We start from the raw sequence: 72,089 nt of genomic DNA, 5'->3' as shown, positions 1-72,089 counted from the left end.
GAGATAGTCCGAATAATTAATGGAGAGTACACGCCCCGATAGCTGGTTTTACACTGGCGTAACTTACTTGATCCCTAAAAAAAGTGAGTGTGAGACCCCGAAGGACTTACGCCCTATAAGTGTATGCCAACTTTGTATAAACTTGTCACCAAATGTGTTAATGCCAAACTGCCGATTTCATCGAGGCATTTTGGCTTAATCTCAGATAATCAGCTTGGGACGAGGAAGGCAATGTCAAGGTGCGCCAAGAGCAAGCCCTCATTACCAATGCTAAATAAGGAGTATGGCAATGGCCTCTATTCTGCTTGGGGGGTTGATGGAAGAAGGCATTTGACTCAGTTGATCACGAGTTCTTGTTCCACGTATTGGATTGCTCTGGAATACCACATTGGATTGTCAGCTTTGTAAAGAACATAGTCAAAGAAGTGGACAGTAAACTACATATCGATGGGAAAGAATTGGGAAAGTAAGTTAAGCCGGGGAATACTCCAAGGAGATTCATTGTCCCCGCTGCTATTCGTTATGGCGATGGATCCCCTAAGCAGGATGCTTAACTCCATGTTTCCCAAACTCGAAATTAGTCCGGGAAGATCCAATATGTTGACATACTCCACCAATCATTTCTTTCTTCTTATTGACGATCTGAAATAGTTTGCCTCTCAAAGAAGATGTGTTAGTCAAAAAATGATGGAGGCTGTTAATGTATGGATTTTTGAAAGTGTCGGCCTAGAGATGAATTCCGAAAAATCAGCATCTAATGTGGAATCTTTATCATGCTGTGAGACTGTCGATGGAATCAACGGATATCGCTACTTGGGTGTACTGTTAAGATGGCGGAAGTAATGTTCTCAAGAATAAAGTTATGGACTCCATATTGGAGAATGTCCAAAGAGGATACTATGTTGTCAAAAACAATAAGACAATCTGAAATATAGAAGCCTTCCACTTGAAGCCCGCTCCAGAGGACGAGAAGCAGAGTGAGCGGATAGGAATGCCGAGAATGCAGATCGGAATAGGATCTCATGCCAAAGGCCCCCAGTGCACAGTTAAAGATGCCTGGGTCCAGCCGGGAAAGTCAGAAACAAGGTTACCTCTGTGAAAACAGGGTAATACATAAATGATCTTGGATCTTAACGTGTATGGATCTTGGAGGCTGTAAAGTAGAGTTTAAAGGAGGAAATAGCCACTGAGCCCAGGCATCTGCTGGATCCCTTGGACTAAGAGATAGGAACATCGTCAAACATAAAGATGCTTGGGGAGCATATGAGAGATGCACAGAGGATATGCAAAAGAACAATCCGCGGCAGCACTCCAGCAGGTGATCATGTCTGATGGAATGAAAGCGTTCGAAAAGTCAGATGTTAATTATATAATCCATCATTAATTTTAGTAATTCACGAATCGAATGAACAGCCGCTTCGTAGCCATTTGAGACACCGACCTCGAGTTGGGGAGGTCTAAACTCCGAAGATAAGTAGGGGACAATGGCGTAGCATAGAAGAGAGCATCCGGAAAATATTTCCTACGGTGATGCATCTCAGGCCGTTGTCTTTTTTCCAGAGGGCAGTAAGATTAGAAGAAAAGAAGATCCCGCGTGCAAAATCAGAAAAAAAAGCCGGAAATAAAACGAATTGGTAATTGTACGTAATAATCTCAGTCCAGCTTCAGAGGTGATGGGAGCAGTCAAATCTTTTAGAAGACCAAGGTTTAGGCCATCTACTCCATCACTGTTTCCTACGGAAAAGTTCCTCAGGGCTTTCAGTACGAAGCCATAAAGGGATTGACAGCAAGTGTGGCAGGGGACGACTGAATTCTAAGTCGTGAAGTTGAAAGGGATGCTTCTCCCTGACAGAATTCAAGACGCCCTGTGTCGAGAACAAAATGGAACTCGTCGAGGCAACAAGCCGACAGCTCGATGAACATCACCACTCATGAGTTTGCTATTTATCTTTCTGTATAGATAGTCGTCATCATTCACGGGAGTGTTATGGGAGCTTGAATCAGAAGGAGTCTCTGAATTGACGAGATAGGCCTGCAAATAGCGAATAGAAAAACGGTTCTCGTCGTAAAAGCCCAATTCTTGTTTAATGATTGTAGCAAACGAGGAGGAAGAGGTTTGGGAGACTCTGGATAGGAGTAAGCCGGTGCGCCGAAGAGCAAACCATAACAGCTTAAACATTCGATTGCCCATCAACGTGATACCAAAGCCTATATGAAAAATTATCTGTTGAAAGTCCGACGCAAACATACATTCAGTGTACTTGTGATAAACACTAGAAAGCATGGTAGTGGAGCATAGCATTTATACGTCACAAGAAAAATTCATTACGGCGAACAGCCAGTTGAAATGACAAACCAATTTTCCAAGACTTTAGTGATTTGAGAACGAAAGAGATAGAAATGGGTCCTAGAAAAGGCTATAGAGAACGGAAGGAATCTGGGAAATGGTAAACGCCAGGAGGCTCGTAGTGGCGAAATGAGGGACACACCACGATAGAATAGGTGATAATCTCCAAGTTTCGACCAAGTAAAACCACAAGAGAAAAAATTATTTAAAATTTATTAAAATAATTCCTTGTTAGAAATAATAATTAATATTAATAAATTAAAGAAAACACACATCGCCAATAAACTAACAAATAAACCAACCACCAACCCTTTTCAACCGTTGTTTCTCGCCAAACTTCTCATATAATAAAAAAATACCTCAAAAACGTAGAAGGCAATGCCAACATTGACTAATTTAAATGGATTGTCTATTGTTGATGCGGCTGCAATTTCTGCTCCTAATACAGTGCTCGTCAAAAAAAAATTGCTCAGCCATTTTTTCATGCTTTTATTGACAAATTATAAAAATTTAATCTTACGCATCATTTTTTATTCTAATTCTTATTATTTATTTATTAATGGCGATTTTATTTCAATATAAGGAATTTAAAAGCATAAAAAATTTAAATCTCGTGACAAAAACATTGCTCACTTTTCTTTTTATTGCATTGCCACGTTTTTGCCCTTCCAAGAACACAGTTTAACTGATTTAAAAAAGGGATGATTATTGGTACTTTAAGGAGGGTAAATCATCAGAGAAATCTCAAAAATACTTAATTTGCCGTATTCCACACATTTCATTTAATATTCGAAATTTCGAGAATTTGGAACACTTGCATCGGCGACCCGGCTCAGGACGTCTTCCGAACTAAGTTCCCCCCAAATAAATTTTTATGTAATGAAACCGAATCACATCCTACATTTTTGGCAGTGGATTTGTCCAACAAAACTGAAGAAACTTTCAATATTGATGTTTCCCCTATGACAATTCTGAGAACTTTAAATAAAAATGGGGTATATTGTCGTGTAGTTTACAAATACGATTTTTTGGCTTAATTTTTATTCTTTAAAAATATGAAAATCCAGACAATCCTATAAACAATCCCATTAAAATTAATTTAAATTAATAAAAAATGAAAAAATAATTAAAATCTATTGCTTATACGTCGAGATTTATACTTGGTCGAAACTTGGAGATTACCGAATAGGTTCTGTAGTGCAGCCAGTGAGACACAAGAGAGATAAAAAAACAGAAAACAAGATCACCCCCTCATTCTTTTGTTAACCACGCTGCAGAATTTGCACAGAGGAACGGCAATGGGCGCAGGATGAGAGGAAGCCATTTGGGGGAATGGGATCGGTACGAATAATGGATAGAAAAGGATAGTTGAGAAAAAGAAATACAAAGATTAAACCACAATACCACAACGTACACAATAATCACACCACAACATGAATGTTAAAGATGCCTCATATTCAATTTCAAGGGTCGAGTATATTAAGATTTGAGAAATTCTGCGAAATTTGTAAATTAAAAAATGATTCTCTAAGCTCATTGCTTTGAGAGGCAATTATGCTAAGCCGAAAATGAGTTAATAATTCTTCCCAAGAAAAGTAACCAAAATTGTCACTAGACGTCCCAATTCCACGAAGCTTTTGTTTTTTCCACTCTAGTGTACTTTAATATCAGAAACTAATCTATTATCTATCAAAAAGAAATTTATTTACCCTGTGATTGTACAATCTGGGCATGTGATGCTCACTTCCAAGATAACAATCTCCCCGGTGATCTTATCGTAGATTACTCGGGTTTCTTGTGCTAGACAACAATAAAAGTAGATATTGGGGTATCCGCCTTAATGCACATTTTTTAAACCACACTACACAAATAAACCACAATTAAGCATTTAAAAATGAAGAAATCATAAAATAATCAAATGGAATCATCGTTGTCAAAAAGTATGATTAAGTGAATGATATCATATAGAAAAGATATCCATCCGGGGAAGAATAATTATGGGACTTGGCCATTCTGGTGCCTTGCAGTGACGTAATGATGCAACGGCAAAACATCAACGTTGTGATCGCACAAATGGTGTCAATAAATTCACCCCAAAAACGTTGAATAAATTCATGGTAAATTTGATATATGAATGGACTAAGATGCAAAAGGTGTAGTCTTGATGTCATTTTATGCCGGATATTGTTTGACACAAATCATTGGAGGTGTCTCAGCAGAAAAATACGGTTCAAAAGTCACTCTGCTTGTTCAATATTTGTATCCTCTGCCGCGACATTCGCAACTCCAGCCGCCTTTGATGCATCACCATATGTTCTTGTAGTCATCAGAATATTAAACAGGAGCCGCACAGGTTAATATATGACAGTATTTCAGGGAGTTTTTTTCCTTCTTTTCTGGTAATTGCCGCTATGGTTTCTCCCAGAATACAGAGTTTCTGCTATAGGACTAATGTTTCCTGGTCAGTTATAGATTTTCAATTATTTAGGGACGTATTTTGGTACTATTCTTCTTTGTTTCTTCTCTGGACTTGCAAAAAACGTAGCATTGTGGAGAATATCTTTTTATATTTAGGCGAGTTAACAAAATACTTATTTTAGGAATTATTGGAATTATCTGGATCATTTATGGGAATATTTGTTAGCGATGACCCTAAAAACCACAGATGGAGCAAGAGTGATGAAAAATCCTTTTTGGCATCAATGTCGAAGAAAGCAGGTCACAAACATCAAAGTTTTTTAACTCATTCATAAACAACTAGAAAATACCATAATGAAAATGGTAAATCTGTTCCTTTGATTGCACTTATAATTTGTCATTTTTCGATTGCTTGGAGCTATCTTTCTTGTTGTGACCTTGCCCCTTCAATGATTAAGGATTTGTATTATGTCAGTGTCAAGAATGTAATTATTTTTGTTGTATTAAAGCAAACGTACATTACTTTTACGATTCCTTTGGTAACATGGATTGGAGGAAACCGTTTCTTGTATGATGTGCGACTTTTTTTTTCAAAAAAAATATTCGATTTCTAAATTAAGAATAAGAAAAACTGCTGCTTTTTTTTGGTTGATGCATTTTTTTATACAATTGAACAGCCCTGTTACCAGTGAGCCTATTATTGTTATTTGCATATATTGTTATTTGCAACACTTATTCATCCTAATAAATACTATTACGGAGTCTTTCTGATTGTCCTTTCCTGTTTTTTTTTCTCAGGGACTTTTGTTTCAGTATCGATGGTAATATTGGAGATATTGCTCCTCAATATTACGGCATCATTTCTGGAATCATCAATACTTTGGGAGCAATTTCGGGTCTTATTGCAATTCAGACATCAATATCAATTCGTTTCAGATAATGTGACATTTTTTACAAAATTGTTATAGCATGATCCACGGCAATGGCAAAATGTTTTTTATTAATGTTGGGAGTACATCTTGTCGGATTGATTGTTTTTCTTTGTTATGCAGAAGCAAAATTCAAAAATGGGCAATTCAAAAACCCGAGGATGATCAAATTTTCAGAGCTATAAACCCTTGAAAAATTAAAAAAATTAACTTATTAATAAAAAGATAATTATTTGCCTAATAAGTCCTCGGGAGCTGAGTGGTTTAGTATCTGCTCTTGTTCTATAATAAAAGATTCTTTTTGTGCGGCTGGGGCCGGAAATTTCAGTTACCTACGGCCCTCTGATTTTGTGTTGCGTTTATTGTTTTTGTCGTTGCAAGTCTTCGGAAAGTGTCACAGTTGTTCCAACAAATCGGAATAGCTGTCGTTTGCGGCACACTCCATCCTGCGTGCACCGGAAGTGTTTTTTGACCGTGCTCTTTTTTCTTAAATTTACGTTTTTTTGATAATAACTAAGTCCTAAGTCTTCGAAGTAAACAAGAGGCTTAACTCAACACTTCTTCCCCTTCTCTCTCACTTTTCTGGCTCTTTAGATTTCTGAGGAAATATAGTCCCGGCCTCTCGCTGACAAAATGTCAAGAAAAGATTCTCGGATCCTCTTAAGAACAGTTGGCTGCATATAAGCATGTACAGATTTAGCTACACCCTAACTATTTTATTTACACCATGTGCTATTCAGAACAACATGGACTTTAGACTGGTGCATTAGCTCTGGCTCGTTTGCACTAAATCATATTTCCCCTTTCCTTTACTATATTGTCTGCAAATAATCTAGGTACGTGATGCTCACCTTCACGATAACAAACTTTCCGGCTACTTTATCGTGAACCACAATATTGGGTTTATTGTGCTGACAACAATCGAGGTGCATACTAGAGTATCTACGTTAATGCACATCTTCGAATTCTCACACAAAGATTGAACTCGATTGGTTACAACTTTTTAGATTATTTCCCTATAATTATTGCAGAGCAAAAGATGCACCTCAGCACTTCGTAATGCCTCTATGTGTTATTATAGTAAAGCACAATCCCGTACTCTGTGGCTAAATGATCAAAGGTCTTTGCTTTAATTTTAAAGTAATTATATTGCTCGCTTTGACGATAGAAAAATTCCTATTTTGCAAATATGAGAATAACCTTTCAAATCGAGGAGAGTTATTCTCATATCTTAGCCACGTTATGACGACGATAAGTCAATTTACGGTTGTCCAGGCTACTAAAGAATCTTTTTGAAGTTTGATAAATTTCTTCACATTACCTGATAGATCAAACGATTTGGCCCTGACCATTGAAAAATGTGAAAACCGCTGATTTAGAAAATCTATAACAGTTTGTTTAACTCCGATTACCCCGCAACCTATGCCCCCAAAGAAGATGTTCTAGATGCTATTAATCCCTCTCAACCGGCAGCTGCGGGTGCATCGACGGACTACTACGCCCAGGGCATGTGAAAGATCTACTCTCAAGCCACACCTGCGAGGCCGCGCGCTCGGCTCCTCGTCTCCATAACTGCTCTGACAAACATGATCATCCAGGCACAAATCCCCGATTACGCTCGGGACCTCTCCTATTTTCTGCAAACATCACCGCATTGAGGAAGAAGGAAGGCGGGATCCGCCCTATTGCTGTTGGTACATTTTTTCGCCGTCTAGCTTCCAAAGTAGCCTGTAGACAAGTTACCAAGTCTTTGGGTCAGGAACTACGCCCGTTTCAGTTGGGCGTCGGTGTCCGCGGCGGCTGTGAAGCTGCTGTCCATGCTGCAAGAAAGTTTATTTCCGCCTCGACCGAAAGGCCGGATAACGCCTCTGTACTCGTGAAGCTAGACTTGACAAATGCCTCAACATTCTTCGTCGGGACTGTATTCTCGAAACTTGCTACCGCCGTGCTCCCTCAATTGCCCGCTTGGTATCTATGGCTTACTCCAAGCCAAGCCTTCTTATTGCCGATGACCAAATCCTACATTCCAGCAACGGTGTTCAACAGGGCGACCCACTTGGCCCGTTGCTTTTTGCCTTGACGATCGATCCTGTTGTTCGGAACATCTCATCTCGTTTCAATGTATGGTACCTGGACGACGCTACTATCGGAGGTCCGGTAGCTTCTGTCCTTAAAGTTTGGAAAATCTGATCCCCTCCCTTAATTCTCTTGGCCTATCCATCAATCCGCTCAAATCCGAAATTGCCAATATTGGCTTTGCCCCAGAAGATTTTACCTCTGTATTTAATACGTTTCTCGAATGTCCTTCCAAATATCCGCAGGACCTTGATCGAAAATTTGAAAATCTTAGGGTCCCCTATATCTAATCTGGGTGTTGAATCATCCCTATATGCTAAAACATCCTCGCTGGTGGCAATTTCTAACAAACTAGCCAAAATCGATTCCCATTCCGGCCTGTTTTTCCTACGCAATTGTTTTGCAATTCCAAAGCTTCTATTTATCCTCAGAAGTGCCCCATGTTTCTTTAACCTGAGGGCTCTCGAATCATTTGATTTTTTGCTTAAATCCAGCTTGGAGTCCATTTGCAATATTACCCTCGATGAGATCGGTTGGCAACAGGCCACACTTCCTATAAGCCATGGCGGTATTGGTATCCGATCATCTGTCGACCTTTCTATCCCGGCGTACTTATCTTCAGTTAATGCGACCAACGATCTGGTCCAGGAGATTCTCCAATCCGTAACCGAATCATCTATGGACACAGAGTCGGTCGCCGCAGAAAGTTGCTGGCAAGGGATGTCTCTGGAAATCCGGAGAATACACACGCTCAAGGCCAATGGGACCGGATCCTCTGCGACCACAATATAACAGCCTCAAGCCGAAACTCAATCAACATCGCTTGGCGTGCTTATTTGGCCGCCTCGCAACCATATTCCGGTGCATGGCTTACAGCAATCCCTATGGCGTCAATCGGCACCTTAATGGACAACGACTGTGTAAGGATTTCCGTCTCTCTCCGCCTCGGACTTCCCATTTGCAAAACACACCAGTGCCGCTGCGGTTTAAGAGTGGACCCATTTGGCCATCATCCCCTCTCCTGCTCACGTAGTGCCGGACGTTTCCCACGACCGCCCAATCAACGACACCGTGAGCCGTGCCCTAACGACGGCGGGTTCCCTAATGAGCTCGAACCAGTCGGGCTCGACAGAGGCGACGGTAAGCGCCCGGATGGCATGACAATCTTCCCGTTTGAAAAGGGGAAATGCCTTATCTGGACGCCACCTGCTCCGACACTTTCTCCGCCAAGAATCTAATTGCCTCCGCTGCGGAACCGGGCTCAGTTGCAAAGCAGGCGGAACTAACAAAACAGAATCTTTCAAAGGATCTCATTGGCCATCATGCGCGGAATTGCCAGTCGATTCGCTGCGCATTTTAACCTTTTTCATCAAAAAAAAAAAAAAAGTTTGTTTAACGTAGAATTTATAAATCATTTTTATAAAAGTTTAAAATTACATTGGAATTTGTTTCATACGATTTTACCCAGACATAATGTTCTTATCCTATGCGACGACCTGATTATCGCTGCAAGAGAAAATCTCCTTCTGTGGCTGTCGCAATGGTCCAGTCACACCTCACCGTGTATGTGATTGGCTATCTGCAACATGTTGTGTGTGTCTGCATCCAAATCCCAATTCACCCTCTTTACTACTGACAGAAGATTCAAGAATGGGCTGGAACTATTCATTGGAGACAAACCTATTCCCTCTTCGCGTACCCAGAAGATCTTGGCGTGGTTTTCGACTCCTTAATGACGTTCTCAGTCACGTAGAGGAGGCCTAGCTAAAGGTCTGCGGAAGTGGAACGTCTTGAAAGCTCTGTTAAAGAAGAGTCCCTTCCCCCTGAAAGATTGTGTCAGCAAAGTCTACCAACAAGTGATTGCCCCGACGGTTGAGTTGCCTGCTCAGCCTGGAGGTTTGCTATTGCTTGTTCGAAAGCGGAACGTTTGAACTCACTCAGAAGGAAGATTATGCTCCACACTGACACCTCAGTTGGCAGTCTTGCTTCCGAGGAGCGACGCAGAAGAATGGACAGGGTTTCCTACGTTTCTGCAAGAACTGGGAAACCCACTCAAGGAAAAGGTGGCACATGCAGAGGAATTTCGGTCGGTTATAAAGAAATGCACTCCAATTGAGTTCCTCTGCAGAAGAAGAGAAAGGCTTTTCCGGATTCCGGTCGGGTCATCAGAAGATCATGTAAGGAAAGTACGGCTGTGGTTGGAGGCAGGGATCACCTATTAGTTAGTTTTCTGACCTATCTTTCTCGGTGATCTTGGAGTTAATAAATAAATAAAAATAATAAATTTTTGACACCGTACAAAGAAAACGACCTTTATTCCTATAATTGAAGAAAGGAATAGACACACAGACAGCTTTCAAAGAAATCAAAGCTGGCAATGATTGCAAAATTTAACCAAAAATTTCAAAATCCACAATTTCGTAAAAATCATGGTGTTGTGTTAATACATATCCGGAAATGATTTTTGCTTTCCGAAAATAAACATCCATACAACAATATACTATGGTTTTTCAAACCTTCAAATATTTTAGAGACCAAAAATATAAGGGTTATGTAAATAGCATTTCCGCGTTGCCATAAGTACGAAGTGCCTAAGGTTTCGCTTATGCCAGCCAAACAATTTTTTAAGAGAAGAGAGAGAACAAAAAAATAAAAGTCATACTAAAATAAAAAAACAATTTTAGATAATTAAGTTTTAGTTTATTTTATGGGCTCGTTAAGGCCAAAAATAAATTCTTAAAACTGGATATTTTGGGAGAAATATCAGAAACAGGAAATTAAAAATCAGAATAAATGCATATTTTTTGTTCATTCAAAATGAATAAATATTTTCTGGCTATTTTTCAATTTTAACTATTTTAGATTAAATAATTAAATTAACTTAAATAAATATTTTAATATTCATTCTTTAAAAATATTACATTTAAATATATTTACATATTTATTAACTTGAGCTAATTAATGAAGATAAAGGTTTGGAAATTTCGAAATGCAGTTGCTCAAATTCCTCAAAATTCGGTTAGATAGAAATGGTTATTAAAAGGAAATGATTAACTCTATTAATCCGTGCATGGATATAAGCAATGCTTTCCCCGGTTCATTTATAAAATCAAACGACAAAATAATTGCGTTCTTCTCGGCAAAAAATGGTTAGAATTGCTTTTAATAAATTTATTTTATCTTAGGGAGATCAATATGTGCGATTCCAGCAAACAATCAAAGATTTGATTTAGAGCAGTCATTTCAATTTTCTCAATCAGGTCTCGTTACCGATTTTGACTTTAATCCGTGCAATTCTGACCAAATAATCACGTGTTCTACTTCAGAAATTTCTCTTTTCAATTTACAAAATCCTCATATTGCAATTTCAACCTTTTGTAGTTCAGCAGACTTTATTAGACCCAATACCTATGTTGACGGACTTATATTTGCGTCTTCCATCACTGGGTCCTTTCTTTACGACTTTGCTTCAGAAAAAGAAATCAGTTTTGTAATAATAAAATATAAATTCAAGAACTACCTAATAATGAAATACAGTATTGTGGAGGAGGATGGAATTCTGATTTTGGCTGCAATAAAATTGTTTTAACAACTAAAAATGGGAAAGGAGTCATTCTTGATCCCAGATCATCTTCAAATACAGTCAGTATATTAATTTATTACATTTAATCGTTAATTTTATTCGATTGAATTATAATTGGCTTTAGGTATTTGATCTATTCTATCGTAATGGCTCTAATTCTGCTTTGTGGTTTTCAGAAAATTATATTTTTACGTCAGGAATTAGTAAAGTATTTAATATTGTTAATTGAAATCTTCAGACCAGTCAGAGTCGACAATTTACAATATTTGACGTACGTAACACCAGTAAATCGATTTCATCATTAAATATGAGTGGTGGCTCAAAGTCAAATTTTGATTTGTTTTACTTTTTAGTTGCTATAAATTGCTATACGATTCTGATACTGAAATGCTATTTAGTTATTGCAGAGTATTAATACGTTTTAATGTTTAATGACTATTAGGGTGAAAATTCAATAATATTTTCTCATTTGGAGAAAACAAATCCGTGTGTAACTCAAAGTATTAATTATTATTATTTTTAAGTATCAAATCTCTCTTTGTCATCTCAAATAAAGGATGCTAGCATAATTGGAAAGCAAGGATTAAATGTTTTTGATTGTGAGTTGAATCGTCTTCATGTTTTGACAAGCAATTCAATTATTCCATTATCATATAAATTGTTACAAAAAGTTATATTTAACAATTTAACCCTTTAATAGATAAAGGGAGAATTCAAACATGAACTTTTCCCAGATACTTTTGCCACGGAGGGAATTCAGTCGCTAAACGAATGGCTTTCATGCTCCGGATTAAAAGAGGTTGTATGTGTGTTGAATACTGATTGCAGCGACCAAAAGTATCTATGAAGCCAAAAACAATACAAAATCAGATCACAGATGCGGAAAGTTTCAATGATGATCAACAAAACACTCAAATTCAGGATATAACAGAAACTTCAGAAATTTTCAATAAAAAAAGTATAAGATATCTTGACTAATGATATAATTAGCTACTTTCAAGTCAAAAATAATAGACGTTAATTTATATCCAGCATATACGCGCATCACAAACATTCATGATGTTGGAATTAACTTAGGTCCACATTCAACCTCATTTGTTATCTCGTCTTCGATGAACGGTCAAAATTCTCAATTCTTTGCATTAACAGTTGGTACAACAGCTTTCCGTAACTATGTCAGAATTTTACCAGTATTTTTATTATTTTGTATTGTTTACAGATGAACAAGTTCGGTAGAGCGGATGAGCATTCTATCATAAATAAAATAGAAAATACTTCTCCTGTTTCTGAAATGGCTGTCGATCCCCATAACACAGATCAGCTCGCAATTGGTTCATTTATGAAATACTAAGAATAACAGGATTTCTAAACTCGACAATCGCGATATACATAATTTATCCAAATACGGCTACTAACAAATTTCTTGGATTCCTTAATAATGGACATGACTCTAGAATAAATATCTTACTATATAATCAATATGCTGCAAACATATTGGCTTCTGCCGATGCTTCAGGTAATGTGGCGATTTGGAATACGCTTGATTTTGTACTTATTTGTAAAACAAAATTGGATTATCAAGTTGTATTTATAATGAGTAAAAAATAGTGTCTGGCCATTGCTTGGAGCTTCTGTGGATATCGTCTATGTTGCTTCGAAGAGGACGGACAACTTGATTTGTATACCTGGAATAAAGGAGCGTTGCATTTGGTGAGTTAGATCGCAAGTCTATTTATAGAGTGCAAAATCAAAAATAAAAAATGCTAAAAAATGGGCAAGATGTGCTTGGAGTAGAAATGACGAGTTCATTTTAATTACATCATATTCAAATCAGTCATAAATTTAGTTGTGGATAATTTATATAGAAATCGGCAAAGAAATCTCCTTGTTGTAGCTGCGAATGACGATCTGAAAGAACTTGATAGGATTGAACTTGGAGATGGAGCTTCTCCAGTATGTTTGTTTATTGATGCTGACACAAACATTATAATACTTTCTGCTAGGGTAATACCAATTTAGAACTGAATTTTATTTTAGGGAGAAGTTCTAATAAACTTTGCCTATCTAGATTATCAAAATGAGAATCACGTTTTTCTTGAAAGGCTTAAGGGAGATTCTGTTCCTAGAGAATACCGACAATTAGGATTTCTTCACAAATGTCATTGTGATGTAAAGAAAATTGAAATAGCTGTCGGTTATTTGCTTGTTAGTTCTTCTATTGAGAAAATTTCATTCAAAATAACTCGTTATCGGGTTATCAGTTTTAATAAAGATTTTCAGCCCGAATATTTTCAAGATGACATCTTCAAGCCTACTCCTGTGCTATGGGAACCGACCGTTTCTGCCAGTGAATGGATAAGTTGTTTGAAAAGGGATTACAAATATCTTGATCTAGCGCCGCCTGGAATGATATCATGTTCATATTTTTAATTTTTCATTATAGTGAGTCATGCTCCGCCAATTAAAAGAGAAAATAAATATAAATCTTACAACCGAGAGACATATAAAAGCGAAGACAATAACCTAAATTTAGTAATTAAAAGAGGTATATGTAGATTTTCGACAATATGTGTGTCAACACAATAGATGACACTGCTCGCATCTGGAGGACGATGAAAATTGGGTTACATCATATTTTTAATTTATAGTAAATTTTCGTCAAGAAATAGCGTAATTTAATAAGATAACACGGATATTATATAAAGTTTTTTAATTTATTTTTAAAATTCTAAAATCGGTACAAACATTTTGTATTGACTGTAAATTTCTGACTACCAATATCTTCATAACTAACAGAATTAGATTTAAATCGGTTTTTTTTCATTAAAAAAAGTCTATATTTCATTATCAGTTTTTTCATAAGAATTTATATATTTATTACGGTATCCTTCATCATAATGACTTTTTGACAAGTATTTGACAGGTGTAATGTTCATCTATACTGCAATAAGTGTGATATTGGCGGGGTTAAGCTAGAGAGGGGCATATTAAATGGCGACAGAATATCTATATTTCTGTTCGCCCACTGTCTAGAACAGCTGAATAGAGTTCACACTTACCAATTTGAACAAATATCGATGGATGGTCAAGCACGTTTTAGCTCAAACCAGCTCATCACTCGTTGGGAGAAACTCTGGAAGATTTCATAAAGTACTTATGGCTGGATCTCACCTAAAACATGTTGGCATCTAACACACCTGTCTGTGGTGATCTAATCAAGGATTTGAAAAATACCAAGGATATTAGTGTCGTGGTTTGGTTGAACAGCGTCATTAATCATTCCCAAACGAGGAAGTATGTAGTGGAAGGTGTGGTAATAGGGAAGCAATGTTATGCAAAACTAGCCTCAATGTACAAAACTCATTCTATGAATCAATTAGTATGTTGTCGTGATCGAATTTTAGCAAAGTGAGTACGATGAAACAGACCTTATTGTCTGAAAAGTACTTAGAAGGAATCACCTCCACGTGTTGCCAAGCGATAAAGAAAAATTATACAGTCCGACCTTGAATTGGAACACTAAGTGTTCCAAAAACTGAGGTGTTCCAGTCCCGAGGTCTGTTCAAAATCGAGGTCGGACTGTACTTGTCTGGGGGACAGCTAGAACGTGAACTGAGTAACATCTTCCACTTAAGATGCAGCACACCGTAAATCAAGCCTTTTCAAAATTTTGAATGACCAGGCGGAATGGAAAAAATTGGCTTATGCGATCTCCAATGGTCGGACACGACTTAATTGGATAACCTAACCTAAGTTCTGATGTTACGTCAACCGTATAGTAAAATTTTTACAGCAATTGTTCGTCACTTAATTTGTCAAATAATTTTTTGCTCATTAAAAAATTGATTTTTGATTTTTATGAGAAGATAAACCTTTTTTTCCATAGTCTCCCAGATAACTTAGAATAATATTTCTTATTTTTTCATCCAAATAATTGATCTCGTCAAGATTTAGTATTTTAAGCAAAAATTGAAATGATTCCAATCAATGTTGCTGATATTATAACAAAGAAATACATTCTCAGTGAGAACTGTTCCCGTTCGTAATTTCGTCGTTTGTGGAAGATAATCACTCCCCTCACCATTTTCAACATGAGGCCGGTCACACAAACCACTTAAGGCACTTGCAACAATGAAAAACCCTAATTCATCATCACTTTGCTGCCGAAAGTGGTAAGCTCGTCAGACATTAAAACTTAAAAAATCGAAGATTTTTAAATCTCAGATAGGCAATTTCCAGCCAGTCGAATGTCGTATTTCAACTGGATACAGCATCTATTACAACGCCGAATACAACACATATGACAATACTTAATATACCAAACGAAAACAAATAGCTGTGCTACAGATACTCATTTCACTGAAATGACTTTTAATTAAGAAACAGTACAAGAAAGTTGGGATCAACAGATAAAATCGCAAAAACAACTAGACCTGGGATAAGAACCACGATCTCGTCAATAATGCTGTATTCATAGTTATTAGAGGCTTTGTTTTTCTGTTAAAGATAATTTTAAAATCAAAATATCACAATTTGAATTTGAGAAATATTTAGATCTTGTTTTCTTGTTAAATGTTTTGGCACACTCTGAAAAAAGATGATCCTCTTTTAGATTCTGGAGTACTCTTTTAGAGGCGTTTGAACTAAAATTTGGGAATTCCTTTTAGATAGTAGTACAGTGGCATTGCAAACGTTGATCAATTCATACACAAGTCCACATGACAGACGGTAACGAAATCAGAAAATAGTCCTTTTGAGATGAGGTCTGGTGCAAGAAGAATCCCCCTAAGTGAGTTAGGGTCGTGGTCACCGGTATCGAGAGTGCACTTTTGGAGTTAACTGAAGAATTTATTAAACAGACCGTTAAGTGGTCCTGCGATTGGAAGACATTTGGATGTGATAGAGTGTATAATTTATTCAAAAAAGAGTGTATAATCACGAATTCCTGTTTCATGTGCTGGACTGTGCGGGAATTCCCTTATAAATAGTCAACTTTATAAAAAAAAACCTGGTGAATAAGTGGAACGTTTGTCTTCATCTTGGAAAAAAGAGAATTGGACTGAAGTCGAATTGCGGAATTCTACAAGGAGACGCTTTATCTCCGCAATTATTCGTATTGGTAATGAATACAATAAGCAGAATACTTAATTCTAAATTAAGAATGAATTAATGCTGCTTTAGTTCTTGAACACCTTGGAGAAAAAGTCGGCTATTTGTCTCAGAAAAAAACAGAAACTGCATATTTCGACGATCGCAAGATTTTTTGTCTCTAGAAGTCAAGACTAATTATTTATCAATTGAACTAATTAATGCGTCCTCTTACTCGATTCTCCTCCTCTTTGAGCTAAAGCCAATCTCTTCGATAGGCACATTTATCCATCTCACAGGGTTGGCCTCTTCTGTGGTCGTTCTCAAGTTCGACTCAATGGCCTCACTTGGCAGAGCCTCTTCCGTTGTTCCATTTGTAAAACAAGTCGTTTGGCATTCTTCTGGCGGGATCATTCCAAATTTGTGTTCTACACGCATACTCTCCAATGTTTTTCTGATAACCACCAACTGAATGTAAGCTCGTGTAAGTTCTTCCAAACCAATAGTATCGCAATGGTGTTTATAGTATTTACTCACAACACCATCCCACGTTAGTACCAATGGTACTATGGTTACCTTGGCTTTATGGATTAATCCCAGTTCACTGGCAAGCAGGTCGTACTTGTGGAGTTTTTCCACTTCGACTTGCTTCAATTTTTTTTGAGAGGTGATTCAAATCTCTATAAGCGTGATTGTGTTCCTCATTTTGTCAAGTACAAAGATATCCGGCTTGTTATTCTCAACCTTTGTATCCGTATTAATTGTCGTTTTAACACGAATCTCCTCAGAGTTATTCGCAACCACTGATTGAACAGAGTGGATTTTCAATTTCTTAGATTTCTTGATTCCATACTCCCTGCATAGATGTAGATGTACACATTTCACTACTTCGTTGTGTCGTCGTAAGTAGTCACTATTCAGCATTCGACCACACCTCGTTGCTAAGTGGTCAACAGTCTTTTTGGAAGAGTTACAGTGACTGCAAATTGCCCCAACATTGTCGAAAAATAGATTACGGTTCTAAAGTATGGATAAAGCATGGATCTTGGTGAGTTATTTCCATGTGATAACCAATGAGAAGATTCTGCAACGTCGACATTGGAATCATTCAAAAAATCAAAGAAATTGCATGTAATGGTTTTTTCATTATTTGCTCAATTAAGCTGTTATTCTGCAATTCTCTCAGCATGTTCAAATCAAGCTTCCAATATCTTGAATGTTGTATTTGCGCTTGAGGTATTCAGCAATTGTGGCCAAATGTGTTCTCTTTGAATTAATGACCCGCAGAATCCCTCCTTTTCATATGCAGTAACGAGATTTTTTTCCAAGATCACGGAGGAATTGAAGTAGTATCCGTTCACTTTTATGAGTAATGGATACAAATCCTCTTCCAAATTGATCTCTTGGGAGGTAAAGCCTTTCCTTGTTTGTAGGCTTCAAATGAATTTGATGATGTACAAGAATGCTGCGTACATTTTTGTCAATTTGTTCAAACTCAAGTGGCTCAATGTCAACAAGCCCAATATAATAGTTATAGAGGGATAATGCGTGTTCATTTATGGCTTTAAATAATTTACACGAGTTTAGTTTGGTCTTGGAAAAATTGTCGATCCTCTTTTTTAGTTCCCCAAAGAGTGCCTTCAATACTTCGCTTTTCAATACATCGCTTCTTCTATCTTCTAACACTCCAAGATATCTGTAACCTTCCATCCCATCAAGCAATTTAGCTTCAGACCCAAGGTTTGTGAGATTAGTTGCAGACTTTTCGACATTTTTTTCCAGTCCGACAGCTTCGAAGAAATTATTTACCTCATTCATCATATTCATCATTGTATCTTCTTTTTGTGAAAATATTTTTAGATCATCCATAAACAGTAAGTGATTTGTTGTATATGTAATACAACCCTGATCTTGGTTATCAATCATCACTTTTGGGTACTTAGCATTCAGAATTCTACTATGAGGATCCATCACCAGGGCAAAGATTTGAGGTGACAAGGAATCACCCTGGAGTATTCCTCTTTCCAATTTTACTTCTACGATTTCATTATGATTCAGAATTAGCTTTATTCTTCACTTCGTTACAAGGTTCTTCACAAAATTCACAATCCAGCTAGGGAGTCCGGAGTTTTCAAGCACCTGGAACAGAAAGTCGTGATCTACCGAATCGAACGCTTTCTTTACATCAATCCAGGTAGAAAACAAATTATTTCCGTTTTGCTGGTGAATGCACCGGTTAAGAATTGCTTGTTCCTTTGCCCCTTGACACATTCGCCGAGTTCCCAATTGATTATCGGCAATCAGATTATATGCCTCAATATAATCTCCCAACTTCCTGTTAACACATTTCGTTGCAAGTTTATATAAGTTAGACATACAAGTAATTGGTCTCAAATCTTTGGGTCCTTGACAAATATCTTTCTTTGGGATGAGATATGTGATTCCAGTGTAGAACCACTCATCCTGTGTGTATTCACCATGGATTATCTTGTCTAGTTCTTCACACAAGTGATCATGGATTGAGGTCATTTTTTTTAGAAAGAAATTATACACCCCATCACAACCGCTAGCTCTCCAGTTTGGGAGTTGTTTAATTGTTTCAAGGATGCTTTCTTTACTAAACTCTGCAAATATATCCTCTGCCCATGTCACTCTCTTGTTAATATGTAACACATTATCGCTCTTCTCATTTCTACTCCATATTTTTTTCCAATATGATAGACATTCACTGTTATTAAACATAAACTCTGCACTCTTTCTTTCATCATTTAAACTGCGATAGAAACAACGCCAATTCAGTTCAAAGAACCAATTCTGTTTCCGAAATTCTTTTCTTGCATCATGGAGTCGAAGTTTCTTCTCAACAATCTTTATTTCGTCTCCAATGCAAGCAGAAATTCTTCCAAGTTCTCCTTTCTTTGCCTTTCGATATCCATATTCACTCAGCGTATCCCTCGTTGCATTATCAAACTTCAAGCTTCCTTTTTGATCAATAAGTGTATTAGTCTGTTCGTATTGTTCTTTAAGTTTAATTAGTTTTGCTTCCATAATTCCTTTCTAGTTGTTATTCTTAGGAGAGTATTTTGTGAGAGCTTGGTATGTCAGCTGTGCAGCATAAACGATATCGGTGATATCATTCAAATTGACAGGAGGGTTGGTCTTTATATATTCATTAATCACTGCATTTATTCCAGACAATATTTCTTTTTTAAGTAGTTGATATGGGACTTTTTTGGTCGGCTTTCGTTTTTTTCGAGAGATAGATTTTACTTGCTCTATTTGGGAAGAAAATTCAATTGAGCAATCTCTAAAATTAGAGATTTCAGTCTTGTGATTCTTTTCTTGATCCATTGGAGAGTTAGACTTTGTTCCCGTCATCTTAGCCAGACTCTTCACATTCGCCACAGATTTGGACGTGAGGAACTTTTCGTTAAAAGCCTGAGTAATCATAGGCCATCCACCACGTGGTATTCTTTTGAATCTTGCTCGAGAAACGTTGACCACTTCATTCGCCCATTTAATCATGTTCACCTGCGTTACTTGATCGATGATAGCCCGTAGAGTTAACAGATTAGCAGGACAATCCGGTTGCGACACCAAATTTGAGGGGGAATATCAGATTCTTGCGTTCCAAGCTGCCCACGGACCACACGATCTACGTTATTATTGGTTTCTCTTTCATTATCTTTCGTAGATAGGTCCATTGGAAATGTTTCATTAAACCCAGTAAAAACAAACATGCACGTAACAACAAGAATTTGGGTTTTTTTTGACTCTAAATTTAGAATGACTGATAATCTATCTATCACTAGCAACTCCCTGAGGGATGTTCATCAGCAATATTTATCGACAAAATTAAAAGCAAATTATTTCATTTTGTCTTGTTCAGATGTGAAGAGGATTCTAATGTTGACATTAAAATGTCTGTGGTTGAACAAAGGGAACAATACACCAAGAAGTGAAGCCTTGTGTTGCTTTTTGCAAGATAGAAATTTGTTCTTTTCTACGCGTGATGCGCTGTGCGATTATTGCAAAAAAGCTGAGTAGACAGTGGACCACATGGCTACCCGGTGCAACAGAATGCTAAACAGTGACTATGTAAAAATGCACAACGAAGTTGTGAGATGCATTTATTTGCACGTTTGCAGGACATAAATTCAGGCACTTGTGATGACGACACTGGAAAGCATGGTAGTGAAACATAGACATGGCATTCATACGCCACAAGAAGAATTCATTACGGTAACCAGCCAGTTGGTTGAAATGACAAATCAATTTTGCGAAGACTTTCCGAATAAAACAAATGGGCAAATTATGAACGATTCTGGGAACAAAAGTGATAGTGCGTTGGTAGACAGTTTTCTCAAAAGGAGAAGAATTTCCGGAGACCAGGATCAATGAATTACTTAATTTCTCATTTTGCGTTTAATTGTTGTTGATTTGACATTTAGTCAGTAAGATAATCAAAATAGATTTTATATTGTAAAAATACTTTTCTTTGGTGTCACAGTCATGGAAGCATTTCTCGGCGTTTATTTCTTTTTTTGGTTTTCTTATAAACAAGTTTCCTTCATTGTTCTTTTTCCTTAATTTTTAGATATGCCAGATAATTTTTAATGTAGTGAATTGGCTTTTTTTGTTTTTATCATTTTAAACCTTGTTATGAATTTAAATTTAATTCAATTTTTTAACAATGTTATTTATTCCGATAATATATCGGGAATACTTATACATCTTCAACGTCCGACGAATCTTCACTAGAAGGTCTGTGCAGATTTGTAAGGTCCGTATAATACCCGTATATTCGGAATATTTCATAAAGAGGATTGCCACTAAAAATACATAAGTATTTACTTATAATTATCCATTGAAGTGGTTTTTTTATTATCAGAATTATTTTTCATTTTTTTAGCCATGTATACAGTAACGATAATGAATGTTTATAAAAACTTTCTGTTTCGACTTTAACTTTACTAATTCATTAAGATCACATTATTAATACTTATTCACAAAATCAATGTTCAAATATAATCTCTATTGATTTCATTATCCTTATTTTAAGTATAGTTTCCTTTCAATTATTAAATCATCTGGATTATTTGCTTTAGTTTTGGTTCTATCATTAATTTGGGTTCTAGTGCAAATAAAAATACTATAAAAAGATAAAAAATAATATATTTTGATGAAAACTTTTAATGAAAAGATTTTACTGCATCCAATCCCTTCTAGAGTATATGAGTTCAATAAACCTAGTTATTTCTCGAATGTTATAATGAAGCTAGAAAAATTTAATTCTTGCAATCTACTTTCCAAATTATTTATTCATCTGCAATTTTAAAATTTTTAAGCTAAAAAGAGTGAGTGATTATCACTAATTATTTCATTACCCTATCGACTAATAGCTACCAAACCCATTTATTATTTTACAAAATGAAACCAAAAACATCATATCTAAATTTCTCCTTTCAAAATTTATTAATTATTGACATCTCACTGAATTTTTCCGGAAACTATTGAACTAAAAAAGTTTCCTAAAGCTTACAAATTGTTAAAAAAAGTTTAAAAGTTTTAAAAATCTTTCTCGTGCAGTGTATTAATATTTCTTGGATTAATATTTCAAAATATCTACAATATGCATAATTGCTAACCATCAATAAGAACGGGAGGGAGGTTAGGAGGACGTCCTAAACTGCGTAGTCTTAAACAATCTTTCTCTTTTTTTAACTGTCTTTTCAATGAGAAAACATATGCATACATACAATCATAAAGAAAATTCTTGAGAGCATGGTTGTTTCTTATTGGAACAAATGGAAATGACCTTCGAACTGGGCAAAAAAATAAAAAGATATTTATCAGAAAATAGATATGACTACAACTTCGCAATTGCCTGTCAGCCATTGTCAAAAGGAGACTGGCTTGGTTACCTAAAGAACTATAAAGATTTAGAAAATAATTCTCATATGAAGTTTCTTTTCTAAAAAATAATAATAAATATTCAGTTGTAGACAGAACAGAATAGAACTAAACAATCCTAATTGTTGTGGCTGATATTTCTTAAAAATCAACGAAAATAAAAAAATTGATATTGCAAAACCACAGCGATAAGAATAAAATTGATATAGAAAGTTAAAACAAGTTATAAGTAGAACTCTGTTTTCTTCTTATCAACAGAAAAGTCACAAATGCGACCGTCAGCATAACAATTATTATAGATCCCAAAATAATTGGAATCCTAGTATTCTTTCTTAAATCTGAATCACAATGATTTCCTAATAAAAAATTATCATATCGAAATAAAGAACCAATTATGCTAAAATGTTCAGACTTATCATTGTGAAAAAACTCAATTTTTAAATTTTTTATTTCAACATGCACAGCCGACGATATATTTACCAACTTCAGAGATTTACACGCGTAATAATTTTTTTTTCCGTTTTAAACAATGTTATATTACCGTTCTCGTCACAATTTTCTATGCAAAATTAACTAAAAATCAAACTTTGATTGCAAAATCTAATTTTCTGAACTTCGTATATGTTCCCAGGAAGCAAATGAGCAAAAAAAGTTAAGTTTTTTCCACTCAAAGAGTTGAGATTCAGAATTTGCTCATTGTCCAATTGGTTGCAGATACTTCCTGCTGTTGATGTTTCATTTTTACGGAATATAGCGATCTCCTGTACAAAATGTTGAAAATATGTACATTTTGTGAGTCGACTTTAATTTCAGCTTCGAGAAGCATGCAAATATAATTTTTGGAATTTTTAACAGTCCACAAATTAGGATGTAGTGCGGTTTTTATTTGTTCTGAATTATTTTGTAGAATTTGCTATAAACAATTTATTAATAGATTAAACTTTTGTTCCAAAAAAGAGAATAAAGACTAAAAATAAAAAATTAATGTACTAACCTAAATGATTAATCATTGTGCGTTCTTGGAATGTTGTTTTATTTGATAACTGGTAATTTGAGCAAATTTTTTGTTAAAAATACAAAAAATATTTTAATAATATCAAACAAATTTTAAATTGTAAAAATAAAAACCAGCAACGTCAAAAATTATTATCGAATTGTATTGAAATGTGTGTAATTTTTGTTTATCTCAAAAACCAGAATGATACCTATGAAATCTTCTTTTCAGAATTATTATTCGGTTTTAGTCTCTTTTATAAAGAAAATTTATTTAGCCATAAATTATAATAGTACATTAACAAAGGTGTCTCACCTTGTGATATTTTCCTCGGAAATGTAAAAAAAATAGTTTTTTCAATTTCTATTATTTATTGTCATATTATGTCGCGAGTCGAGATCGAAAACGAGAGCGAAACCGAGTCGAGGGTGAAACTATTACAGGTTTCATAACACTGACAGCCGTCATAAGTCGTCATAAAATAATAATTCCAGTGAAAATAATTACGTTAGCCTAATGGCCCATACCAGACTGAAATCCATCATTGAAGGCCAGACGTTGATATTCCGAAAGTTCCGACTAAAAAGAAAGCTGTAAATTTCTATCTTATTGACAGAAAGTTATATCTAAAAAATACTTATCAACTTCACATCTTGCTTTAACAAGCACAGAAGAAATGAAAATTATTGCTCAAGAAATCCACGAAACAAATTGTGCGCATAATATTCTGGATGCACTTTGCAGAAGGAGATTTTTCGTAATCAAGCGAAACATCAGTCGTCAAGTCGTAAATGAGTGCAAGTTATTACGTTTGATGCGCCATTGAAACAGCATGACGGTTCAAGCCATATTGTTGCTGATTTACCTAATGAAAAGTTTAACGTTTGATCATTCTTACGGAGATACAGCCACTATTGTAACAAAATTGTCTAAAAATTTTGTCAATGTTAAAGATAGTAAAACAATAGTAAAGAAAAGGCACTTTAAAACGCCTTAAAAAGATGATTGACACTAATTAGTTAATGTTTTCTCTGAAATAATTGATTATTCCATTTTTAGACAATGATTAAAATTGATTACAGCGGTCATGGTTCTATTCTCGGCCTTGTTGCATTCTTGACATGTTATTTTTTATCAGTTAACTTTCTAATTTTTGTGACGTCATCTGTTAAGTGTACTATTTTGTAAAATATGCAAAGGAAAACGACTACATCCTTCTATCTGAAAGGGTCGAAAATTGTTTATTGATCATTTATTTCTATCTCTGGAACGATCTCAGTTTTAGATTTCTTGATGCAGGTACAAAAAAGAGAAGTTAACTCCGAGCGGATGGACAGGCAATTTCCACGTAATATCGGGAACGATATTCGCTGAAAAAGCCAGCTCGTTTCACGACTGTCGTGACTCCTCCTCGAGATGATTAAACCAATCTCTGAGAGGAGTTTGAGCGCTTTGGGTCCAATTATCCCACTCGTCTCAAAGCCAGAGGAATGAAGCAGCAGATATCGGTCAACGAGCCATATTTTGCAGTTTTCATAGATTCGACAAGGGCAGATGCAGATCCAGGACGAGAAGCGGAGTCAACCAGCGATAATGAGGAAAATGAGTCTACGCAGATAACATTTCTCACGAGTGCCATTCCCTCCCTGAACGGGAGTTTTCTGTCCCCACGGTCCAGTCCAACCGGTTCTAATATTGAGGAGAATCCAGCGGCGTTAAGCGCGTGCTTCACAACATCATTTAAGGAGGCGTGCCTGAAAATCTTCCCGGCACTGAGACGACAAGAGAGAGGGTATAAACCACTCCTGTCGATGAATTTTCCACATCTACAATGGTGCGGCTGGCAAATCTCCATGCAAAGCTGTAAACAAATTCCAATGCGGACTGATTCGTTGTCTAGGAACATACCGGCTGCAGGTAAAATAGTTTGTCAAACTGGAATTACTCTTGATATCCGTCAACCGAGGGAGCGAAAAAGCGGAGCGTCCTGGGGCCGAAGATCCCCGAAGACTCCAAAGCAATTCGAGAGGTGGCCGTACTTGAGAATCTTTCGATCCTCGGCCAGTGCATTTAATTGATTTTAATTTCTTGTCGGGTAAAAAGAATGTAGATAATTCATGAAATGATAAATGTACTATTTTTTGAGCGCATCCAGTGAAAAATTTAAATATTACATATATTACTTAGCAGATATTGGCATTGCAATAAATACAGTGAGGCAAAATGTGGAATATATATTCGAGTGAAAAGATAGAATTATGTTTATGGTGGATATGTAGCCTGGCGGATTGCCAAACTGTTTCCCCGGATAATGGCAATCGAGAGCCGTTGCATTAGCCAGTTCGCCTCCCGAGGATCATGGGTGCGCATTGAGATTTTGGCTCCGAGCTTGCGAAGGAACTTTTCAGTTTTTGGACCGAGAGCACCCGACGTCTCCGCCGCGATCGGCACCACGGAAAACTTCTCCGAGAGGGCAGAATATTTTAAAAGCTTTAAATCTTCAGCCTTCTTAGCTGCAGATTTGGCCTCCAGGGCACACGAAGTTAAGTGAGAAGCAGAAAAGGTGTCGCAGCAGGTTGCGTCCCAAGTGAGGCAAATAAGTCAAAAAACACCTATCATTTTTTTAATTTGACATATTTTATAACGTTAATGGTAGGTTAGCTACATGCCATTTTTTGAGGCTCGGAATTTAAAGGCTGTTAAATTTGTCTTTATTTACAAACGATAGTTAAATCACTTGAAAACGGATTAATAATTACTATTTAAAAAATTAAATTGTAACAAGAACATTTAAAATATAGTGTAAATGAATTGACACTATTACTTCCAGATCTAGAAAAAAGAGACTATTTATAATACTTTTATCATGCCATCAAATCCTCCAGAGCAAATGGAAGATCCATTTTCTAAATATTTAATTCCCGTTACAGCATCTGAATGCCCTAATATCCACGATATGCGATTTCCAGTTAAAACATCCCAAATATTAATCGATCCATCCAAATGTCCAGAAATGAGAAACGCTCCTACCAATTAATAACAATATTTTTGAACCACTAAATGAAAAACAGGCCGAACAGACTCTGCTAATTACCGATTTACATTTAAAAAGAACAATTATACACAATGAACGTATATCAATAAGTCGACTCTAAAAATAAATTTTTCAGTAAAATATTTACCGATCCGTCTAATGAGCACATCAAAAAGTAGCCTTCATTTGGACACCAAGCCAGATTTGTTATATTTTCAATGTTAGGAAATGTTCTAACAATTTCTTTACCTCTAATATCGCATAAGAGTGTATCAGTTTTGTCCTATTAGTAATTAAAGCAACGCTAACAGCTGATAAAAAAGTGGATCCTGAATTAGATGTAAGTTCAAGAAAATTTACTCGACCAATATGGCCTGAGTAGCTGGCCAAAGTTACTTCATTTTCTATGTCTGTCACAGCACAATTTCCTTCAAAATCTCCAGAAAGAATCTGTTATACTAAATCAAACATTAAATTTGACCAGATTGCTGGAATAAAAAAAACGGCTTTTTGTTAGTCTTCTCGAAGAGCACCTGACATCTTTGAAATTTTCAATATCATGAGTCCAAATTTTACAGATTGAATCAAACCCTCTTAAAAAATTATAAAAATTATCAACGAAATAAGTATATTTTTTCCAGATGGTCCAATAGAACAACAATTAGGATTGTTTAGTTCTATTCTGTTCTGTCTACAACTGAACGTGTTCAAATCATGTGTAATGCAGATTGAATTCTAACATAATACATTTTATAAATACCTCAAGTATACAGGCAATCCTTTCTTCAGTAGAATTTAAAGATAGTTCAAGAATTTTATTGTCACATTTTGTTGACTTTTTATAAGAAATGTCTACAAGTCTATTTCCTTGGCTCTTTTTGCTTTCATGTAAATATATAAATAATACAAATTGATTCAACGTACGGCATCATGAGAATCAATTCTTTTTTGTATTCGTTCACTAAGTCCGATTCCTCGTCAGTAGACCTTACATAATTTAAATTAAATTCTGTCTTTCTTCTATTCATTTTTATTGTATCAGGTGTTGAATCAGTTGAGCTATCGTCGAATTTGCTTTGCGAATATAAAGAAATTTCGTCAAACGTTGATTCAGTTTTTTTAATTTCAATTTCGCTGGACCTCTTCATCTTAATTTCGAATAATCAGAATATTAACCATAAAATACGGAAACTATTATACATTTTATACTAGAATTAATGAGGAGTAAAATGATCAAATTAAATTTTACCTATTACTTTTATAAAATAATAAAACAAATATTAGATCAATTTAGAAGAGAACTAATATTTAATTAACAGAAATGAAATATAATTTGTCACCATTTTAAATTAACGATCTTTAGATAATTGCCCATCAACTATTTCTTTTTTCAAAATTACTTTAAATTAACGATAGAGAAAATGTTGCTATCAGAATCGCTATGTAGATTTTTCGAAACAAACATTTATTCTCTAGAGGCTCTCTTCGTCTTTTTGGGATCAGTTTCCCAATCTTTCCAACGAGTTCAAACGGTTTATTATTCATTGGTCCGGAAGTTTCTACGGAAATTGGAGAAAAGATGATGTTGTCCGACAGATCGGAATATTTTGAGATTTTTATATTTTTTGGCGTTCTTAGCGGCTGAACCTGGACTGATTACAAAGGCAACTATATTCGTCTTCAAAAAGGTGTCGATGGACCTATTACACAAAAAATTTCGCATTACTCAACGGAAAAACAGTGACTTCATCTGGGCGTTGACCGTCTCCAAGGTCAAGCCAAACAGGTTCCAGTCCTATCGGGAATCCAGCAGCTTATAACGCAGCCGAAATAGTCTCGTTAATAGCAGAATGTCTGAGAGCATGCACGTGGGGAGAGAAAAGCAGAAAGACCTATTTAAGTGGCAAACCTAGTCTAATTCCACCAAGCCTTAAAGGTAATTTGCAACAAGTCCACGTCATCAAAGCATATTTTTAGGATTTTTTCAGCTTTGAAATTTATTAATGCTCTTTCGGGTGAGGAATACCGGAACATTAAAAAAAAGCTCTCTGACCACAATTTTCTTCGTGAAAGGCAAACAGTGCCGTCTTTATTTAAATTTCAATTCTTGATTATTTACAGCACTTTTAAAAGATCGATATATACTAAAGAACGTTATGTTGACTAAGGTCCCGTTTGTGCCAGCCACACATTTATTTGTAACAAAAGAAAGAGAACAAATAACTATTTATTCTAATTAATCCGAAATGAGTTGCATCTCTTCTTTTCAAATTCTTTTTATTGGCGTGCGGCTGAAGAAGACTAGGAAGCCTGTGACATCCCATTCGGAGTCCGTCCGCCTTAAATTGTTTGGGGAATCCTTTTTTATAAAAGTAATGATTTTTTACAGTTCGCTTTAAAGTATAAATTTAATTCATCGATAATTATAATGCTTATATTGAACTTTACTGATCTATGTTTAATTGGGCTATTGTCAGACTTAACTTGAAATGCAATGTTAATGTGTTGTCTGGAATTTTACAATTTAGTATTAATGAATAAAAGTTAAATGTTTTTATGAAAAAGAAAGGAATAAATACGCTTATACGTACATTTTGATAGAGCACGAATCACCCCAAATAGGCTGAGAATCAAAAGGTTCGCCATCAACTGACATAGATTTTAGCCTTTCTGGAGGGAAAATTCCAAAAGATTCGATTTCTATAACCTGAATGTCATTTAAAGATTCAATATCGGGATTTAGGGCATGCATCATGAACTTGAATTTATTCCGGAATGAACCAGGCTTTAACAAAAACTAAATTAAATAAAAAGTAGTAATAAACTAAATAAGGATTTCCAGAGAAAGAACTGAACCCAGGAAATAGACACAAAGTTTCCCCGACAAATGGATGTGCAGAAACAGTAACTGAAGCAAATTTTCCTTCGATGACTTCCCATTCATTTGGAATATCCCCACCAAACTTCTCTCTTGCTTCTAAAATGTTTTATATCGTTCACCAGTTAACGGTTCTGAAATCTCTGGATATAGTGTGTAATGTTCGGTAACAATCAATTTTTGAAAAAATGGTTTGAGGGGCTTTTTTGAATACTTTGGTTTGTAAAAAATTGTATATTTGTCATTATTGTAAGGATCTGTATGATTTATGGAGTATTACTGGATATGATTAGTTTTGTCGCCATCAAACGTGTTGTCAGTGCTCGCGGATTTCCAGATTTAAAATCAATGTCTGGGAGTATTCCGAATGAGATTATTATATGAGATCGGACGGTTTTCTCACATCGAGTCAGCTTAACAAACACTGCATTTACATCCTGGGGTATATTCGACTTGTATGAAGATATAGAGCTATGTATATATTCAGTCATTCGAGAACAACTTAAATTAAATACAACTTTGTTCACTTTTTTTGAACTGAGAAGCTCTTATACAACCCGTTGTTGGTTCCTCCAGGAAAAATGATGAAACGAATGCTTTTTGATAAGTTAAAGTCCTCCCGACCCAATAATGAATGAATTACCAAATAAATAAGCACTTTTTATTTACCTGGAACATAGTTCCATCCCCAGAGACAAAGACAATCACGTTTAATAAAGAAAAATCGAATTCTTTTTCAAAATATTTTTTTATTTGATGACTTGATTCTATAATATTGATGCATTAAGGTATACCTGTAATAAATGTATTGTATGGGATGTTTTTATTCTTTAAAATTGGAGCTATCACTTTTTCAAACCGTTTTAAAGATTTTTTATTACCAGAATTTGGGTTAATCACAATGAACATTGAACCTGTTAGAAAATAGTATAAGGTGTTATAGTTAATTTTTTAATACATTTCCAAATTTGAAATAAAAATAAATAAAAATAATATTTATAAAGATTTTAGTTTTCAAAGTTTTTTAATATTCTGCAAATTGAAATAAAATTAGTTTTCGAAGGTTTTTAATATCTTCTTTTAAAATTCATCTCACCTGATAAATAAAACTAAAATTAATATAATTTTGTCTTTATCAGTCAAATAATTAAAAATTTAAAACAACTAACAGAACAATTTGATTATTGACCATGCCGGGATGACCGACAATCGGTTGAATAGGCGCCACATACGTAAACACCTACGCGCTTACTTTCCTACAATTTCCAGTAGTGATTTCTGAACACGTCTCCTACAGGGCAAAGATACGAAGATCAAAAAATATGCTTGTTTCCTGAATCACTCGTTTCTATTGCCTGTTAGATCAGTGATTTCGTCGACAAGCGCTTCTTTTGAAGATGGCGACATGGATCTCCACAAATAAAGTCACGAACGAGCAGAGTATAAAACGCAACTAATCCATCCAACCCCGATATCAAATATGGAATAATAAAACGAAATTCCTTGAAACCAGAATTATCCGACATAATGGTAGTGACAACCAGCAAAGCACTCCGAGCCATAAGGTCTCCACGGCCTTTCAAAGAACTCTAACGGAAGAGGCACTGAGTGTCTTTCCACAACATCGCATAGCGTTTTATCGACCAAAAATAAAGCAAATTTCAATCTCTCGCCGTCATTTAAATCAGTTCCTACAATATGAATAACACAGCCGACCAAACAAGGCAGATTCACAGCACGCAGTCTCCCCCAAATATTTATTCAACACATTTTGGGATTCCAGTTCATTTATTTTGTGACCTGAGTAGCGCTTAACTATACAGAATATTAATTAAAAACTAACCTCTAGCCTCGGCTGGAACAGCGATGCAAATTTTGCATTCCTCCATCACTTCCTCAGTAAAAAGAGCTGGAAATCTTACAAATCTAAATATAGTTCCAAAACCTGTGTTGTAGAACAGACATAGCAAGGCAATTTCCACAATTAGTAGATACATCATTTGTGCTATAAACTTAATAATCTTATTATACACAAGGGAGACTATTTCGTCGTTAGTTCGTCTGAGGATAAGAAGAGGGCCACTATATCTGCATGAAATGATCAAAACCACACGACCTTTTGAGAAGCTTAGCAACGTCCAGGTCAAAATGAGCTTTCATGACAGCCTCAACCATAAAATCTAAATTCTGAGAGTACTCATTACGGAAAAAATCTGCCATCGAATTTTTAGCAACGGGAATAATGGAATGGAAAGTCCCATCGACAATCTGATTAAAGTCGAACAAAATCAACCACTGAATCCACTGAGGGGAAGAGGGCAGCTCCAAATGCGGCCGAATAACCCCCAATAGACCACCCATACAAAATGATCTTGTTTGTATTGAATCCCAATTCCTCAATGGCGTACAGAATGACAGCATAAACGGCGTTATTCTCCTCATAGACATACGGAAGACTCTTAAAGTACGTCTAGTTGAACCAAATACCGAACTTGCCCCAAATCCCGGATGGTTCCAGGCCAGGACTGAATGTCCCAGTGATATTATGCTCTGATTTGACCCACACTCGTAAAACGAGCAGTTTCCCTCACTGCAAATGACAAGAAACTGCCCAGCGTGGCAGTCCCGACGGTCCAAGAACATTGTGTCGATTTCTGCGCCTGTGAGGGTCTTGACTTTGGCTCTTCGTCCCCCATACTTTGGTAATCAAGTCAAAATGTACAAGTTCTACAAGCGATGACCGTCCGTCGTTCAACATGGGCTCGAAATAGTCCTTAGTGAAATGTGTGGACCCCGGATAGACCAAAGGACGTCCCACAAAGAGCATTAATAACCACGTAAGGATATATTTAAGATCGAAAATATGATCGACCAGAGAATCCGACTGCAGCTGTTTGAGTATGGCAGAATCAGAACATTGGGCAGCATAATCCACAGGCCAGAATCGGAAATCGTAGTCAAATGCTTTCAAAACGTTCTTTTCATTAAAATTGGATTTTACTTTTGAGCACTTTTGGTCGAGTACTTGGCAATATTTGTCAAAGAATGCCATATACACAGGATTGTAGAATCGACCCAGCACTAAAAAATCGGCACAACAATTTATTAACAATTTGTCAAACTGAGGACTCTTTTGATCAGGAATAAAGTTATGTATACATAAAGTATCATTAGCTTATCAGAACCAAGGAGGACAAGTGGGACTGCAGAGTATAATACTATTTTATTAACAAATGAGATCTGCCATGGTTATATATAAAACAAACAATATTCGTGTATACTGACGAAATGTGTTCTAATTTATTCATGTGGTAATCTTCCTGTGGAATAGATCAGGAATTTCATTACCGAGTCGGGTTTTTTGTACACGTGAATCAGTTTGGGTCCAGTCAAAAAGCGGTAAATACGTTTAAATTTGTGGTGAACCATTTCTACTGCAAATTTAGTGGTTCAACTAAAGATACAAAATGTATTTTAAATTACAAATAAATAAATTTAATTTATTTTACAACTAAATTAATTATTTTCAAATCGTGAAATTTATTTATGGCTCTTAATGAGACTCTTAATAAGTATATTTGGGTCCAGTCAAAAAGCGGTTAATACGTATATCGATAGTTCTTATCGATCAAGAGTTTCTTAATGAGACCCCGGCTTTCTCACAGTTTTTCAGTGACCATCCGAATTCAGTTTCTATTCTTTTTTAAATTGACAAAACTCTTTAATTTTACTTCCATCAGACTGTCTGAATAGTGATACATGTTTCCAAACGGATAATGCAAGATTCTTTGTAAAATATAACACTTCTCAAACACAAAACTATTCCTTTTTGGACAAAATGGTAGTCCATGTATTTCAGATTCTGTTTTTGACTGTTTTGTTTAATAAATCTCTTCAAATTAATTAAAAAATCGTTAATGGATTACAATATTTTCAATGTATCAAGCGAATTTATTAGAATTGTATTGGTAAGACCTTGGGAACAAATTTGAGCGGAAGCAGGTTTTTACATGCTTTTCTAAAAAATTCGTGTCATCCCTCGCTCGGTACAACATATTGATTATCAATCGATTATATTACAATTCCCCCCAGTTTTTTTCCAAAAACAAACAGTTTGGTCTGAATTAGATTTTGAAAAACATTTCCTTGGGATAATTACTGTAAAAGTTAAGAACCCGGTTATTAACTGTCTACAATAAGCTTCCAAAAGACAAAGTACATCATAAGTTTGTATCGATGATAAAAATTCATGATTTTCTCGCTGCTGAAGACGAAGTTTTAAATTGTTTTCTGAAAAACAAAACCTGACGATTTGATGGCCTCTGATTAGTTTAACTTTTTTAAAAAATTATTTAGAATCCCTCTTTAGCAGGTCCCTCGATCAACCAACTAATATCGGATGTTTAATAAACGATGCTGGTGCTATGAAAAACTTTTTTTGAAAATGTTCAAAAAAAGATTGGATAGTTTTGCTTTCTTTTTTCAAAGACATAATAACTACCGGATTTGTCACAATGATCTGGAAAAAGTAATTCTCCTGTATCATAAAGAATCATCTTTTTAAGAAAAGGTAGCTGTAGGACTACTTGTCTAGTTCCCAGTGAGAAATCGCCGCAATTATCGAATTAAAAAATTTCCCATGTGTTCATGCCTGTATCTCCTAGTCTGACATCAAAGTGATTGATTGGGAGATTGATTCAAAAAGTCTACAGTTCGGGGAGTGTGTGGGGAAGGGGTCGTTTTGGACTGTCTACAAATGTGATTATTTGGAAAGGCAGCGGTAAAGATAATCCACGCAACTAATCCTTCAAACGAGCATTTGGCTTCTTTTCGAAACGAGATCGCTGTTTTGCAGTACAAGACGTTTTTTAGAAGATTGGGGCATGAGCATAGTCTGCTCTTCATGAGATGTATTACAGACCCGTACATGGCGATTGTGACTGAGTGGTGTGAAAGGTCTTCTCTTTATAAAAGTCTTCACGTTGAAGAACTTATTTTCGAACCGTTTACTATTCTTTACATTGCTCGTCAACTCGCAGAAGGAATGGCTTATCTGCATTATTTATTATTTATTTATTTATTAAAGACCAAACACGGGCAAAGCCAGTTAATTATAGTTATTCCCGTGATCGCCGATCCAAACGAGGGAGATCCTTCTGAAAGGTTCAATCCTGCCCGCATGATCGGCCTAAAACGACGATGTCCCAGGGTCTGAGAGCTAGAAGTCCTTTTTCGGTAGGCATTAAGTGCCTCCTGAGCGTTGCCATATCCGATTGGAATTTTCCAACTGACATGGTGGACCCCATAACGCCACGAATGGCTTATCTGCATTCTAAACAAATCATTCATTGTGATCTTAAATCTAACAGTTTTGTTGAAAATGATTATGCAGACGTGTTCAGACAATTGTTGATACAAGTTCTTCAAAAAACCAAAACTTTTTGGATTAGTTTTTTGGATGGCATGTTTTATGAGACATGTTTAGGCTCCGGAAATCATCCGTTTGCGAGAAAAAAGTGGACCGTTTTTTCTTCTGACATGTATGCATATGGAATAGTCCTTTACGAGTTAATCACTGGCAAACTCCCATAAAACGAGAATAATCACCGACGGACTCCGTTATTCATTTGCGACTGGTAAATGGGGTGATCAAAAAAGCCCACATGGCCCGTGCTGGTGTTTCTCAGTTTTAATGGATATTTTGAGTTTTTTTAGGTATTGAATAGACTAACATATATGTCGACTCTCTCACATTTGCGACGTCTCAATTCCCCTATCGGCCGTGGTTGAAAACTGGCCCGTCCTCGTCAACGCCACAACAGACAATGGGAGTACCTGTGTCCGGCAAAGACACCCGAGGAAACCGCAGTTGATCAAGAACTTGGCTCTCATGGCTTATATCTTAATGGGGTCTCAGCCTTATCCAATCTTGGAGTTTTTGAAAGAATGGCGGATGGAGAATTTAGAGGAGATATTATCACCGACGATAGTTGGAAGATCTGTTAATTCTGACTGAGCCTCAGCACTACAAAGGTGTTTGTAAATAGGTGTTTGGTGGGTATTCACCGTGATCCTGAACGACTAATGGTGATTCTCGAAAAATTGAGACGTCAGACTGGAGACGTGGTGGTCTCGGAGGTATGGAGTCATGTTGAATTGTAGGTTTCCACATTACAGGGCATTGAAGACAGGGAGATCAAAATATCGTGTGACGCCGGTCGTGCATTTCGTCCGCTTCTTATTGTGGAGAACTATTAATTATTACTAAAAAATCGCTATTTCGAGGGATTCAAGCGCCAATACGACTCACTTGGGTTGATTGTTTTGTTTCTAGCATCAGATAGAAGGATTTAGTATCTGGTGGAGTTTTGGACTACATTGACTCGATTGAAAAACAGATGACAACGATTGCAATGCATCCTGACGATTTATCCGAAGTATCCTCTTCACTGTTCGTCTTACACTCATTGCGAAATAAACCTGTCCATGACATTGGGAGTGTGTGCCTTCCTCATTTCCTTTCCCGATCATAACCAGGTGTTTTACATTTTCCATTACCCTTTTAGCCTTCTAGAAACACTAACCAGGCTGCCATGGGGAAGCAGACTATGGGAGTGTACGTCACCAACTTTCACGTCAGGATGGATTCGTTAGCATTCTATCTTTATTATCCACAAAAATTACTCACAACGATTAGAGCCACCGAGTTTCTAAAGTTTAGAGAACTTCTGACTGGTTAGTCAATTTTGGTGAATTACAGGAATTAACACAATCGTGACTATAGATGTCTACACAGGCTACAATCAGAAGATTCCATAATAATGGATCAGTCGAGATTGGTCAGGGGCTATTTAGGTTATTGGTCTTGTAAATGACTCAGAGCAGTATTTTATCGTTGTTATCGTGACCAGGAAACACGACGTCCTCCATATGGGGAAGGGTGTTTCAAAAGACCAAATAGAAATGAAGTAATCGGAATGAGACACGCCGTTTATGAAAAGTTGGACGAAGACGGGGTGATTGCTCCGGGGACACGTTTTTTGGGAGATGATGTAATAATTAGAAAGATGGCGGCTATAAAATAACAGTGATGATGAAGTTGGCTATGTTTGAAAGTAATTTTTAGTTGGAAGGTGATGTCAAGCGTTTTTCTAAAAGGGATATCTCTACGTTCTTATGAAAAACGGAAATCGAGATAGTCGACCAAGTGATGATGACAATGAGTCAGGAAGAGTACAAATTATGTAAAGTTCGCGTGCAAACGTGAAAAATTTTACAAATCGGGAATATGTTTGCTTCCCAACATGGAATCCAATACCGTCAGATGATTCAGTAGTTTTCCAATGCCGAAGAAAGAAAGGCGGGAAAATATAAATGATTTTTTGCATCAAAGGATAGTTATAGAGGATAAAGAATGAATGATCAAGATCAATGACAGAAAGTTTTCACAACGGGATGTGATAAGATTCTTAAATACGTAACTATCGAATAAGCTTTTTACACATCTAAAACATGCCCAGACTAATTTCTTAAAGAATAATTGAGGTTCACTTGAAATAATACTTGAAGAATAATTAGAATTGATTGAATACTTGACAATACTTTTTTACAGAACCAACATGGTTTTCAAATCAGATTTATTTCCTGAATATCAATGAGAAATTCTATTAAACTTTTAAAATTGACATCCACCTTTTTCTTACATTTAGAATTTCTAGATAAGATCACCTAAAGCAAGCTGAAGTTGATGTTCGTTACTATGACGCTCAATCACCTGGTTGATGAAAATTTCTTTATTTAATTTCCGCGTTCTTGTTAACTGAGTTACTTTTTTCAAATTTTAATAATTTAAAAAATTATTGAATTAACAAAAGTAATCATTAAGAATTTCAGATCTTAAACAAAGAATTTAGATGATTTGGAGTGATAAATCCGATTTATCACTCCGGACACTTAGAACGGGCCTAGACATTATAACTTACGACAATAATTACTTTTTATTGTTATGTGTCAGATGGCGAAAGAATTCCCCATTTTGAGTAAAACTGCATTGGAATCAATACTTGCATTCCCCACTACTTATCACTGTGAAATGGCGATGTCGTGTCTGACTTTTCTAAAAACAAAATATAGAAATAGACTACGGGTACAAGATGATATGCGAGTAGCTTTGTCGAACATAGAGCCTGATATAAGTAAAATTATTCTGAGCAAACAAGATCAGAAATCTCACTAAATTACTATTAAATTTTCTGTTATTTTCATAATGTTCATGTTATTTTTATAATAAATATTCGAAAATGTCTAAACCTGGCCCTGACGAGGCCAAAAATTGTGCGCTAATACCAAAAAATGTTTATTTTATTTAAGGTGGTCCCCACAAAATTTTATAGTACAAAAGTGGTCCCCAGTCTAAAAAAGGTTGAGAACCGCTGACGTATACTAATTGAAAGATTTTTCTTTTAAAAAGATTTGAAGGATAAACAGAATAAACACTGTTATTAAAATCTTTATTATTTAATATTCTAGGTTTTCCAGATCCTGCTATTTTCTGATAATTTACAACCCAGATTAATGATTTGTTTTAAATCATTCTCAAAATTATTAAAAAGTGTATTTTAAATTATTCAAAATTGTGATCTATTCGTATGACGGAATAAATCACTTGTAAATATAATAAACAAAAAATCAAGATTAAATACCAAACAATGGATTAGTTTCACAATTATTTTCACTAACGACTGATTATTTTCTCTCTCAATAATTTCTTTAAACTTTCAGAGTCAGCAACAAACTTCCTGATGCCCTCCGACAACTTTTCATTTGCCATTTGGTCTTCATTAAGTCTGAAACGAAATTCCGCCTCATCGACAAACACTTGTATCTCATCCGAAGCCATTGCTAATAATCAGAATCTAAAATCACACCATTTTCGACAGTCAAGACTGCCTCAACTGACTCATTCGAGGAATCGAGTTGTCCAAGCAAGTTTGGACTAAGAAATAAGATTTTTATATACGAAATGGTGAGCAAGTCACAACCAGCCAGTGCCTTAATTTGTCCAATATTTCTGAACGAAGCGCCCATAATACTCGTTTTATAACCATATTTTTTAAAATAATTGTAAATTCGAGTGACAGAGAATACACCTATTAACACATCCCCAAATTAGTCAACCAGGATCATCTCCAGGACCGTACTCAATTCCCGTCTCCTTTTTCCACCAGTCATAAATACGGCCAACAAATGGAGAAATCAAAGTCACTTGCGCCTGGGCACACGCCAAGGCCTAACAAAAATAGAAAAGTTTAAAAACCTGATAAAATGAAAAAATAAGCGTCAGGTTGCAGCGGATATTGTGTTCGGTCTCCAGAATCCTGAAAAGTAACGATTGGTAGAAATGCACTTAGCGGCTTCTATTCCTTCCCAGGAAGCTGCAATTTTAATGAGTATTCTGTCCTTTCCAACCCCCAGTTCTTCGTAGAGTCGAATCAGACGGATTGCCTTCTGAACCTGGGCAGTTTTATTGAATGAGAGTCTGGAAGGTGAACATGAGGCATTGCCTGGCGTCTATCTCCGTTGAAACGACTCCCGGAATCACTTTCAGGATTTTTGTTCCAAACAGTACGACCAATCTATCCACTGCATATTCAATTTGTTCTTCGAGGAGGCTAATATTAGTTCAGTATTCGAAAAACGGTGAGTTGCAGAGTCCATAGTTCACTGCTTCGTCTATCAATTCTGGGTATAGTTTGGCGGCCTGCAGGATTAAAGAAGGGTTTGTTGTGGCATCCCTTGGAGTGAACTTTTCGATGGCTAAAATTGTCTTTAGATATAGACAAAACAATTAAAATCCCCAGTGTCGGCCACCACCACAGAATAATTCTTTAATTGCTGAAGCGAAGTCATGATGAAACAAAATAAATATTAACAATATTTTATTTAAATTTTATCAATAAAATTGTTTTAAAATTATTCAATACAAAATACGTAAAATTCACTAAAATTAAAAAATTACCTATGACCATTCAAAGGGTTTAGTTCCAAATTGATGCTTGATTACTCAATTACAATTCAGCATTTTGACTACACAAATATTTGAACTTCAAGGTGTGTTCCCAAATTTTATCCCTGGCTTAGAAGAGGTTTAAAACGGCTGTGATTTATAGTCCTTTTAAGGCAGCCTAATTTAGCCAACATTATTAAGAAGATTACCTGAAACCAATTGAAACATCGGCCTCTCATAGGAGGAGTCTCCTAGGGAATTGTCAGGGATAGTGCTATGCTTCTTTGGTAGCTGAAGATCAAGGCACTATAAACTGTTAGAGCCATGGCAGGAGAAGAACTGTTGAAAGCTTAATGAAAGCTATTGAGCACATATAGGGAGGTGATTACGCAATTTGACTAATTAACAATTCACTTTTTTAACAAGTAATTATTAATGTCTAATTAATGCATCTGCTCTCTGTAGACTCTCCTCCTCTTCGTATCCGTATTTAATGTCGGAGTTATTCGCAGCCACTGACTGAACATAATTAGTTTTCAACTTTCTGGATTTCTTAATCCCATACTTCGACCACACTTTGTCGCTAAGTAATCAACTGTTTTGTGGCTGAGTAACAGTGACTCACAATGCTTATGGTCCTGTATTAGACACAGAACCCCTTCGGTCCTGGGAGAGTTATTTCCATGCGATAACCAATTAGAAGATTCAGCAATATCGACTTTAATTTTGCCCTCAAAAGATTATCAATCCTTTTTTTAATTCTCCAAAGAGTGCCTTCAGTACTTCGCTCCACTTTTTAACGATTGATTGAATCTAAGGATAAATTTACAAATAACCTTCCTTTCTACCTGACCATGAATCACGGTGCTCTACGGCATCCAGTTATGTGTATGATTTTTAAGTAATTACACATCGTTTCCACACATTTTTTCTCAAATTTTTCCCATTATTTGTCTGTAAAATTAATTGTTCTGATAATTTTTTACCATCGGTGATCCCACAGAACGTCAACGGTTGAACGTCCTTTTCTAAATCCGCTGTGATACAAAATTGTTCACTCTGTCCTTGATACATTCCTGCACAATCAATGATAAAATCTTCTTCAGGGAATTCAGCAAAATGGCTGGGCAGGGGTTTTCTACTGGCCGACAGATTTGTTCAAGTCTTAAATAGTCCCAAAGCCCAGCGGGAGTGGGTCGTTCGTAGCAAACATACCTTTGAGACTTTTCTTAATATAAACTAATATTTTCTTAATTAGTACATAGGTTAATTATTGGGAATTTTAAAAAAATAAAAGATGAGGACCAAATGATTCGGTCTGATTATTCAGGGGAAATTTCCTAGGCTCAACTGTCAGTCTAACTTGTTGTGGATATGTGAATAAATTTAGTCACGAGGGTTCTTTAACAAATTAACCATTTCTTAGTTACTTGGTAATATATTGAACTCGATTACTTCTGTTCTTGCTGGGGGAAGACAGTCTCTCTTGTGGTCATCCTCGTGAACGCCAGATCAATATGGCTCGTGGCTTTCCATCGGCCGGATATCTTAGTAGTATACGAGTCAAAATTAAAACATGGCTATACTTTATATGGTGTCCCGTGGGGAGATGGTGGGGTTGTACGGCCATCAACTAAATGAATGGGTTGAAGATCAGAAACTTGAGAACAGAAAATGAAACCATCTGTGAATTTGTGTCTCTCGAGTTATTATGTGGACAAGTGTGGATTCTGATTGAGGGAATGTACTCTAAGAAACTAGCTGAAAACAAAAACTCAATTGCTGATTTCTTCAAATGCAGCCAATTTGCACTAATTGCCTGGAGATCTAAACTCTAAATGCCTATCTTTTGGCTGTCAAAAAGAAAATCGAGATGGAAAAATCCTGCGGATTCTATCTGATCAAGTTGGTTTTGACCTCTGGACATCGGAAAAACCAAATTATTTTTCATGCCAAGGAAATGATTTCTTAGGACTGTTCATAACTTCTTAATTCCAGCCTCTAGAGAGGATTTGTTCCAAAGTCATGGGAAAAAACCGAAGTTCGAATGGTTCGAAAACCTAAGAAACTTAAAGAAGAAGCCTCGAGCTAATAGGCCTATAAGCCAAATCTGTTCTACATCGAAGATAATGGAGAAAATTACAAGAACGATTTCATTAAGCCGAAGGAAGGGCGTAAAACAATCTAAAGTTTAAATAACTGTTGCTTTATGTTCTAATATAAGTGGATCAATTAAAATGACACCTTTTGTTGTTGGATACAGCAATAAACCAAGATGTTTCAAAGGATTCAATGTTGGAAATACTCTCATTATTATGCAAATTCGAAAGCTTGGATGACCAGTTATTTGTTTAAATGCATGATGCATAATAATGAGCTAGACCAAATTATGATTCACGAAGATATGGTTCAAGCACAAAAAGTCATTGATGACGATGAAATCATTACACTGTTTCAAGAAGAATACACTGTTGAAGATATCATACTTAATGCTGGAGATGGCCAGGTGGATGAGAGTTACGATATTAGCCCAACCACTTTATTTGATGCAATTCAAATTGTTTTTTCAATAAATAATTGTGTTTATAAACAGATTAATAATTTGATCATTTATCTAAAAATCATATAAATTTTAGATTCCTTCATAATTTGAAGGGAAAGTCGATTTGAATTTTTCGGATTAAGGAGGGTTGACTGTACTTTGAATTAGCAATACTTGAAATGGGGAGTGAGAGTTTTGCTTAAAATGAATATGAATGAATAAAAAAGAAAACCCACTGGTTCTTGTCACAAAGCATAGATTGTCATCGTCGCCGTATTCCCACTGAATTAATATAATGGAAGACATTCGAGAAAATAAAAAAAAAGAAAAATATAGTTGTCTTTCTAAGGAGAAAAGTTGAGGCAGAAAAAATTGTCATGATCCAATTAATACAATCACCTTTAAAATTATTTGCTTGAAATAAAGTAACTCCTACGATCACTTAAAAATGTTTCCGTCATGCTTAATAGATAAAATGTGAAACAATCACACTCAACAGTGAATCTAATAACTACAAAAATAATCCAATATCTTATAATGAATTTGTTGATTATGGATAATAATAAATAATAGAGGCACGTCCGCAAGATCGCAACTTAATGTGAAATCTCGCACTGGCCAGCCACATAAGATCAAGATAGAAAGAGAGAACATGTTATTAGGAACTAACTAATCCAAACGAACGAATCCAAACGAGCTGTCCCCCCGCATCTATTTTTCTCTCGTGCTGTGGCTGATGTAGACATCCGGTTCCGCAGTGAAATCACTGATGACGGCGTCACTCGTCAATCCTGGGTGCATGTAATGCATGGAACCTTCAGCCGGAATGATAGCAGTGAGATTCGAACCCAGAGCTTCGCTAAACTGCCAAATTCTTCAAGCATTATGGATATACTGGAAAATAAGATCTAATAGAATTTTTAGAAAAATCTGAACAAGGTGATAGGAAGCAACTATTGAAGAGGAATCAAATGAGAAAATATGCCAAGGATTAGTTACTGTCGTCAAATTGGACAAATTCTTAGCATCAAAAAAGGGGCTACCAAGAGAGATTCTAATCTATGCCAATATTAATTGGGTTTAGATAAATCTAATTTTTATAGAAATAATCAGTATCAATAGAAAAACAGAGTTGATTGGTAAAAAAGTATTTATACAGAAATATTGTCACACAATAGTATAGTCAACAAGTTCTTCTTCCATCAATAAAAAAAGGTCGTATTGCTCCATCAAATTAACTCCATACATTTCCTATCAATAAACTTGGTTATCTCACATTATGACTATTCCTTTTCTGCCTATCAGCGAGCTTACGCCTGTCCCAATCCAATCGCTGTTCGGCTGTGATCACACCTGGCATGGGGACCTCGTTTGGAGAGGGATTCAATATCGAGTCTAGGAGAGACTCCTCCCTGCCAACGTCACCCACTCACTCCCACTTTGGAGGAGGAATATTCTTGGACTGCTTCTTGGCGACATTTCCCGGCTTGTGTTCTGTCGGTGGGGAAATGACCATTTTGGGCCACACCGGGGCGGGCAGATTTTCCGGGCGGAATAGGCTTTCTAGGTCGTCTTCCTTACCAGTAGCTGGTAAAAATGATCGTTTCTTGACAGGAGGAGATACTAAAGGTTATTCAAACTGTCCACCCTGTTTGTGGTGATTAATGAACTCATCCACTTGCTTCTCAATCAGTTTTAATCTGTGCTCGTCCAGGGTGTCAATGTTCAGTGGCTGACCGTCCACCACATCTCCAAACAAACCCAGCATTTTCATTCGGTCAATTTCCCGTCCTAACAAATAACACATGGATTATCACGTGGTATAAATTTGTTCAGTTTATTCAACAGAATTCGTCGGTCTGACGAGGAATATTTCTTGTTCTGTCGCTTCTCGATTGTGGGCAGAACCTTCCTATGATTATAAAATTGGTTGTCACTAACTTGACGACAGTTCGTTTCCTTTTCTTCGGGGAGGGAGGAATTGCAGTAGGCTTGGCAGACTTACTCAGGGAAGACACTTGGGATGCAATCACATCCAGCTTGTTTGTGAGGGTAATCAACTTGTTCTCCATACTTTTGAACTTGCCTAAATTATCGAGTCCCAAATTGCTCAGAACTTTCTCAAAACATTTCTAAAAATCAAATTGATAACTCAGCCTGCAGACGGACCCCATCTTCATACAAATCAGAACCAGGAATGTTGTATACATAGCAGTTGGTTAGAAGAAGTCTCATATCTTGCACCAAATCTGAAACTGCCGAGTATCCCCCATTCATGGCAGTCTGTCGAATTTTGCCAAGATCCATAGGAATGCTGATCAAGGAAGGAAAGTCCGGGTATTTGTTGAGATCCACAGGCTCCATAAAGTGCTTCGTCACCGCCTAGGACTCCCTCACCACCAATAAACATTATTCTTATTGTCCAACAGCATTTTGACGACTTCTCTACACCGATTGCTCCCTCGCTTGATATTCTCGGATTGCTGAGGGGGTTTGTCCCCAACCACGTGTTCAGACCTGGGCAGTCCCTCGACCAATTCCTCAAAATGGACATCTATCGAGCGGCCTAGCTTGGATATAATCTGAAATGTGGGGGATGGAATTACGTCAGAGGGGTGGTTGAACTTTTGACAATTCGAGATCATCAGTTTAAAGTCCGAGATGCATTCCGAGGCCGAGGAATACCAGCCTTTGGACAGTCTCTTGGAGATAGTGGAGAGGTCCATTGGTTGGGAGATCACTTTTGTGTAATCCTTAAAAATAAACATTTGTGAATAAAACTGGGACAAGAATAGGATCTATTGGAGATCGGAAGGGTTTGGAGTGGGTGTGTTTGATGATTGCTGGGATTATCTCGTTTAATAGTATTGAAAGAGAATTTGTAAGAGGTTGTCGTTTCTGAGGGGAAGTCGGGATATTTAGAGGACTTATGGAAGATCTTTTAGTTTTGTTGTTCATATATGTGAATTGTATATATCTTGTGGATAAATTAAATTTGATAGTTCGAGCAATACAACAACCAAGCTCGACTGAACCTGTATTAAATTTATTAATTTTTGTTTAAACATTGATAAAACAAAAATAAGTATTATGTTAATTCTTTTAAATCACATAAATTGTTATAAAAATATTTATATCAATAGTAAAACGTGTTGAAAAGTACTAGCACCAAATCCACGAATGTTTTTCGCACTCCGCATTAATGCTTGAAAACTTTCTAAGACTTTAAAAAATATTTGTTGTACATAATTTTTTATTGCATAAAACTTATTAATACAATATTTTTAAAAAAGATTATCATGCTGGAATCTTCTCCCAATTCTTTAAACTTTCGAAAAAAGAATTTATTGGGTATATGGCCAACTTGATGATTCTTTAAATATGAAAAAATGCCATAAATCGGAAAATATGCAGGAAATTCGCTTTAAATGATTCCGACTCTTATACGATACGACTGCCAAATAAACCTTTGCCTTGGGGACCCTTACTTTTTGGATAATTTTAGTACGTTTTCCATCAATAATTGCAAATTATCAAAACCCCAGTATCGGGCACATTACTAATTTATTTTAATATTATTACATCATCGGAACATGATTACGCTGATCAAAGTTGGGATTACTTTTTAACAATCTTTGAAACATGTGGAAGTTGAGAAATTACATAAATACGACCTGTTGGCAGGTGATGGAATAACATCCAAATTCTATAAGCATTTCCAGAACTTCTTACAAGTTCATTAATCTACGCGAGCTTATATCCAGTCAATCGTGATCAAGAGAACATTGGAAAGCATGTGCCCGGAGTATAAACTCCTTCCTACAGCGGCAAAGTATGCAATTAAATCAGACTCGAGAACAAAAGTGGCCTGTTCTGTAAAATGGATAAATGTACCCGTCGAAGACATTTGCTCGGGCTCGAAGAGGAGGAGAATCGACTGAAAACAGATTTCTATTGAAACAAAAATTAATAGATAAATTCAAATAGATAAAGTTGAATCAGCTTCTAATGAAATAAATCAAGTGAAAAACTTTACGAATTAACTTTCAATGCTTTTCGTCGTTTGGGGGGAGATTCCTATTTTATTTTGAATACATTTATCAAAGACATGGCGAAAAAAATATTGACAAAATTGAATTATCTAATATCTTTATCCCAGGATTTAACTGTATTAAGAAAAATCGCGTAACGTCGCGTTTCTTCAAAATTGGTTAAAATTCATTGAAGTGGAGTATTTGTTTATTTAAATTAGGCTCAGCACAATCTTAATCTCTTTGGACGTGAAAAATTACATAGTTTATTGACAGTTACCATTTACGGCTCAACAGAATTACTCAATTGTTAAAACAATGAATCTATCTATAACTGCATCAGATGGAAATTTTGGGTGCTAAAAAACTTGAAATAGTGAGAGTCTACAATCAATCCGTCCACGAAACTAAAAAATAAAGACTTTTTGAGCTTTTGGTTGTCACGGATTTGGCAAAACGCTAAAAAATCTGACAAATTCTAAAGCTGCAAGATAAAGAATGCAAATTAAAGCTTAATTCTTCCACGTGGCTCATAAACGTTCAAACTTATTTTCATTTGCATAACTAATTTTTTTAAGTATCTGTTCTTTATTGACTTTCATGTTCCACGAAAATTTATTTCAAATCTTTCGACTTTTTGGCGGTAAGTATGTCTCCATTACACAAACACTCTGGAATCGAGCCAGAGTCAAATGTAAACTGTTCGATTGCTCGACACATCCAATCATGGATTGGCTTACAATTTTTTATAAAGAAATTATACACCTTATTGACCTCAGGTGTCTTCCAGTCAGAAAAACGCGTCACTCCCGCATCGAATTTCTTGAGGATGTCAGAGACAATATAAATCGGATCCACCGAACTGAAAAGACACACCTTTGAAGAAATACTCCACCATGTGTCAAGCATTTCGGCCTTTTGCTAGGTATCCTCCTTCATCTCTCCGTGCAGCTACCGATAGAAAAGGCTGTGATTGAACTTAAACATGTTGTTTTCTTGCCTGCGGTGACATAGAGACTCATGAGTTGAAAGCTTTTTCTGATAAACGAAATACAAATAGAGCCTTATTCACGATTACGTTAGATATGGCACAATTGATGTTACTCATAGCTTCATTAAATGAACTATAATTCAATAGTTAAACCAGACCCCTGTTTGGAAAGGCACCCCCGCTTTCTGGGGCACTTTGGTGCTCCACCCCGGTGTTAGACTGTACTATCCTACTATCGACGCATCGGATAACACTCTCGCTGGTTGCATTAAAAAGAATAAGAACTAATATGGCAAATTTCCTTTAACGGGTAAAATGGGTTAGAACTGACAGGTACATACATTTTTGAGAATCTGGTTTATATGAGAAGTGCAAATAATTGATTTGACTCAAAATATTTTTAAGGAATATCATTCGAAAAATGATATTTCTATGGCATAATTAGTACAATAATCGATTTCTGAAATATAAATTTAGTAAACTACTTACGTGCCAAAAATCGAGTTATTTTATAACTGTCTCTAAATTATAGTTCACGTACATAATTGTCTGGAAATACTACAATTATTTCCTTGATTATAATCAATTCCATTTTTATGTACAAGAATTATTGCAGATGGATGGCTTTGTTAACTTCTAATAAATTACAATTATTTTGTTAAAAAAATTCTTGCAGATGCTTATTGATTATATTATTAGTCAATTATTAAATTTTCATTTATTCTCTAAAAGAAGTGATTTTAGTCAAAAACTCAAAAAATCAATTTACTAAACTTCCAACTCAATTCGAGCATATAATGACTTATATAATTATAAAATTGACTTTTGTAAATGCCATGATTTTGAAAATTTAACTTAAGTGATTAACCCACTTGGTACTATTTACTCTCAAACACCCCGATTGGAAAACGCCTGTTGGAAACTGTATTTTCAGTGGTTAGATATATACTTTGGTTTTAGCCTGGTATTGAGTGGTACTTAAAAGTAAATTGGATGCTTCGCACTAGTAGTCGGAAATGACTTGTTTTTATTAATCTCAAATATATTTTATTGTATTTTTTAATCTGACTGCACTCCCCTGCGGCGTCGCTTAAAACCGTATCAAAGGGCGACTTTCAGCGTAGACTCCGCTCTGATATTTCATTAAATAATTAGCGCAGTTATCATTACTGTTTTTAGTTGTTCTCCCCGCATGGATGGTCAACTGAAATGTACCAAATGTCAAGAAGTAATTAATACAAAACACCCACATTTGCGTGTTATGGACTCATGTTTTCACACTAACTGTCTCCAGTGCTCTAAGTGTTCTCAAGTACTCACAAATGTTTGTTATGTGAGGAACGGGATTTACTGTTTTAACGACTATGCAATGTTTTATTAAAATCTTAGTTTGTAGGCTCTATGGGATTTGTCCGTTGTGTAACGTCCAAATTGAACTAAATACGTTTGTGTATATCATCATGTCACATATGTATCATGTTGAATGCCTCAAGTGTCGGTGTTGTAACAAAAGACTCAAAACTGGGGACTCATTCTCCTATGCTGATAAATCCACACTTTACTGCATGGACTATTTTCACAAAAATACATGTTTGGTAATCGAGTTATTTTTAGTAAAAACTGAAAACACTGGGGAATCGGAAGGCATCTCAAAGTCCCCTAATTCTTGTTCGGAAGCGAATGGGAGTCCTGAAGAGCCTAGATCCATTAGTGAGGAAGTTCAGGCCAATCATGAAGCCAATAAAAACCTTCAAAAATCCAAACAACGAGGACGAAGGACATCGATCAAACCACACCAAATTGGGCTACTTACAGAATTGTACGAAAGTGAAAGAAAGCCATCACGTCATATATTGGAAGAAATGAGTAAATTGACTGGACTAACAATTCGCGTCATCCAAGTCAGGATGGAGGTCTCTAGTGTTAGGTCTGGTTTCAAAACAGAAGGTCCAAGGAACGGAAAAACAACCCGAGCAACTCGAGCCTCCTACCCCTTAATCAACCTCCTGATAACACAGAAGTTGGAATCTACCAACATCAGTTTAATCAAAGGCCACAAATCCTCCAGAATAACACACCTGGAAATAGTTTGTTTTCATTATTTATAACAGATTATCAACACTATGGAAACGAATATTATCCAGAAAGTATGTTGAGGGAGCCAACAAATCAAATGCTGTTTCCTCCTTCAATGCATTTCCAAACTCCTGATCAGACATTCCAGAACTATCCCAATATGAATTTCTACCGAGATCTTAATTTTTAACAATGTGTCATTTTAATAAAAATAGTTGTATAAAATGTTCAGATGTTCAGATTGTACTTTGTCTAAGGTTTAGTTTTTGGATTGCTGACCGAATTGTTTCTCATTTCTCTCCTAGTTTCCTAAACTTCAAAACAGTGATTCCGGAATACGCTTCTTCCAGGAGATCCAAAATACAAAATATTCTTCTTTCCAGGAGTTTTTTGGAGATTAAGGCAAGATCTGCTGACGAATTTTAAGAGATTTTATTTGATTTTCTCCGTGGTAATAATATAAGTTGCTTCCTCAACAAATAGATTATTGACTGTTTAATTAAATAAATCGACAAGTCTGAAGTCACGAGTGACAATCAAAAACTCATTAAAACGACTAATTTTGGCGTCTCTGGCTAGACCCCAAAGTCTGGAAACTTGGCGAATTTTTTTATTTGAAAAATTAGTTTTTAAAGAGAAGTTAACTAAATTAGATGAGTCGCCGAGCGGATGGACAGGCAATTTCCACGTAATAATGCGAACGATATCCGCTGAAAAAGCCAGCTCGTTTTACGACTGTCGTGACTCCTCCTCGAGATGATTAAACCATTCTCTGAGAGGAGTTTGAGCCCTTTGGGTCCAATTATTCTACTGTGCTCGAAAGCCAGAGGAATGAAGCAACAAGTGTCGGTTAAGGAAACATACTTCAGGATTTTTTTATTTCAACAAGAGCGGAGGAAGATCCAGGGCGAGAGGCAGAGTCTATTAGCGATGAAGAGGAAAACAAGTCGACATAGGTAACATCCCACAAGAGTGCCAGTCCCTCCCTGAACGGGAATAAAGTCGACCCATCAGGACGTTTTCCGTCCCCACGGTCTAGTCCAGGGGTCGGCAAATACTTTTGGAGAAGAGCCAATTTTGAACATTTTTGGAAATTTCGAAAAATTGAAGAGCCACCTTATACCACTTGTCAAAAATTTAAATTCATAAAATTAAATAGACATTAATTTAAAAAATAAATAAGAATTCATTTTAAAAAATTAAATTAATTAGACGCATTAATGAGAAATGTGATTCCTCATTTCTTTGGAGAGTTGGTTAATGTCTGGGTCGTAAGTCGTTAATTTTAATCTGAAATAAGATTCCAAATTCGAATCTGTAATTTTGTTCCTTAATTTCGATTTTATATAATTCATATGAGAAAAACTTTGTTCACACATATAAGTGGACCCGAATATTGTCAAAATTCCGTATGCAAATTTTTAATGAAACATGCCTTTATAAATTCGCCATCGGTAAATTGTTTTCTCCTTTTTGCGATCTCGTGGCTTATCAAAAAACTGGCAATATTTGCAGTCCTGGCATTGTGATACCAATATTTAAAAGCGGAATTCTTAATCTGATTATTTTTTGCAAGTTCTTCTACAGCTTTCTTTCTGGAATCACCAATTGGATATTTTTTTTGCGAAATTTGAGTGTTTTGTGTTAATGTGTCTCTCTAAATTTGACTTTTTATTTTGATTCAAACTTTCCTGGCAAATGAGACATTTCGGTAGTTGTTCTGAATTAGACGTGAATGCAAAAGTTTCAGTCCATTTTGATTGAAAATATCGCGCATTATCGATTTTTTATTAATTTTTTTATTGCTAGGCATATATCGATGTACCACAAAAAATTAATGTTAAACGTGCAAAGATTTTTTGTTATTAACAAAACAAAAAAAATAGTTAAAATTGAAATCATTTATTAAAAAAATAGTTAAAAATTGAAAGAGCCTACCGTAAGAGTTAAAGAGCCTTTAAAGGCTCGCGAGCCTGCTTTTGCCGACCCCTGGTCTAGTCCAACCGGTTCTAATATTGAGGGGAATCTTGCCGGCACTGAGGCGACAAAAGAGAGGGTGTTAACACCTCCTGTCGATGAATTTTCCACATCTACAATGGTGCGGCTGGCAAATCTCCATGCCAAGCCGTAAACAAATTCCAATGCTGATTGATTCGTTGTCCAGGAACATACCGGCTGACGAGATCGGTAACACATTCAGCCAATCGACCGAATGTAGCTGTCAGGCACAATTAATAGTTGCCAACTGAAACTGGTCGGCGTGTAAGCGGATATCTTCAAGTATGTGCGAACAATATATATTATCCCAGTTTCTGATGGAATGGTTTGAACAGATGGAATGTCCGGGACTTTAAGCCCCCGAGAAACCCACTTGTTGGGGGTTTACCAGTAGTTCAAATGATTTGGAAACCAGATTATCAAGGCGAGATAAGTATTTTTGTTTGAGGAAACAGAGCGTAGAGCGCATGAGAAAAGTAAGTTTCGGAATAAAGAGATAGTTCTTAAGTCGAAAAAGCCCCAGGTGTGATTGAAGTTTACATATACGCGAAATGAGGATTTCTATTTCCTCTTTCTTGTTAGCAAGAGTCTATTAGTACCCTTCCCACTGATTAGGGATCCGAGGATAATCAGGTCGTCAAAAGCGGTGATGCTCAAATGCTCGATACGATGAGCTAAAAAGAGGCCCCAATGGGTCACCCTGTTGAATCCCCAATTCAGACATAATAACGTTGTCAGTAAACAGGAGTCAACTTGGGGAGGCATATGATAGATGTACGATGGGATATAATGAAGGAAAACGATTACGGACAGATTCTAACATATGATTTCGTCGAATAGAATTGAATGCGTTTTCACATCCAGTTTAAGGAGGAAAGGGATTCCATTATTTTTCGGAGAAACCAGCTGCCGTATACCATGGGCGGCTGCTTTACAAGCACCTTTCACACCTACACCCAGTTGGATCTGCATTAAAAGTTCACTTGCTTCAGAGACTACCGAACGGCAAATAATTTTAGCCGCCTGCCCACTGCCGTTGAGACCTCTGGGGTCTTTGCCTCCAAGTCGCTTTGTTTTTTTACGTGGTTTGGGAAGAAGAATCGCCGAGAGAGTCCTTTTGGCTTCTACAACCCCTCTCCATTGCTGTAATCCGTGGCAACTGTTTCGCAATCCGCGAGGCTGGGAGGGCGTCCTAAACTGCGTAGTCTTATTTCCTTGATTTGTATTTGTTAATAATCCACTCTGTTTTACAAATGCGTTTTTAGCCGCCAGGGGTCTAAAGACATTCCCAACAGCAATGGGTCGTATTCCACCATCACATTTGTCTAGACCCGTCAGATTTGTGAAGAAAAGTAAATCCTTTGCGAAAGGAGAAATCTCACCAGAGATAATTCTTGTAAATAGGCACATGATAGCCAATATTAGGCGTCCTCTCGTCTCAAAAGTTACCGGAGAAAGAAGGTCCCTGAGATGGATGGGTTTCATACCATCAATACCACCACTGCTACTGAGGGGAAAGAACTGAGAGCAGCAGATACTTCTGCTGAAGTGACGGAATATGCGTTACAAACGGAACCAGTGACCAACTCAGGAATTTCGGATAGATCGTCCGGTGCCGCAGGGTGTTTTGAACGTAGTTGACTAACTGAGTAGAAATGACGCTGATATCGAATTTAGCGTTGTCGAATAATTCACAATTTTGATTTAAAATTCTGCGAAAGAGACGTGCGACCGCCACCGTGGTTGTGACTGGGAGACTCTCCGAGACAAACGAAGACAAAAGAGAAAAGCTTGTATCAATCATCTGGCGAGTTTGAGCCCAGAGATCGCTCGATTGCAAGAGCCAAAGATTTGGCCACTTGGATTCTGCCTGATTTAGGAATCCGCGACGGAATGATTTTATTTCTACAGAAACCGGAAAAGCGAATAAGGAATGCCTGTGCCTAATAACAAGGCCGGTCAGTTAAGGATTTTTCAGATGATATAGGTTTAGTGATCATCGTGTGTGGAATGCATAAAAGTCTTTCCATGAGAATATTGCGGCCAAGTCGCGCTTAGTAAGTTTAACACACGAAAGGTAAAAAAAACTGGCTGCAGGAAACGCCCCGCCCCAATTCACGAGAGTTAACAGATTTATAGGAAAAGCAAAAGGACATGAAAATAGGAACAGACAAGTGGATAAGATAAATAATTAGACAGGAAAAAAATAGATGGATAGAAAACTAGAAATTGACAATAAATAATTAAAGTTTTTTTTAATACTAAAAACAAATTTAATTTAAATAAAATCAGACACGTTAATTGATTTCTATCTTGTTGCTTTAATGTTTGCACGCATTTTATAGCTAGATAAGAATAAATGTCTGGTGGATCTAATCTTATGAAAATAACTCCCGAGGAAGTAAGACTCATACTCGTTTCAAAGGCTCACATCGCCTCTCCGAGCATTAACAAACAAATGGAAAGGTACATTTACAGCACCAACACAGACGGTAACTCACTTTAATAATCAAAAGGGACAAACATAATAAACATTCACCTCATGTGGGAGAAAATCCAAATCGCCGCTCGATTGATGGTTGCCATCAAAAACCCCAAGGATATCGTCGCTGTGGGGGGGAACATTCTGGCCCAGCGAGCAGCTTTCAAGTTTGCCCACTACACGGGGTCTGCCTCCGTCGTCCAGAGATTCACTCCCGGCTCGTTCACCAATCGGGGACAGGCTGGGAATGTTTCTTATTGGTAGAAACAATTCATGGAACCCCTGGTGTTGGTGGTAGCCAATCCCCAAGTGGATTATCAGTGTATTAAGGAAGCCTCCATGCGGGGGATAATCGTGATTGCTTTCTGTGACAGTGACAACTACCCCAATAACGTGGATTGTGCTATTCCCTGCAATAACAAGGTTGTCGTCCATAGTGAGTGTGTAGGGGAGGGAGTCTATTGGGGTGATGTGGTATTTGTTGTCCAGAGAGTTCCTCAGAATTAAGGGAGTTCTGAGCAGACAAAGTCCGTGGGATGTTATGGTCGATATGTTTCTGTACAGAGAAGTCGAGGAGACAGACCGTGTTGAGGAGGTTGAAAATGTGGACGAACAGGAGTCGGATATGCCCTATAATCAGGATGCTCGTCAGTACGATATGAACTTTGTTTGGATTTCGGTTTTTTATAGTCTAGGTCCCTTCCGCAATGGAGGATCCCAATTGGCTTAATGGGGACTTTGCTTTCTAGGCATTAACTATTTTTCTTGTTTGTTTTCTGAGTTGTCGGTTTACTAGTCAATTTAAATACAAGTCTTGTACTCATTTTAGCATTGATATCTAAAAAGATTTGAAGGACATTTTTATAGTTGGTAAAATGAGAGATTCTCCAAAATGAGAGGTTTCATCAATTTTCGAATATTCCAGCTCTGAAATTTTTTTTTTTAAATTAATATTTTACAAAACTACAAGTTAATTAATTAAAAGCTTCATGGGCGGGAAGCCGACGCGATCGAGAAAGAGTTAGAGCGTACTATCGCAAGGGATATCCGCTCGAAAAACCATCTCGATTCGCGGGCGTCGCCTGTGATGGCAGACATGCGGGACCCGATCTCCTGAACGAAGCTGATTGCCTTACTGCCCAAGGAACCAGAAGTCTCAACCGCGAATGGAAGGAATTGGAACTTCTCCGTAAGTGAGGAGTACTTCCGCATTTTTTTGCAAATTTTCATATAGGAATTAACATTCTTCGAAATCATTCCACGCGTCTTTTAAATATCGTTAATTGTCCTCCTCGAAGTGTTTACTTCAAACATATAAGAAAATCTATCAGCTATTCACTGACAGACAGCAGTGTATTTTAATCTTTATAACTCATTAGTCTAATTTTTTGCTGAATTTTAAGTTGAATGCAATTGCCACTAATGCCACGTTGAGAAATTGTAGGGAATTTACCGTACTTTTTATTTTTAAAATTCAAAATGCTACAAACTTTAACGTAATTTAAGGATCATCTGTCTATATTTGAACATTTGTGCAAAGAAAGTTCATTTTTACAATATTAGTCTATGAAGAGTTTGAACTGTTCTCATAGGCAATTGTCATGTCGTTGTAATCAGAACACTGATTCAAATCAAGAAAAGTGATTATTTTTAGTGTTTTTTATTGTTTTAATCAAAGTTACTATTTTAATTTTTGTTGTTTAATAATCTATTAGATCAGGCATTCTCAACCTTTTTTTTATCGCCCCCTTGTCCACATACAATTTAAAAATTTTTGTGCATTGTTTCTTAATTGGTTTAACCCTTTGGACATAAAACTAATATAAATAGTTAAACGAAACATAAGATAAGAACTTGAAAAATTTAAACAACAAAATGTAGAATGCGTGTGTAAATACATATTTTCAAAAAGTTCATACAGTAAAACCTCTGGTGCTCGCCACCTCTGTTACTCGCCACCTCTATTGCTCGCCACATATTTTTCAAAAAATTAAAAATTTCTAGTAAATTTTGATAAATATTCTATTGCTCGCCATTTTCTAAATCTCGCCATTAATTTTTAAAAATATTTTTTTTGATTAAACTATTTTTTATATAAAATATTTCAACCACGATAAATTTAACATGCGTAAGTGCACAAGATTGTCTTTTAATGAAAAACGTCGCATTATTGCGTACATGGAGGAGAACAAAAGTTCACGATGGACCGTATAGCTTACATTTTTCTTCTATTTTGAAGAAAAAATATCTCGAAGGGCTGTGAACGATTTAAGACTTGGAAAAGAGAAAATAATGTCCACTGACCCTATTTTCTCCAATAAGAAGAGATTATTTAACTTAACTTATTCTGTTATTGACACCGAACTATTAACTTGAATGGATTACATTGAGCTTAGAGGGGGGTTTCTGGACGATAATTCAATTTTGTTGAAAGCAAAGAACATTGCTAATATTTATGGAATTAAAGAGTTTAAAAACAGCAATGGATGGCTAAGCAAGTTCAAGATACGGAACAACTTAAAATTGAGGACTTTACATGGAGAATCAGGATCTACTGCAGTTGATCAGAAACAAGAAATTGATGCATTTACTTCTTTGATCTCTGCAAAGATTTAACAATATAATGCTGAAAACATTTATAACGCTGATGAAACTGGGATTTTTTACAAATCTATCCCTTCAAAAAGTGTTTGTCAGAAGGTTCGACATGGACATAATATCCTTTAAGAACGGTTTAATTTTAATTTATTTTTTAGATTTTCTTTGTTGCTATGCTCAAATATGACTGGGACAGACAAAAAATTCCACTTATGATTGGAAAGTTCCAGTAACCTCGCTGCTTTAAAAATTTTAAAGTCGAAAATTTTGTCGATTACTGTCATTCACCAAAAGCATGGATGACAAGTAAAATTTTTAACGAATGGCTTTTAACATGGGATAGGCATCTAAAAAAACGAAAAATTCTTTTAGTTGTGGATCGATGCCCATCCCATAAACTTTACGCTGATTTACAGTCAATTGAAGTTCTTTACCTACCTTCGAAGACTGCAACAATTCTACAGCCAATGGATCAAAGAATCATTAGATCCCTCAAAGGCCATTTTAATAAACATAAATTTGAGTTAATGTTAGAAAAAATTGAAAATGGAGAAAATCCACTGGAAGCTCATAAAAAATAACCTTAAAAGACGGTCTTCTTTTTACATATTTTGCCTGGAAAAAAGTAACGACCAAAACAATTACAAATTGTTTCGGACATTCAAAATGGATCGAATGTGAAAATCAATTCGAAAGACCAACTGTTAAAATTGATAATTATGATAAAATGGTAAATATCTTGAAAATATTGGACCCGGTGGATAAAGATGATTTTATTAATCATGAATTTACCGAAATAGATGAAATTGAAGATTACCTTAATATTGCTGGAGATTCTTTCCCACACAAATATGACGATGAAGATACTCATAATGACGAATCTCATGTGAATTCGAAAGAGGCTTTGAAAATGTTGAAAAGAATAAAGTCATTCTTTTATCAAAATGAAAATTTTGATATAAATTCGTTGGAACTAATCGAAACCGTTATTAGAAATATGGCTGAATTAAAAAAAACTATTAAAGATTTTTTTAGTTAATTTTTTTCTTTTAATTTCTTTCGATTCTCTTTGTTTCTTTGCTCAAATATGACTTGGAAGGCTCACTTATGATCGGAAAGTATCGAAAACGGAGATGTTTTCAAAATTTCAATGTCAACAAATTTATTGATTATTTCTATTGCTCGCCATATTCTATTGCTCGCCATTTTTTCTTCGGTCCCGAAAATGGCGAGCACCAGAGGTTTTACTGTATTATTATTAATTGCCCTGCTGCAATATGATATCTCACTTGGGCCAGCCACACAAGATCAAATTGCAGCCAAAAGATCGTGACAACGATCAGATGGGGAGATTGTTGAGGGTCTTTTAGTTACTGTAATCACAGCATCCAAACAACACCACGTGAAGGTGACCCACATCGTTGTTTCCCCCGCCGAACAACAACAAACTTCTCAACTCTCCCCCCCCCGCCGGTCCACTCCTCAGAGCAATCACTCTGCAGATATCTCCGTGTCCAGCTTGCTCAGATTCGCTCGCGACATCATCCACTCATTTTCGAAACATACCGTTCCTTCACCCCTGAAGACCTCTTCCCCTGTCCTGAACCGCCTCACTTGTCTCCGCCTATTGGGATTCGGGATCTCTGGGAGCGCCCGATCTTCGCGTCGCGCTTCCTGATTGCAGCCGGTTTCCTACGTGTTAGTGAAGCCGGGGTAACATAACTAACTAACTAACACAAGATCAAGACAGAAAGAGAACATGTTATCAAGAAACTAAATAATCCGAACAAAGTCATGTGTCGCTGCTCCCTCTTGTCTTTTTCTTTTATGGTGTGGCTGAAAAAGATCACTGATGACGGCGTCACTCGTCAAGCCGTAACACACCTGTGCTGACTCTTTTGCCAAGGGAACCTTTAATTCTACTGCTTGTCGACCCAGTTCATCGGCTGAGAAGGTCGAATCTATAAAACTGTCGAAGTACAGTAACTTATGCAAACGATTTTGCTTTTGGACAATTGCGTTAGAGGGTTCCTGTGTTTTTCAAGACTCTTGTTCATTTTTAGAAACTTGGCCATTTGTGCACCAATCGTTCTAGAGATCCCAGGGAATTTACGTTTTTTATTCGAGGATCTTGGTGTCTGTTTTACCCGGGAATTTCCTCACAATCATGCAAGCCGGTTTTGGCTGTGTTTCTTTTATTCCTTTTTTTATTTAAAGCAATAAGCTATCTCGTTTAAAAAATTGTGCAGATATGCTTGATGGATTTAATTGTTTTTTGAAGCAGAAGGTCTATTTTTGCAAAATCTTATTGCATGTATTACAGATGGAGCACCAGCATTGCTTGAATGTAACTCTGGTTTTTGAGATAAGGTAAACTCTGTCAATGCATCTTTACTGCATTCTGCATCAATATTCTTTTGATGTGAAGGCAAATGCCTATTGAACCTAAAAAAATTCTTGACGATGTTATTATGTTACATTGGCGACCCGTTACTCGTGGGAAGTCTGTTACATTTTTTGATTACCTTAAGTCTGATTTCGATATGAAGTATAAAGACTTTTCATTTGACTGTACTCGAATCACCTCGAATGGTTTGATAAATGTGTTTGGGTATTATTTGATATTCGATGACAGTCTATTTTCCTGGATAAACCGGAAATTCATGTTTGCTTGAGTTTGTTGTTAAAATAGGTGAAGTTCTCAATCTCTTTTTTATTTTGGGAATGGCAGAATTTTCTTTGATTCAGAGTCGTATTGTTAATATTGTTGGGACTATCGCCATTTCCAATAATTTGACAAAGTTTAGAAATCCTAAATTAGTATTTCCAGAACTTTTCAAATGTCTCTTTGCTGTGTTGAAATTTTCATATTAAATCGCTATTTACAAGAATTTCTGACTGATCTTAACAGCATTTATGACTCGGCCGTTAATCATGTTTACTTGCCTTATTATGTAAACTAATCAATGGTACTATTTCCAGTTATTCCCTGTTTTATAAAGTTTAAACAAAGAGTCGCTGCTAGTCTTTATAGCAACAATGGTTTCTCGTCGGTGCATGCTTGTCCAGGCAATTCTCTCCATATTTCTAAGATTGCTTTCTGCGGTTCCTCTTAACGTTTTTTTCACTTTTATATTTTAAGTAAAACGACTTAAAAGGGATATGAGATTGAGGCCTTCCGAACGGTGATAAATGTTTTTACGACTTTTTTTCACTGTTCGTCTCTGGCTAAAAATTATATATCTTTGAATAAGCCTTATAACTTTTTAGGTACACTTTATAACAAAATTTTCACTCACTACGCACATAATACGGTTCCATGGTGTGTTGTGTCTGAGTTTTATATCGAGTTTTTTGAATTATCGGTTATAACACTTATTATAAACAATTACTTCGTAGTAAAGTCATTTTTGACAAAATTTGGTTTTGGATGTCTCTGATTATTTTTCAATCGTAGACTAAGAAAGTATTTTGAACAGATTTTTCTCATAATGACTCAAAAACCCGAATCATTGACACAGGAACAGTTTGATAATCTACGTTTATTTTTATTTCCGGAATTGCCTCGACGCTAAGCTGTCCGTGGAGGTACACCTTGGCGGAAGCTGAGTACTTAATGTAGGCCGACCAATTGGTTGGAGCACTCGACGGACTATATCAAGACTGAGACGTTTCCTCAATAGATGTGTCAGATCACAACCACACAACTCCATCATAACAGTTGTTGGCGTCCCACTAGGACTTATATTTTCAATTCTACGTTAAAGTCGTAGAGTTTGATGATATTGACGTGGCTTAGAGTGTTATTTAGGATGGTTATTTAGCTGACTATGCTGTCTGAGATAATGACGTATATTTTTTTCCGCGATGTTAGTTTAACTGCGACTTTTTTATTCTATGCAAACAATTTCATCCGATCATTTCATAAAATCAATGTCAAATGAACTGGAGACAATCTATTGGTCAAAAGTGAAAATCATGCCTGTTGTTAAGTCCTGTGATGTAATTGTATTAAAATTCTTCAAGAAAATTTGGATGCGCTAGAAATGTTTAGAAATGTTTTTGCTTTACAAAAATAGTTTGTGAAATTGTGGACGAAGTCATTTTGATCACCAATTTGAACATCAATCAATTTGAACATTGTTCTGTCATAATCGGAAGCATTTTCATAATGCCACACGAGTACTTGATTGCAAATCCCTATAATTAGAGAAATTCAAATTGAGAACTTTAAATATCTAAGTTCGGTTCAGGCGCTGACAGGATTTATCATGATCTCCGTTCCTGCTAAATTAAAAAATCTTAATTTTCTTAAAAATTTGGAGTATATTGGCGGAGACGGACTGTATTTTCATTGACTAAGATATTTTAGGTTCGGACCCGATTCAGTTATTATTTTTAGAAATTTATATTCGAAAATAACAGAATTGGGATTGAGGTGATTAAAGGCGGCCTGGATATCGATTTCCCGACAGTCTACTGTAAGCAATTCAATTACTTGAAGAAAGGATGTGAACTCAATGACAATGAATGTAAATTAAAATGCAGGCCTTTTTTCAAGGTGATGACATGGGGTTACTTTTCCCATTTAACTAAACCCATTTAAACATTTAACTATCTCTTTTGGTTTCGTTAATTTTGTTTTGTTTCATTTAGTTAAAGTTTTACGTTTTATTTTAAAATCCGTTTAAAAAGACTATAGGAATAGAACTTCCACACTTCAAAAATGAGAGTCGATAACAGTAGTCGAGTTAAAAACCCCTGGAGACCAAAAACATAAAAACCAAAGTAAATAGCGAATCTTGGTCGCTGTGCTTTGCTGAAATTGCCATTCAATACGCAGTGCAGTCTCGTTGAGCTGACCCTTAGGCTCTCGACTATTCTTTGAGTTACTTTTTCTTTTTCACAACCGGTCAAATAAATACTTATTTGTTTTTCACTAATAAAAAAAAGCTTTCAATTCATTGTTAAACGTTTTAATTTCAGAAGTTTCAGCGACATTGTCGGTGAGATATAAAATGAAATTCTAGGGTGAAATGCGAGAGAAGAAAAAAACAAAGGTAAAATTGATCTTTTTAGTACAGAACTCTTTAGATCTGTCCACTTTATACAAACCAAAGTAGTTGGCTTTGGTTTTACCAGATAGTGGGTTTGTTTGAGTATGTTTGACTAATAAACATGGTAGATTTTACTGCTCGGCGTTTGTAGAGCGTTGCATTTCTCGAAGGAGTGGAAAATCTCATAGACAAACGACGACTGCTGAAAATCAAGAAGTAGGCTTGGAAAGTAAGATCCATGAAAGACCCAGGATGTAAAAATACTTTCTAACAGTGAATGGTTAGATTCACTTTTGAGACTTATTTTGTTCAGTTTAAAACGAATTGGCCATTAAAATGGACGATGATCCGACTAAACGGATGGTCATCTAAACAACGGCTATCAATAATCGACCAAAATAAGAACGCATAATTTTCATGAACAAAATAGTCAGAATACACCGACATTAAATAATTCAAACACATCACTAAGCTCAAGAAGACTCCTCTCTAGTCGGTCATGTCAACATCAACAAGCACGTGTCCATCCACCGCTTACAAAAATGACAAAAAGTATAAACTCCACAGAACATGAGAGTAGAGACACACCCATAAGAATGACAAATAAGAATATAATGGAAGGACATCAAGTAAGTCCACAGTAGGCCAAGATCACTTACATCCCTATAATCCGACAGATTTGGAAATACAGTCGACTCTACAGAACAAATCTAAACAGAGGAAGGAATAGTCAGGTTCCTTTAATTACCTGCCGATTACAGCACCTGGATTATCCTCAGCACCTCTTCAAAGAAAGGACACCCTGCTTAGAATAGGTTTGTGTCAAAAATAAACTGTGAGGTTACATTAAAGCTAGGTTTGGGCCACAACAACAAATAAATAAAATTAAAAAAATAAATCAGTCAAAACGCCTGGCAATGAAGGCATCGACGCCCCTGATGCTTTGATACCGTCTGAGGACACACAAGTCAACAAACCCCTCCAGGACAGTCAACTCAGCAACCAATGCAACCTCGATCAGTGTCATCCTACCTCATCAGAATATCAGTAAGAACTTTTCAGCAGACTTGTGATATTTGTGGAGTCGATCCATCTCGGCGGGAGGGATATAGTCTACAAACCCTCCTTCATCGACATTCTCCAATATCATCTGAGTGTGGAGAGACACGAACAGCTCATACTGATCCTTGGAGGGTCTGAACTCGAGAGGACACCATACTTAATCTGTCTCGATATTTCCTCTCTCTCCCTCACCAGACTCTCCAATAATCTCCGCAATATATCCATACCCGACCGACTAGTCCTCTCCAAATTGACAGAGAAGAGATAATTCACGTCCTCGGAGGTCGAATCAGGGGGGTCCGCCTAATCCACTCACCTCAAGGCATACTCGCACTCGGATCAATCCTTCCCTATAGAGGAAGAGAAGGTCTCCTGTCAGGTCATTGGCACTGCAGAGAAGGGCTTGTTCTAGGTCTTGTTGGAGGAACAGCTCGTCGGGATGCAGACTGAGCACATTGAAAATAGTAGCAGCCTTTACTGACACCCGCCTTTCAATAAGCTTGAAACATATGTCGATTGATAGAAGGGAAATCACTTTAAACACTTCTAAAATATATATAATAAACAAACCAGGTCTGTAAGAGTCATTGAAGTGGTCCCCGACAACGAATCCAAACTACATTTAATAAGTAGGGACAACAGGAATGGAGGTCAGAGAATCAATAGCAGTGCGCAGGGCATTCGAATTGGGAAATCCCGGAATATTGAAGAGATTGGCTGCCTCGAGGGCCTGGCCGAGAGACACACCCGACATTGGGAGTTGGAAATGTGGGTTTTTGGCGGATATGAGGGAGGACAGGACGAGTAGTCGATAGGCATTGGAGGCAGTCTTTAATCATTAGCCCAATCACCACCTCGGAGATCTTTGATTTGATGAATGAACACATTTTGTGTAGACATATCCACGAATTGAAGAAACTCCGATTTAGTGACCATAAAGACTCCAGAGAATTATACTAATAAATTTATATTAATATTGGATTAGAATATGTTAAATATTAAATACATTTTTCTCAACAGGGTGTTCTTGTTGTGACATTAGTTCGTTGTGACTAAATTTGTCAAAAACTACAAAATAAGCTCTCTTATTACCTTGAATAGCTTCATTGATAGCAACAAGATTTGATTGGTAGAGATTACCAAAGAAAGAAGTAGTATCACGTCTCCTTTGCAAAAAACTGGATACCTCACCATCGTCTACGTGGGGCCCCTGACACCCCAGAAAACCAGCCTTTGTAAGCCAGCGAACATGCTCACACAACTCGTGTCTTTCCTCGGCATTCTTATTTCTCCTATACGACTTGACCAGGATTTGCAGTGGCGACAATTTCCCCTCCGAAATGAGCACGTGGGCAACTGCCCTTCTGACTTCTCTGGGAGGGGGAGCGTTGAGGAGGGTGGTGTGGTGGAGAATCTTCTGTAGGAGGGATTGGAGGAGAGTTTGCATGTTTGGGACATGAAAAGTCTTTTCGTCGAGCATTTGAATAAGGTCCATGGAGAGGAGGATGGCGAGTGGGTTGTTCAGTTGGGGGATGTGATGGCAGATCTTCTTTAGTTCTGATTTGGAGATGAATTTAGAGAGGGTTATTTCTCTCAGCACATCTGCCGTGTGGTCTCCGTGGTATCTTTGAGCCAGTCTGTGAATTAGGTTTTGTTCTGTCTGGGCCATCACCACGATTCACACGTTATTTATTGTTATGTATTCGACAAGCTTAATTAAACTAATAAATAAATATTTAAAAATCAGCCGTATCTACAAGATAATTGAATTATGTTAAATTAAAATAATTATTTGTGATCTTGTTGTTTTGATATTCGATTCAATGTTATAATTAGGGGTGATAAAGTTAATAAAGTTAAACTGTTTTTCACATGTCATCGAGACCTCCACTGCTGCTCGCCGCACTTCGCTTTCGATGACAGTTGTCTTTGGAATATTTCCAGGAAGAACGAATGAGCGGTAATCTTCTGAGGACGTATGTTTTCGTCTGATCTGCTCAAGAACTCCAAAACGGCAACGTCGCTAAAAACGACTTGCAACGCCGCCCGGACGTTGCCTTCAAAAAGTTTACGATTTACTTTCTCTCCGAGTGTATCCGGATGTTTTGATTTCAAAACTTCCATTTTGTTATTAGATTGTATTTGGAAATCCTGAATATTTTTTTATCTTTGAGGAAAGGGAGTTTCCACGTATGCTACTTTCTTTGGTGTTCCGATGTTGTTCCTTTGACCCAATGTGAGGTATCCCAAGTGCAAGCGGGGCAAAGCCGAAGAGTTTGAGCCAGTGATAATATGCGTCATGTTTTGTTCTTCCATCTTATAGACGTTTTCTAAGCATTTATTTGTTCGAAGAGTCTTTTTTTCTTTTTTCGTTTCTTTTCAGGATAAACTTTAGATGAAACTTTGCCTCCAATAAAAACCGCGATTGATATTTATATCAACGCGGAACTAGATTTTGTTAATCGTTTCTTCTTTTTTTAATTTTTGTATCATTCTCTTCCATGACAACTTGTGTCTCTTGTAAATCATCCAATTCTTACATGAAGGGCCGCTTTGGCTTTTCTTGTAAACCTTTATATAGTAAGCAGACTATATTCCAAGCAAACTCATCCAGGGCGATACCTCTGGAGCTGTGCGTGTTATTTCGTCAAACTCCTCTGTGGCTCTTCGGTGTGATGCATTTTTAAATTAACTATGCAGCAAACACCCTCATGCCCCTGTTGATTTCCGTGCAACACGGTCGTTGGATTCGCTTTTGTCCACTCCGATCACTTCGTTTGAGGTCTCGACTGCTCTGGCGTCTTTTGCGTCTAGCAGCAGCGGTAGAATAAATTGCCTAAAGCCCATCAGCTCGGCGATCTCCTGTCCCCATTAACCCACGAACCGAGAAGTGACAGGTTATCGTTTGTAACTTGTCTCTGCTCGCATATCGGGAAACATTTCAACCGTCGCCAGAAAGCTTCTTTTCTCTGCTGTGCTCATCGCCCAGTCGATGCCCGAAGACTGCAAATTCATCGTAAAGCTGGACGTTAGTAACGCTTTTAACTGCAGGGACCACCTGCTCGAAGTGGTCTCGGTACGTTGCCCAGAGCTCTTCCAAATCGTACTCTTCCCTAAGCCTCTTCTTGTTCCATGATGAAATTATTATGTCCAAATGCGGTATTTAGCAGGGTGACCCACTGGCCCCTCTCTGTTTACCATATTGTATGGAACCACTTTCTCGTTTCGGGTGTGATTAATGAGGCCGGACTCTCAACCACGCCAAGATACTTATACCCTTGGTGCTCCTCCAAAACTTTGACTAGGTCACCACACACAGGGGTGTAAATGACCAACTTGTTGTAGTCTAGCTCCAGACAACGTCCTTCATATAACGTTCCAAGATCGCCATATTCAATAGCCATAGTAAGAAAAGTCAGTGGGAATTCTGACTGTAAGAAAAAACTGATTATCAGGTATACTCGTTCAGGGCTACTTTATTAACGAACTGTAACCCAAACTCACTCCAGCACAACCCATAAAGCGCAATACTGCTTGGGTCAAAATAAATGACCCAACTCCATCACATAAACACTCTGGAATCAGTCCAGGTTCAAATGTAAAATGTTCGATTGTTCGACACATGCAATCATTTATTGGTTTGTGCTGACACCGAGACTCATGACTTGAAAGCTTTTTCTGATAAACGAGATACAAATAGAGTCTTGCGCACGATCGCATAAGATATTGTACGATTAATGCATCTAATAGCGTTACTCCTGAGTTGCCACCGAGGTATCCTTCTGGTCACTCTGCGGCCCACAGGGGGACGCCACGATTCGCAGAGATATATCTACTAACAATCTCATTAACTTGCAAAAGTAACATTAACTCGCTACTCTGGTTCTTGTGTTGTTCAGGGGGCATCCCGTAGGCGTAACCTCGGCGTCAGTTCTCCTCCGCGGGCCAAAAAGAGCACTGAAGGAGGTTAGGCCACCCATTCCTGGGAATCCTGGAGGCTCTTTCCAACACATGGGAAAGACCGGATTTAACCTACGCTCCCGGGTCGTGAATTAAATAAATTAATTAGTTATCCAGACAACCAGAAGGAGGTCCTCAGCTTTTCCATGTGATATTTAACCATTTTTTTAGTTATTAATTTATTTTCTCATTTTCATTGTAGGTCTCACATCCTAAGTACACGTTGCAAGATTCCTCAGTTCAAGATAAAAAAGGTGTAGAGAATTCGAACAAGTTAAAATAGTCAACAACCGACAGGGACGATTTCCCTAAAAAATCAGGTGATTGGCTGGACACACGGGGAGAACATTTTCCGCGGAAACTGCCATTCAATAAGTAGCTCGATGTCGTTGAGGCGACCCTTAGGCTCTTGACTAGCCTTTCAGCCACTTACTTTAGTTAGCATCTAATTTTGTTCCTTAATGTGTTTCTGTTGTTGGGCCATGAAGGCCTGCTCACCTTGCTGGCAGTAATCGATCAAGTCACCAATGCCGACAAGATTCATCAGGCCACAGAAGTGGTTTACTCTGCCAGGCAAAGATTTGGAAGGATTCGTCGCGGTGGATGGCCCCATATAACAAGGGCGTTCAATGAAAAGTTTCAGACTACTAAGTCAATATTGAATGTGAAGTCACTTGTGAGGACTTATTTCTGTCTGGGGAAACTCAGAAAAATATGTTTTTAAAAAACGGAAAATTCTCTCTTTGGAAATTGCTCAATTAGATTTAATGTGGCGCTCCATGCGGGTTACACCAATTTTAAGCGTTACACTTTGACCCTGACGTTGACAGGTGACAGACTTCATAAAAATTGAAATCTCAATTTTAAACACCACATATTTAATTTCATTTTGTAGTTTATTTAACCTTACAAATCAGGGAGTTGCCTTATTTTGTAATTTTTATTAAAAAAAGTTAACGCAACATGATAAGATATTTACAAAACAAAAAGAATTGTTAACTCGGGATTATTTTAATTTGTGATATCAACACATCTTTTTCGCATTCACAATTTTTCTTTTTTGTAACCAACGAGTTAACGTTTGGTTACAACGTTCTACTTGGCCCTGCGACTGAGGATGCCTTGGACGACAAAACTTTTTTAAAATGTTAAATTCTGTGCATAAAGAATTTACTAGTTCATTTTTGAACTCTTTCCCATTGTCAGATTGTAAAATCTGAGGAGGTCCAAAACAATAAAAGATAGTTCTTAAAGCTGAACAAATAGCAGTTGCTTCTTTTGTGACGATAGCTTTTGCAAAACAAAATTTGGAATATACGTCAATGATATTAAATAAAGCCATCATTGGCTTGGGACCATCGACTTAAATCCACCAAGTCCATTTGAAATCTTTCTCGTGGAAACTTTGCTTTGGAAACTTTAATTGATTTTAGATGTCAATATCCAAAAAAAGTCAAGGCCAAAGTGTAACGCTTAAAATGAGTGTAACCTGCATGGAGCGCGACATTTGTGGCGACATTTGTGGTTTGCCGAAATGTTCGAATAACTTCGGAAGAGGTCACACTGCTAACTAACACATGGTTGTTGAGAATTTCCTTAGCTGTTCGAACTAGATATCCATCATCCGCGAATGATTCGAAAATATTTGAACTCCGATCAGATTTTCTAAATAGTATGTAGTGACCTTAACCCAGAACCCCCATCTTGTCAGGAGGTGGAATGGCAATGTTTGAGTCTTTGAATATTAGTTTTTTTTATTGTTCTTGTTAATTGCAACTCAAACATTTATAACTTTGATAATATTTTTTTGTAAATTTATTCTTGATTTTCTAAATATAGATAATTTAGTATTAAGCAAATCTAATTAAACGCACTTAATAATTTATAATGAAATATAAAATTTATAGATTATAGCTATATTTATATTTTCCTCCATTCTTAGAAAGTCACCATAGTGTTGATACGAGGTTACTCCTAAGCTTATTGCTTAAACTATCTCGGGTAAAGTCCCCGTCGCATTGAGAGAGTTATCCCAATATTCATTAAGTTCCTCTGACTTGCCAAGATGCTTTGTGTACAAGTTGAGCGTGTTCAGTGTTGCTTAATGGCGTGCTATTCTAGTAATATCATCGTTACACGAAACGGGGCTTAGACTTTGATGGCATATTTTATTTTCCAGACTAAAAGAGGGGTACATTAAGATACGCACTACATCGGCGTTGATCACCAAACAAGCATTAATTCGCATACACATTGCTCGCCAATTCTTACATAGTTATTATCGAGAAAACTTCCAGACTAAAAGAGGGGTGCATTATTTTCAGGTCTAGCAGGTCCACCGAAACGAGTGGGGTGCGGCTGATCCAATATAGGTCTGAGTGTTTCCACTATAGCTTTACTGTAGACATCATCCCATTCCCATTGGCGTGAGGTGTTAGATGGAATGCCCAATATGGATCCATGCCAGAGTTTACAAACTCTAGAAAATACTGGGTCCTTTTTCAATCCGCGAAAGTTACGTAGATTTTGTTTGATTTAACCGCTATATTTATACTATTATTCATAATTAGCACACTTGCATCTAATTATACTGAAGAATACAAAATAGTAAATTATTTTTTCCTAGCCAACGTCCTCTGCTTATTAGGATCCCCAACAATCTATTCCTGAGTAACCAATCCCTTCCTCAGCCGAACTTCCTTCACAACTTTATCACCCAGTCGATCATCTCCACGCCCCTCCCCCACAACCTCCCAATGTGAGAACTTGAACTGACAACTACACATCCCCTCGTCCTACTTCTCATCTCCTCCTCAATCCCGAATGAATTGACCGTCGGAATATACCAATCACACATAAACACACTCAGATCATACAAGTCCTCACTGACCACCCTCCCTCCTTTCCTCTCAATCACCCCTAGACTGTGTCGTCCTTGAAGCTGTAGTCGTTTATGAATATTTTAGCGTACTCAGTTGATAACTATGCTTCGAATGATTGCTTAGAATTTCATAATTTTGATTTAGAATCCTACAAGTTTCACAACATTGTTAACTATACCCTATGTGGGAGGGGTTGTTCTTGGTTCAGATACAAAAGTGACGTATGATTTAAATACCCCCGACGAAAACTAGAATTAATTTTTATTAACAAATCAGCAATGGCAATTTAATCAAATATCCTAGATCAGCGGTTCTCAAGAATTTTGAGCCAAGGGCCGCACAAATCAAATTTTTTAGTTATAGGGGCCGCACATTTTTTGTCAAATTAATGAAGATAAAATATTTTTTATTTCAGTTTGAACGGAAGAAAATATATAGATTTTTGTTTTACTGTGTAAATGCAATTTAGAGTTGAATACTATCGCCGCACATTTTTATATAACTTACTGTATGAAATAATGAAAGAATTTATAAACTATTTAGTCATATTTTCAAAATCTCCCCATGCAGTTTTGTCTCCTGTAAACATCCAACAGAGACTTTGTATTTTTTCAGAATGCTGTTTTTTTCCAAGATTTAGCGATTCCTCTGACATTAAACGAAAGTAGCGAAAAAGGTGTTAGTTTCCTGCGCTTTTTAGACTCCAATTCGATATGAAACAATAAATTTTGTCTAATTTTTGTAACATTTAATGTCTAAAAACGGCTGTTGCGAGTTTTAGGAAACAAAATTTTATCTATAAAAATCCAGTTTAATTTTTTGCACTATACAGACTCCACGGATGACCTCAAGGCAACAATTCAGGACGGCGTATCAGAAATATCTGGAATTACGTTGAATACTAAATTTGGAAAGACCACTATTGCCAACATATATGTTCCACCCCCTCAGTCTTGTCCAAAGGGATTCAATCCAAACTTCTCAAAGCTATCCAATTTAAAGAACCTTTTAATTTGCGGAGACTTGAACGCAAAGCATCCGACTTGGCTTAAATCCCAACGGGCAAGAGGATGGTCTCTATTGGAACAACCCTCTGCCATGTCTTTCCTTAACAATCCGAAGACCCACACTAGGACACCTTATAAGGATACCGAACGCTTTACATCTCCGGACATTACACTATCCTCAACTAACTAATCCTCAGGGCAGTAGACTACGATCTTAATTCAGATCACAATCCAATCATGATCAAAAAAGCCCTTCCCCGTACGAACAAAGCTATGTCATTTTTCAATTACAAGAACGCAAACTGGGAGGGATATGCTAACTTCACCGACGCAATGCTGCAAAACTTTGATACTAAACTGTTCAAATCAATCGACGGAGCTGTCAAGTACCTAAATGAGGCGATCTTGCTGAGTAGAAAACTATTTATCCCAAAATGCACTTACCATACTTTGAAGAAAATCTCGACCAGGAGACAAAATCCTTATCAGGAAAAGAAACTTTCTTAAAAAGAATCCAATTTCTATTCCCGGAGGAAGAAAAGAAATAAAGAACCTAAATGATACAATCACTAAGAAACTGAAAGTATCCCAAAGAAGAAGATGGGAAAAACAAATCAAATCGCTTAGAAATGAAAAATCTTCCCAACGCATGTGGAACGCTCTCAAAAAGTTCAGACCCGCCAACTATTGAACAGACTCCGAACAGAAAAGTCAACCTGAATTGAGTAAACTCATGAAATTCTACGCCGGATTGGTTATGTTTGTATTGCCTGGGGATTATATATCAAAACAAATCTGCAAACGATCTCGAACCTACAGCGGAAGGCTGATAAGTCTATCTTCAGTTTTACTGAACGGTTTATGAATAAATAAAATAAATGTCACCGTCCAGATAGGTCGGGGCGCCAGATCGGTTATGTATAAAATTTTTAATAAAAACTACCTTTCGGAAGTTATTTTCTTTTTCTGTTCATTCTTTTGTTGATTTTAATATTATTTTTGCCAAAATATTGAAGTTACTGAGTTCATAAAAAAACAACATGCAGTCATTTCCGGATAATTACCGTATTGATTTTGCATTTTATTTAAAAACGCTTTAACCAAGGTTAGCCAAACAATTCTCAACAATAAAGTTTATTAGAAAAATCCATTTTTAATTTTTAAAAATGTTGTAAATTTCTATTTTTATCATTAAAACTCTAAAATACAATCCGGCCTACGGCCGGATGATTCAATGTGAATATTTTTCCCTATGCGGCCTTCGGCCGCGTCGAATTTGTAACAATGGCACAATTATTTCACAATTAAGTAAATATGACACGAGAAAAAACACAGAACGAACCCCATGAATATTTGCAGTTAAATTTTTTTTACTCTGCTAATATGTATCCTTTGATCTTTTTCATCCTCTTCATTAATTATCGTTACGAGTTCTCGATCCCTATTTTTCACAATATATTTTTGTGCAGATATCTCGTCGTATAATGGGTATTTTCTATAACCCGGGTTTGCATCCCCATCATGGCGTATTAAAATTTCATCGCCACTTTCAACTTCGTCATATTTCCATTTTCTCCGCCTTTTCATTTTTTCTCCCGATTTTACAATATTTTCAAGGGCTTTGTTCCTTTTTTCACGACCTCAGAATTTGTTAGTTTTTTATTTGGTTTCTCCAAATCAGTTCCGAACAAGAGGTCAAAAGGCCTTTGTTTTGTTGTTTCGTGGACGGATTTATTGTAGTCTCTTGCTATTTTCTTCACGCATGTTTTATAGCATCCAAAATTTCCATTTGATGCACTCGTGGAGCCTAATTTAAATAAACAAATACACTACTTCAATGAATTTTAACTTAAGTTCAGTGTCTTCGATACAAAAAAACGCAACTTTGAGCCATTTTTAGAAATGTAGGTGTTGTTCTCCTTGAAACTAAATTTTTTGGCATATCTCCGTATTCGTGCCCTTTCTTCTGAACTCAAGGAATCATAAAGGTGGCCTGATTCCAAATACTCCCTAATTTTTTCGAGGGTGTCTCGAGTTAATTCAACTAAAACCATTGATTAATGCTAATCTTTTCAACTTTTTAGAACTTTTTTATTAATAAGATTTTATTTTTTATTATCAATATTTTTTTGCAATG

General features: G+C 36.5%; 3 protein-coding genes, 1 long non-coding RNA gene and 1 pseudogene across 4 annotated transcripts; 2 read left to right on the top strand and 3 right to left on the bottom strand.

Annotated features, from left to right (window-relative positions):
* Positions 1-17,740: 17,740 nt before the first annotated feature.
* Positions 17,741-18,367, bottom strand: LOC115232081. Its single transcript, XM_029801951.1, has one exon. The coding sequence runs from the start codon at positions 18,365-18,367 to the stop codon at positions 17,741-17,743; it is 627 nt and encodes a 208-aa protein (XP_029657811.1).
* Positions 18,368-22,543: 4,176 nt separating this feature from the next.
* Positions 22,544-22,822, bottom strand: LOC115232071. Its single transcript, XR_003883578.1, has 2 exons — positions 22,744-22,822; positions 22,544-22,710 (listed from the first exon to the last, which is right to left on the bottom strand). It is a non-coding gene; the product is annotated as an uncharacterized LOC115232071 (long non-coding RNA).
* Positions 22,823-31,532: 8,710 nt separating this feature from the next.
* LOC115232080 (phosphatidylserine lipase ABHD16A-like) lies at positions 31,533-33,816 on the bottom strand. Its single transcript, XM_029801950.1, has 4 exons — positions 33,762-33,816; positions 32,133-32,341; positions 31,757-31,957; positions 31,533-31,718 (listed from the first exon to the last, which is right to left on the bottom strand). Exons 1-4 carry the CDS (start codon positions 33,814-33,816, stop codon positions 31,533-31,535), a joined length of 651 nt encoding a protein of 216 aa, XP_029657810.1.
* Positions 33,817-34,856: 1,040 nt separating this feature from the next.
* On the top strand, positions 34,857-38,259 carry LOC115232079 (annotated as a pseudogene).
* A 10,031-nt stretch (positions 38,260-48,290) lies between these two features.
* On the top strand, positions 48,291-49,307 carry LOC115232077 (LIM/homeobox protein Lhx1-like). The gene is made up of 2 exons (XM_029801949.1): positions 48,291-48,917; positions 49,212-49,307. Exons 1-2 carry the CDS (start codon positions 48,291-48,293, stop codon positions 49,305-49,307), a joined length of 723 nt encoding a protein of 240 aa, XP_029657809.1.
* Positions 49,308-72,089: the final 22,782 nt, after the last annotated feature.

Source organism: Octopus sinensis, unplaced genomic scaffold (genome assembly GCF_006345805.1).
Source record: "Octopus sinensis unplaced genomic scaffold, ASM634580v1 Contig19269, whole genome shotgun sequence".
NCBI classification, from domain to species: domain Eukaryota; kingdom Metazoa; phylum Mollusca; class Cephalopoda; order Octopoda; family Octopodidae; genus Octopus; species Octopus sinensis.
The sequence above is the reverse complement of the archived record's forward strand: the minus strand, read 5'-3'. Positions and strand labels throughout refer to the sequence as shown.

Bases quoted from the DNA above. Each gene is read 5' to 3' on its own strand.
- LOC115232081 (XM_029801951.1), bottom strand. From the start codon at position 18,367: ATGATTGATAACCAAGATCAGGGTTGTATTACATATACAACAAATCAC.
- LOC115232080 (XM_029801950.1), bottom strand. From the start codon at position 33,816: ATGATTCTTTATGATACAGGAGAATTACTTTTTCCAGATCATTGTGAC. The intron at 32,342-33,761 runs GTAGTTATTATG...CCGATTTTTTAG, and splicing joins AGATCATTGTGACAAATCCG to TGCTGGGTCGATTCTACAAT. The intron at 31,958-32,132 runs GTCGATCATATT...TGATTACCAAAG, and splicing joins AGCTGCAGTCGGATTCTCTG to TATGGGGGACGAAGAGCCAA.
- LOC115232077 (XM_029801949.1), top strand. From the start codon at position 48,291: ATGTCACATATGTATCATGTTGAATGCCTCAAGTGTCGGTGTTGTAAC. The intron at 48,918-49,211 runs GTTTGTTTTCAT...TTTCTCTCCTAG, and splicing joins GAATAACACACCTGGAAATA to TTTCCTAAACTTCAAAACAG.